This window comes from Mustela erminea, chromosome 2 (genome assembly GCF_009829155.1).
Source record: "Mustela erminea isolate mMusErm1 chromosome 2, mMusErm1.Pri, whole genome shotgun sequence".
Lineage (NCBI taxonomy): Eukaryota > Metazoa > Chordata > Mammalia > Carnivora > Mustelidae > Mustela > Mustela erminea.
The window spans coordinates 6,622,078-6,694,166 of NC_045615.1; the positions used below are offsets into that span (position 1 = coordinate 6,622,078).

Consider the following 72,089-nt stretch of genomic DNA (forward strand, 5'->3'; position numbering starts at 1 on the left):
CCTACTGTCTGAGTTGTGTGGAGATAAGTAGACAGTAGTCTCTGGTCAGGCATCAGGGTTTCACTGGATCACCCCCAGAGTTGCAGTGTGGGCGGAACCACTCCTTCATTTCCATACAAACTGACCAGTGTCTGTGACTATGATTCCTAGCAGCAGCATGGGGAGAGGAAGGCAGTGGTTGTGAACATTTCCTAGGGTTGTGGTCAAGACTAGTCTGGAGTCCACTGAGGTCAGCCATGACTGGCTCAGAAGGCATCCTTTCAATCTAACTGTGGGCACAGTGCTCATGGTACTTTTGAGCTGGCACCCTGCTGCCACCTCCTACTTCTCATCATCTTCATGGTCATGAGCCTCTGCTCTTTCTCATTGTCCCTGAGGTATTGTCCTCCATCCATTTGGCCCTCATCATTGTAGCCATGTGCAACCCAATGTCAGGGTAGCCTTCTTGAGAGGCAGCTCTGTCAGTCCCCTGATGGAACACTTCCATGGATCCCCTATGAGGTGGGGACACTTCCCTGCTGGTTGAAAGGGGTCCCTGGTCTCCAATCAGGAGAGTCACTCCTCCTTTTTCAATATGGCCTGCCCTTCCCTTAGTTCTCCTCAGGGAAGCTGTCCCTGTGCTGACAGTTCATAACCTTAAAAACCAATATCATTTTCTATCTGTCCATGCCTTAGTTCATCCATGGCATGTCTTTCAAAACTGCTAGTAGGTATTCAGCAGTCATGCCAGGCTGTCTGCTCAGAGGAGATGACCTGGGAGGGGCAATCTTCCCTCCCACCTCCCTCAGCATGTCCCTGAGCCCTGGGGCCAGCCGTACCCCTGAAGGTTGAGGAATTTGAGTCAGCCCATCCTGAGGCCGGGCTCTGTGTCAACTATGTAGACATATGTGTGCCAAGAGCAGTGGGCAGCTAGAATGGGCCAGGGGCAGGCAGTTTCTCCTTCTCATTCCTTCCCCCCACCTTCCAGAGGTAGCTCAGAGTGGTCTCCAAGCCTGTGCTTCCTGCCTTCATTTGGTGACCTTGGTGGTTTCCCATTGTTTTTACCTCCCACACCCTCTTCTATGGCAGTTCCTGGATCAGGGGAAGGATTGTGCCCTTGTCTGTACTTCATCCTCTTCCTGTCCTGTGCTGAGCCCACCTTTGCATCTTATGGTTGTGCTTTGAAGGAAGCCCATCCACAGGGAACCTATTGGCCAAATGGACCCAGAGTATGACCACTGAATTAGACATACAGGATAGGTAACACACCTGTTCTGAAACTTATTCCACACTCTGTGACCATCTCATACTAAAACAGAAACAATAATAAGTTTCTGGACTGTGAAGTGGCATCTGTCTCTATTTACAGTGTTGAATGCCTAGGTGCTGAGCTGGGGAAGAAAGGGATCATGGCTCCTGGGTTAGGATTAACAGTTAAAGTATAAGGACTCAATGAAATTTGAATTCAAGGCATAGAGTGAATAAATATTGTCGAGGAAATTCTCCCAAGTAGGGCTTATGGACACTGCAGCAAATGCTTTTTCAAATAGGTTACTGAAAGAAAATTCTTTTTTTTCAGCATTGTACTGTATATATATATGTGTGTGTGTATATATATATACACATATATACATAATACACATGTAAGTGGATCTACGCATTTCAACCCGGTGTTACTCAAGGGTCAACTGTACATCTTGTCTAATGAAAAATCTTTTTTTATGTTTTGTTTTAATTCCATTTGACTTAACATACAGTGGTATATTAGTTTCAGATGTACAGTAGAGTGACTCAGTAATTTGATATATCACTCTGTGCTCATCATGAAAAGCATACTCTTAATGCCCTTCACCTATTTCACTCATCCCTCCATTTACCTCCTCTCAGTAACCATCCATTTGTTCACTCTTATTAAGAGTCTGTGGGGTGCCTTTGTGGCTCAGTCAGTGAAGCCTCTGCTTTGGCTCAGGTCAGGTCATGATTCCAAGGTCCTGGGATTAAGCCTCATGTCAGGCTCCCTGCTCAGCAGAGAACCTGCTTCTTCCTCTCCCTCTGCCTGCCAATCTGTCTACTTGTGCTCTTTCTGTAGCTCTCTGTCAAATAAATAAATAAATGAAGTCTTTTGGAAAAAAGTCTGTACTTTGGTTTGTCTCTTTTTGCACCTTTATTTTTTTTTCTTTCTTATATTCCACAAAGGAGTTACATCCTATGTTACTTTCTCTGACTCACTGATTTCACTTTGGATCACACTCTCTAGTTCCATCCAGGTGTCTGCAAATGGCAAGATTTCATTCTGTTTTATGGCTGAGTAGTAATCCATTGTGCGTGCATGCGTGTGTGTGTGTGTGTGTGTGTGCATATTTATCATCTCATATGTCAATTTATAAATAGACACTTGTGTTTCTTCCCTATTATTATATTGTAAATAATGTTTCAAAAAACAAGGGTGTATAAATCATTTTCAGTTATTGTTCTCCTATTCTTTGCATAAACACCAGTCATGTGACTGCTGGATTGTAGGGTAGTTCTCTATTTAATTTTTTGAAGAACAATCATACTGTTTTCCACAGTGGCTGCAACAGATTGCTTTCCCACCAAGAGTGCATGAGGATTTCCCTTTCTCCACAATCTCCCAACACCTGTTGGTTCTTGTACTGTTAATGTGAGCCATTCTGATAGGTGTGAAGTAATATCACATTGTACTTTGGATTTGCATTTTCTTGATGATGGGTGATGGTGAACATCTTTTCTTTCTTTCTTTCTTTCTTTTTTAAAAAAGATTTATTTATTTATTTATTTGACAGAGAGAGAGATCACAAGCAGGCAAAGAGAGGGGGGAAGCAGGCTCCCTGCTGAGCAGAGACCCCAATGTGGGGTTCTATCCTAGGACCATGAGATTATGACCTGAGCCAAAGGCAGAGGCTTAACCCACTGAACTACACAGGTGCCCCAGTGGACATCTTTTCATGGGACATTTGTCCATCTGTATTTCTTCTTTGGAGGAATGTTTGTTCATATTTTCTGCCTATTTTTTTTAACTGTTCTGGTTTTCAGGTGTTGAGTTTTTAGTTCTATATATTTTGGACAATATCCCTTCATTCCTTAGGGTATTTGTAAATATGGTCTCCCTTTTAGTAGGTTGTCTTAATCATGATTACTTTTTCATTGTTCTTCAGTTGGCAGAAACTTTTTATTTTGATGTATTCCTAGTAGTTTATTTTTGCTTTTGTTTCCTTTGCCTCAGGAGACAGTCTAGAAAAATATTCCTTTGGTCCATGTCAGAGAAGTTACTGTCTGTGCCCTGTTGTAGGATTTTTATGGTTTCGGTTCTTCCATTGAGGTCTTGAAACTGTTTTGAGTTTATTTGTCTGTATAGTGTAAGAAAGTGATCTAATTTCATTCTTCTGTACATAGTTGTCCAGTTTTCCCAACCCCATTTTTTGTGGAGACTGCCCTTTTCCCTTTGGATATTCTTGCCTGCTTTGTGGAAGTTTAATTGGTCACATAATTGTGGGTTTATATCTGAGTTTCTATCCTATTTCTTTGGTTGCTGTGTGTATTTCTGTGTTAGGACCATACTGTTAGAATGACTATAGCTTTGTAGTACAACTTGAAATCTGGAACTGTGACTCCTACAGCTTTGCTTTTCTTTCTCAAGATTGTGTTGGCTATTCAGTATCTTTGGTGGTTCCATACAAATTTTAGAAGTGTTTTATTTTTTTTAAATTTAAATTCAGTGAGCCATCTTAGAGTACATAATTAGTTTCAGATGTAGTATTCAATAATTGATCAGTTGTGTATAACACTCAGTGCTCATTGCATCACATGCCTTCCTTAATGCCCATCACTCAGTTACCCCATTCTCCATTCACCTCCTTTCCCACAACCCTTAGCTTGTTGCTGTAGTTAAGAGTCTTTCATTGTTTTTCTCCTTCTCTGATGACTTCCCATTCAGTTTTCCCTCCCTTCCCCTATGAGGCTCTGTGCTGTTTCTTCTGTTTCACATATTAGTGAAATGCTATGACAATTTTCTTTCTGATAGACTCATTTTACTCAGCATAATCCCCTCTAGTTCCATCCAGGTTGATGTGATGGTAAGTATACATCCTTTCTGATGGCTGAGTAATATTCCATTGTATTTATGTATTCGTCTGTCTGCGGACATCTAGGCTCTTTCCATAGTTTTGTTATAGTGGATATTGTTGCAATGAACATTGGGGTGCAGGTGCCACTACTTTTCACTCAGTCTGTATCTTTGGGGTAAATACCCAGCAGTGCAGTTGCTGGGTCTTAGGATAGCTCTATGTTTACATTTTTGAAGAAACTTGATATCATTTTATAGACTGGCTGTATGAGCTTGCATTGTCACTAGCAGTGGAAGAGGGTTCCCCTTTCTATGCAACCTCAACCACTTTTTTTTTTTTTTATTCCATGACTTGTTAATTTAAGCCATTCTAACTGGTGTCAAGTGGTATCTCATGGTTTTGACTTGTATTTCCCTGATGGCTGGTGATATTGAGCACTCCTTCCTGTGTCTGTTAGTCACTTGTATATGGTCTACAGAAAATACTTGTTCAGGTTTTCACTCATGTCTTGAGCTAGGGTAGTAGGTTGTTAAGGCCCAGGATCACAGAAGGTGGATCTGCTGGCATGAGGAGAACACCATAGAAGTGTGATTTAACAAGTACAGCTAGGGAGAGTATTAGGCTCTGGGTTTGTGTTCGGTATGGTAACAAACATATACATAATTGGGGATTGGCTGATTATTTCAATCAGAATCCTCCTGCTCTGAATCCTTTCTGGAGTTCCAAATGGCATGGGTTCCTTCTGCATGGCAGGTGGAGTCATGCAGTATGACTCAGGTATCCCTAGTGTGGAGGTCTTGGGGTCCAGGCCTCTAGGGACAGAAGTCTGAAATCCCAACCTAGGGTTAGGGCCTAGGGGCATGACAAGTCTGATTTGCTGGTGGTCTTTCAGTCTTTAAGGGTGGCAGAGTTGAGGACATTATTCAGGGTGAGTGTCTGGCTCTGGGTTTGTGTCCATGGGCTGGCTGAATGTGGGGTTGGCCAGAGCTGGGCATGCAGGTTTCTGCTAATCTGAATCTGTTCCGGAGTTCCAAATGGCACAGTTTCTGTCTGAGTGGAATTCCTCTGGTATTGCTCAAGTGTCCCCAATAGCTGGGGCTTTGGAGCCAAGAGCCTGGGGAGGGACTCTCAGAACCAAACCTAGTGTTAAGGTTTTGGCCTAAAGGCATGACAGGCCTGATCTAGAGGCACTGTTTCAATCCTTATGGTGGATAAGTTGAGGGCATGGGTCAGAGAGCAGTTCTGGTGGCATGTTTGTGTCCCCTGTATACTACATGCATGCGTGCTTCTGGTGGCCATGTAGATTTCTCCTGCCCTGAATCCTTCCCAGAGTTTCATATGCCACATTTTCCTTCTCAGTGGCAGTCTGAGTCTATAGGTAATGCTCAGATGTCCCCAATACCTGGGGATTTGGGGCATGGCCCTTGAGGATGGAACTCTTAGAACTCAACCTAGTGTTTTGGAGAGGGCCTTGGTGCATGGTCAGTCTGAAGTGATGGCACTGTAGGAGCTTCCAGAGGGGCTGAGTTGATGGTGTGGGTCATGGTGAGTGTCTGGCTCTGGGTTTGTGTCCAAGAATCCACCAAATGTGGGGGTGGCCACAGTTGGCATGTAGATTTCTCCTGCTCTGAATCATTTCCATCATTCTAAAGGGCACGGTTTCCTTCTGGGTGGCAGGATGAATCCACTGGTATTGTTCAGATGTGCCCAAACTGTAGGGATTTTGTGCCAAGCCTCTGAGAGCAGAAGAACTGAGCCCATGGTTGGGGTTAGGGCCTAGGGTCATGGCCAGCATGTTCTCCCAGTGCTCTTTTGATCTTTAGGGGGTGCAGAGTTGAAAGCCTATTTCAGGGTGACTGTCAGAGTCCAGGATTGTGTCCAGGGGGTGTCCTCAGGTGGGAATAAAGATTTCTCCTAATCTGAATCCTTTTGAGAGTTCCAAATGGCATGGTTTCTTTCTGGGTGGCAGGATCAGTTCTCTGGTATTGCTCAGGTGTCCCTAAGCCCTGGGATTTTGGAGCCAGGCTGCTGAGGACAGACCACTCTGAACTGAATCTAGGGTTAGCATTAGGGCCTATGATCTTTGACTGCTCTCATCTGAAAGCATTGTGCTGAGTCTCCCAGGGACTGAGTTGAGGGCCCCAGTCAGGGTTAATGTCAGGCCCTGGGTTTTTGATGAGGGGTCACAGAATGTGGGGGTGCCCTCACTTGGGGGAGCATATTTGTCTTCCTGTGAATGCTTACTGGGGTGACCAATGACTTTTTTTTGTTGTTTTTCCTGAATGGTAGGCTGAGTTCTCAGGGGGTTTGTGTGCCATGCCTCTGGGGACAAAACTGAACCTAGGTTCAGAGCTGAACCTAGGGTTATGGTAAGGGCCTAGAGGCATGGCAGGCTCTATCTGCCAGTGCTTCTTTGATCTTTAAGGGGAGCTGAGTTGAGCATGTTGTTCAAGGTGAGTGTCAGGCTCCAGGTTTATGTCCATGGGCTGGCTGAATGTCGGGGTGGCCTGAGCTGGGCATACATTTTTCTGCTAATCTGAATCCCTTCTAGAGTTCCAAATGGCACAGTTTCCTTCTGGGTGGCAGTCTGAGTCCTCTTGTATTGCTCGAGTGTCTGCAATAGAACTAGGGCTTATGATCTTGGCTGTTCTGCTCTGAAAGCTCTGTGCTGAGTCTCCTGGAGGCTGAATTGAGGGCCCCAGTCAGGGTCAGTATCAGGTTCTGGATTATTATCCAGGGGCTACAGAGTGTGGGGGTAGCCTCATTTGAAAGGCATATTTTTCCTCCTGTGAATCTTTATTAGGGCTTCAAATGACCTGTTCCCCCCACCCCCCTAGGTGGTAGGCTGAGTCATCTGGTATTGCTTTGATGTCCACAGTCTGGGTGTTTGTGTGCCATGCATCTGGGGACAGAACCCTCAGAACTGAACCTAGGTTTAATGTAAGGGCCTAGGGGCATGGCAGGCCATGTCTGCCAGAACTTGTTGAATCTACATGGAGCTGAGTTGAGGACATAGTTCAGGGTGTCAATCTCTCGGTTCCTGTTCAGGGGTCACTGAATGTGGGTGTACCCAGAGGTGTGCATTTAGATTTCACCTTCTCTGAATTCTTTCTGGAGTTCCAAATGACACAGTTTAATTCTGGGGAGCAGGCTGAGTCCTCGGGTATTGCTCAGGTGTCCCAAAACTGTAGGGTGTTCATGCCAGTCTTCTGGAGATAGGAGCTTCAGAACTGAAGCCACGATAAGCAATAGGGCCTAGGAGCATGGCAGACCCGGTCTGCGAGTGCTCTTTCTATCTTCACTGGAGGACTGCGTTGAGAGCCAGGTTCAGGGTGACTGTCAGGCTTCAGGTTTGTGTCCATGGGCCAGCTGAATGTGGGGGCTGGCCAGAGTTGGGCATGCAGATTTCTGGTGTTCTGAATCCCTTCCAGAGTTCCAAATGACAAAGTTTCCTTCTGGGTGGCATGCTGAGTCCTCTGGTATTACTCAAGTGTCCCCAGTCCTGTAAGCTTTAGAGTCAGGATTCTGGGGATGGATTGCTCAGACCCAACCTAGGTTTAGTATTAGGGCCTAAGGGCATGGCAGGCCTGAACTGCTGGTGCTGTTCCTATCTCGATGGGGGGTCTGAGTTTAGGGCATGGGTCAAGGGGAGTGTCAGACTCTGGGTGTCCCTCTAGGAGCCACTAAAATAAGGTTAGGATTAGGGTCAGGTGACCATCTATACGCCAAGGAGAGAAGCCTCAGAAGAAACCAACCCAACTGACAACTCAGTCTTGGATATTTACCCTCCAGAACTGTCAGAGTATCAATTTCTCTTATGTCACCAGTCTGCAGTACTTTGTCATGGCAGCTGAGCAGTCTAATACACCTTGGTTTACTCTTTAGCCTCTCTGAGGTCTTTGTAGCTCCTCACACAAATCAAGTACTGTCCCTTCTTAGGGCCTTGACCCTACAGTTCCCTCTGCATGAAATGCTTTTCACAGATAGCTGCCTGGCCCATTCCCTCATTGCGGTCTGCTTTCTGCTCAACTGTGACCTGTTCCAGGGACTTCACTGAGCTCTCTTTTAAAAATAGCACCCCTATTTATTCCAGGGCTGCAAGGTTGGTTCAACATCCGCAAATCAGTCAATGTGATACAACACATCAATAAAAGAAAGAACAAGAACCATATGATACTCTCAATAGATGCTGAAAAAGCATTTGACAAAGTACAGCATCCCTTCTGATCAAAACTCTTCAAAGTGTAGTGATAGAGGGCACATACCTCAATATCATCAAAGCCATCTATGAAAAACCCACCGCAAATATCATTCTCAATGGAGAAAAACTGAAAGCTTTTCCGCTAAGGTCAGGAACACGGCAGGGATGTCCATTATCACCACTGCTATTCAACATAGTACTAGAGGTCCTAGCCTCAGCAATCAGACAACAAAAGGAAATTAAAGGCATCCAAATCAGCAAAGAAGAAGTCAAATTATCACTCTTCGCAGATGATATGATACTATATGTGGAAAACCCAAAAGACTCCACTCCAAAACTGCTAGAACTTATACAGGAATTCAGTAAAGTGTCAGGATATAAAATCAATGCACAGAAATCAGTTGCATTTCTCTACACCAACAGCAAGACAGAAGAAAGAGAAATTAAGGAGTCAATCCCATTTACAATTGCACCCAAAACCATAAGATACCTAGGAATAAACCTAGCCAAAGAGGCACAGAATCTATACTCAGAAAACTATAAAGTACTCATGAAAGAAATTGAGGAAGACACAAAGAAATGGAAAAATGTTCCATGCTCCTGGATTGGAAGAATAAATATTGTGAAAATGTCTATGCTACCTAAAGCAATCTACACATTTAATGCAATTCCTATCAAAGTACCATCCATCTTTTTCAAAGAAATGGAACAAATAATGCTAAAATTTATATGGAACCAGAAAAGACCTCGAATAGCCAAAGGGATATTGAAAAAGAAAGCCAACGTTGGTGGCATCACAATTCCGGACTTCAAGCTCTATTACAAAGCTGTCATCATCAAGACAGCATGGTACTGGCACAAAAACAGACACATAGATCAATGGAACAGAATAGAGAACCCAGAAATAGACCCTCAACTCTACAGTCAACTAATCTTCGACAAAGCAGGAAAGAATGTCCAATGGAAAAAAGACAGCCTCTTCAATAAATGGTGCTGGGAAAATTGGACAGCCACATGCAGAAAAATGAAATTGGACCATTTCCTTACACCACACACAAAAATAGACTCAAAATGGAGGAAGGACCTCAATGTGCGAAAGGAATCCATCAAAATCCTTGAGGAGAACACAGGCAGCAACCTCTTCGACCTCAGCCGCAGCAACATCTTCCTAGGAACAACGCCAAAGGCAAGGGAAGCAAGGGCAAAAATGAACTATTGGGATTTCCTCAAGATCAAAAGCTTTTGCACAGCAAAGGAAACAGTTAACAAAATCAAAAGACAAAAAAAAAAAAAAAAGAAAAAAAAGAAAAAAAAAGAGACAAGAATGGGAGAAGATATATGCAAATGACATATCAGATAAAGGACTAGTGTCCAGAATCTATAAAGAACTTAGCAAACTCAACACCCAAAGAACAAATAATCCAATCAAGAAATGGGCAGAGGACATGAACAGACATTTCTGCAAAGAAGACATCCAGATGGCCAACAGACACATGAAAAAGTGCTCCATATCACTCGGCATCAGGGAAATACAAATCAAAACCACAATGAGATATCACCTCACACCAGTCAGAATGGCTAAAATAAACAAGTCAGGAAATGACAGATGCTGGCGAGGATGCAGAGAAAGGGGAACCCTCCTACACTGTTGGTGGGAATGCAAGCTGGTGCAGCCACTCTGGAAAACAGCATGGAGGTTCCTCAAAATGTTGAAAATAGAATTGCCCTATGACCCAGCAATTGCACTATTGGGTATTTACCCTAAAGATACAAATGTAGTGATCCAAAGGGGCACGTGCACCCGAATGTTTATAGCAGCAATGTCCACAATAGCCAAACTATGGAAAGAACCTAGATGTCCATCAACAGATGAATGGATCAAGAAGATGTGGTATATATACACAATGGAATACTATGCAGCCATCAAAAGAAATGAAATCTTGCCATTTGCGACAACATGGATGGAACTAGAGCGTATCATGCTTAGCGAAATAAGTCAAGCAGAGAAAGACAACTATCATATGATCTCCCTGATATGAGGAAGTGGTGATGCAACATGGGGGCTTAAGTGGGTAGGAGAAGAATCAATGAAACAAGATGGGATTGGGAGGGAGACAAACCATAAGTGACTTTTAATCTCACAGAACAAACTGAGGGTTGCTGGGGGGAGGGGGTTTGGGAGAAGGGGGTGGGATTATGTACATTGGGGAGGGTATGTGCTTTGGTGAGTGCTGTGAAGTGTGTAAACCTGGTGATTCACAGACCTGTACCCCTGGGGATAAAAATATATGTTTATAAAAAATAAAAAATTATAAAAAACAGCACCCCTACTCTGTCATTACTTTTCCTTCCACCCTATAAGCACTTATCACTATGTAAAGTACTTTATTACTAAATTTCTGTGTTGTACATCTTCCCTCACCAACTCTTACCCCAACAGTAGGCTCTGTGTTTTGTTCACTGCTGTTTGTTGAACACCTGGAATAAGTATACACTCAATGAATATTTGCTCACTGAAGGAATAAAATGAATAAATGAAATTTTAAATCCTAAAGCATACAAGGACGGTAACTGTAAAGACATGCTTATCATACTTTTTTTTTTTTTTTTAATGGCATTCTCCTAATTACCATTCTGGAGAAAGGAGTTGTGTTTTTTTTTTTTATTTCAGGTAACTTAAAAACCTTAATAAACATGCATCACCAGTTACAATTTCATTGATATTTGATATTTATTAAGACTTTTAGATTCTCCAAAAAATATAATTAAATCTACTTTTGATAAAGTTAATAATTTACCCCACTAGAGATTTAATTAATATTAGAAAAGGAATGTGAACATAAACCACACTGAACAAATATTATATGGAAAACATTAAGGACTTTCTTAGATGGAGGAGAGGAAATTGCTAAAGTTGATGAATATTCAAATTTAAATCAAAAGGAAACCATACCAAGTGACAACTCCCATTTTAGGCCAACTTGAAATACATATTGAATTACCACCCCAGACCCAGTGTTCCAGCTACTTCTGTTCATTGTGGACCGTGTTTGGTGATACCATGGTTTCCACATAGAAGTTCCATAGACTAATACTTGGAAATTAAACCTATGTAATTTTTGACCAGATCCAAATTGACTATGGTGGTATGGGTATGACTTTTATTTCCCTCCTTGTGTCCCTAGATCTTTTTACCATTGCCTTTAGAAATGCTTATCCAACTGAACAAACAAACAAAAAAACAAACAAACAAGCAAACCAAAAACCTGTGGTAGTTTGCTTGAGGTATTAAAAATTATTTTTTTAAAATTATAAAGTAAAGAGCTATGTTACAGAATATTTTGAAAATAAAGAAAAAAGTTACCCAGTTGTTGCTTTTTTGGTAGATGTCTTCCCAGTTTTTATGTAGTTTTAATTAGAGTATACAGACACTTTCATATCCTGAATTTTCTTTCCATATTATATATAATTATTTTACCCTAATTCTTCATAAAATGAATGATACTGCTTCATAACCCTGTTTTATTGACTGCCTAAAACTTGGTTAAGCAGATGAACCACAATTGACATAACCGTTTTCTTATCCTGAGACCTTCAGTCACAAAACCTCTCCCTCTACCCCTGGATTTTTGCCATTTTAAATTATATCATACCTTCATATTTCATTACTTTCTTCCATATTTTGAGTAATTCTTTACTATAAGTATCCATAAGTGGGGTTCCTGGTAGGTGGGAAAGGGTTAAGTCAGCTGCTTTGAGTCACTCAAACAAGGCACATTCCCAAGAAAAGGCTGTTTTTTTGTTGTTGTTGTTGTTTTTTGTTTGTTTGTTTTTTGTGACTGGCCCTTGACAGGCTCATGGAAACTGAGCTCTTGGAATATTCTCACTGACGAGTGTTTTGCATGTCTGGGATCTTGAGCCAGGCGGTAAATATTTTTCTAGATAGTTTACACCAGCAATGTGATTTATAGCAAAGACCTGATTTTTCCCCCGTGGGTGCTTATTAGTAAGGGAGGTTCATTATGCAGACACTGTATGACTATGTGACTGACCCCCCCCTCCATAAAAACCCTGGGCAACCAGGCTCAGGGGAGCTTCCCTCATTGACCACACTTTGCACTTGTCACACATCATTGCTGAATGAGTATCCCATGTGACTCCTCTAGGAGGGGACTCTTAGAGGCCCCTGCCTGCCTTCCTCCAGGCTTTGTCCCATTTACCTTTTCCCTTGGAGATTTTACTCTCTCCTTTTTGCTGCAATAAATGGCAACTGTGAATACAACTTCTGGATCCTCTGGGTCCTTCTAGGGACCATGAAGCTTGAGGGTGCTCTTGGAGACCCTGGCACCTGGCCTGAGTTGGCATTCAGGTGCAGATAACAGGAACTCCTCTAGCTGGTTTAAGTGAAGTTTTTATTATGTGTTCTGTGGCTTCCAAAATTGTTGGAATGGGTGTAAAAGTAAATGGGGCTTCTAAAAACAACTTCTAGTTCCAGGAGTTCACTTCTGCTGGAATCAGAAACCCCCAAACCAAGAAGCTGCTTGTGATAAAACCCTGTGGCCTTCCTTAGCTATGCCAGCAGGATAGCCACCTTGCATCTTGCCTTGCTGCCCTCTTAACCTCTGCTCTGAATCCAGGCATCTGAGTGACAGAACTTAACTCACACCTGCAACCGTAGCTGCCAGGGCATCTGGAAATGCAGAATTTCACTTGCACACTGCTCAGTGCACAGAAGGCTTATGGCAGTCAACCCTGTGTCAAACAAGTCTATCAGCACCGTTTTTCCTACAGTATTTGCTCACTTCATGTCTCTGTGTCATGTTTTGGTCATTCTTGCAATATTTTAAACATTATTATGTTAATAAATGTGATTCGTGATAACTATTTGCTGAAAGCTCAGATGGTGGTTAGCACTTTTTTCTTAGAAATATTTGTTGTTGTTGTTTTATTTAAATTCAGTTAGCCAATATGGAGTACATCCTTAGTTTCAGATGTAGAATTCAGTAATTCATCAGTTGGGAAATAAACTATTTTTAAATTAAGGCATGTACATTGTTTTTTAGGCATAATGCTATGCACATGTAAGAGACTACAGTATAGTGTAAACCTAACTTGCACATGCATCTGGGAAATGAAAAACTTCACGTGACTTGCTTTATAGTGATATCTACTTTTTTTGCAGTGGTCTGGAAACAAACCCACAACATCTGTGGGGTATGCCTGTATACACAAAGGAAGTCCTAAATGACAATGACTTCCTAATTCCTTAAAGAAACTTATGACTTTACAAATACTGGATCTTGGAACACTGCTGTAGTTTGTTACACAGCAATAGAAAGCAAATATAGGGTATTTATGATACTCTGCTGTAATGAGATCCTGTTTTTTTATTTGTAACATGCACATATATAGAAAAACATCTACAAGGATGGAGGCTAAATGCTGACAGCAGGTATCGCTGGGGGTGAGATAACAAGCGGCATTTACTTATCACTTATGCTCTACTGTTCAAAAAATTTTTAATGAGCATGTATTGCTTTAACAATTAGATGGGAAAAATAAAGATCTGAAAAGGTGAGAAAGAAAATCATTAAAAAGTATAGCCTAAAAAAATTTTTTTTCATTTCACTGACATTGGTACATTTCAATGACATTGCAGAAAAGAATGTATTTTTGTGAATTGTGTAGTATTATGAAAATACAGTGTATCAAAGATTTTAAAGTCTCTGATCTCTCTTCCTTATTTAGAATTAATAAGTCTGATGCCGTTAGCTGTGCTTAGTTTCAGAATTTTATTTTAAAGGGATTTCTATGGCACAACATAATGTCTGTGGTACTCTTAACTGAAAACCACTTACAATGACCAAATTTTAACAATTTTTGTAATTAGCTTTCATTAAACTTTCCTAAAAATAGAGAAAGTCCACATTCTATACCATTTTGAATTTATTTTCTTACATTTTCAAAATAATTTATTGTAAAATGTTAGTTTCAAGGATAATTTATGAGGAACCATAAAACAACTAGAATTCTTTATAGTAAAATCGAGGATAAGAATCACTTTTGCAGGATGAAAATTTATCAAAAGGTATAAGTGGATTATAAAAATATCTTGTCAATCTGATGAATTTAAGGGCACTTTAAAAGTTGTCTAGTTAAATTACTGCAGATATGACATGCTTCTTGAAATCCAGTCTGTAAGTGTGAAGCCAATGATTTCTTCCTGCTAAAAGCTAACAATAATTTATCTGAAAAATCCATGAAACATTTTGGTTTCTTCATAGGGTTTGATTTCTTCATAAAGATTCTTTAATAAGTTGGGCTAATCTCTGGAAGGCCTGAAATAGAAAAGAGATAAGAATTAGCAAAATTAGGATGCTACTTAGGAAAAGTCTGTGATAATTTAAAAAATTTAAATGAAGAATATTCATCTTTGGTTTAGATATGGCAATTACAAGTCAAATTTAACATCAGGTTTATCTGGGTAGGATGCCATCAATGTCCACTAATATATATAGAGATAAGCATATCAGATTCCCAGGACTTTTGTTTGTTTTTATAGCCCTCGAGATCATTGTTTTCCATTTTTCCCACAACACAAATTATTTTTTCATATAATCTCACCTGCATATGCATTCTATACCATTTCAATTGTCTAACTTTATTCATATATAAAAGCAGAGGTAACTTATGAAAAGCATATTTAATGATATGAGAAAACAAATAAATAGAGAACATGAAGAACTAATCTATCTGCAAGGGCAAGTAGACCCTTCTCAAGGTTAATGGCACTGTTCAATTTATACCTCTTCTATTTAGACCCCCAAACATGCAGTCCTTAAGAACTCATTTCTTTGCTTCTTGTTATTTTGGCTAAACCCAGACTTGTAATTAATTTAAGAATATTATTGTATTTGACTCTTGCTGATAAATTTTTCTTCACAGAAAGGGACTAATGGCTTTCATGAATGTGTGCTGAATTTAGCTCAGACTAATTCCATGTAGGGAGAAAAGAAGTTTTCTTCATAACTTGTTAGGAACTTGCCAGCATGGTTCAGCAAGTCTGAAAACAGTTCATGAAGATGATGAAATTTAACTCCAACTTGGTCTCATGCCTTTGTCTATTTGCTGCCATTAAAGTGTGTCTTTTAATAGCAATTCATGAATTTTCAAATGATACCTGTTTTTCAGAAACCCAAGAGGACATTAAACAATGTTGTAACTCACAAAAGGAACACATGCACCAAAAACCAGAATTGATATCTAGTGTTACTCTGAAGAGAAAACTGTACTCACCACATCCATCTCTTCTGGAGAAGCTGAGGAGAAGGACGCTCTAAAGTAAGGGCTAGGAGCTGAGCTATCAACGTAGAAAATATTTCCAGGAAGCATTAATATCTAAGAGAATTAATGGAAAATAAGTGAATTACTCGAAGAATATATAGGTAGATCCAATCTCAGAGAGGGGAAAGACTTTTTACATTTAAAAACAATTTAAAAAATCATGAGAAAAATCATTTTATGTAAAAAGTCTGTATGTCCTAATGAAACAAAACTATACAAAAGCAAAGAATCTGGAAAAATGTTTACAGTAAATACGGCAAATGCTCCCTCTTCTCCATCTAAAGAATATAACACTAAATAAAGAATCTAAAGAATAAAACACTAAAATTCTAGCTTTGATGGGCAAAAAACAGCTTATAAAAGAAACAGAAATGGTAATAAACATGAATAAATGGTAAACCAACTAGGAAAGTAACATAAATTCAAACAATGAGAGGCCATTTTTAAGTTATCAAATTTGGAAGTGGCTTTTAAGCAGGGACTTGGATGGTAAGTAGGTGTTGGCAGAACAAAAAGTGGGTAAAGAGTATTTTAGGGAGAGGAGAGTGTAATGGCCTTGAGATGGGAAGAAAATTGGTTCTTCAGCTGAAGAACTGAAAGGAGGTAAAAATTTCAATTTATAGAGTGAATGAACTAAAAATGTGACGTATGTCAAGACAGTAGTGGGAACAACTGGTATTCGTGACGTGAGCACAGTGGCACGTGGCTCACCAAATGCGAACTCCATTCCCTATGTTTCCTGGTGCACAAATATATTCTGTTGCTCAGATTGTTTCTTGTTATGTATGGCCACATGATCGAATCCTATCCCATGGATGTGAAGTGATGCATGCCACTTCTAGGCCTTGCCCAGCGAAATAGTCCCCCGTGTGATCCATCACACTCTTTCCATTTTACAGTCATTGTGGAATCCATGCATTGAAGACTGAAGAGCAGTGAGAAGGAAAGAACCAGAGTCTCTAAATTGCTTGTTGGAACAGGGGTGGCTGAAGATCACATCTTTGAAAGTTTTATGTGAGTCAGAAATAAACTTCAGGTGTGGTAGGTCTTTGAGATTATTACATAGTACAATCACCAGCTCTGAGAGCATTCACTGCATTCACTGTTGTTACGTAGTGTCCATCTGCACACTGTCTACTAGAGTAAGGTGACTCAGGAGTGAAATGGTTTGGGGCATTCTGGGGAAGAGATTTCAAGGCAGATGATAGATTTCTGTCTTGATTAATAATCAAATGAAAATCATCATTTCGGGGCGCCTGGGTGGCTCAGTGGTTTAAAGCCTCTGCCTTCGGCTCAGATCATGATCCCAGGGTCTTGGGATCGAGCCCCGGGTGGGGCTCTCTGCTCCGCAGGGAGCCTGCTTCCTCCCCTCTCTCTCTTGCCTGCCTCTCTGCCTACTTGTGATTTCTCTCTCTCCGTCAAATGGATAAAATCTTAAAAAAAAAGAAAAGAAAAGAAAAGAAAATCATCATTTCTCTCAATATAGTGGAAAATACTGGGGTGTATATTACAAGCAAGGAGTTGTAAGAGAAGGGGGGAATAGTGAAAATCTCCTTGTAAGATGACCAGAATTGGGCTGAGGTTGTAGCTGTAAGGTTGAAGATTATTTAGAAAAAGTAAAGGTAAATGCAGCAGGATATATGGGACATATGGAGAACACTGAAAAAATGATGAGAAAGTCTGAGTTCTGTGTCCTTAGCACCTACCTCAGAGATACATACAAATAGCCACTTACCAAATGATCCTGATGATAATGGCATTGACAGAAAAGCAAAGAAAACATGAAACTGATTTATGATGCTAAAATGTATTTCTTTGAAATAAGTCAGTATTTACAGAGTACCTACTGTGTAGAATTAGTAGGATTAGAACAATGAGTAAAGCAGGAGTCTTGCCCTCAAGTAAGATGGTTAGAGAGGATGTATGACTTGAAGTCCAGGTAGTCAGCTCCCAGGCCTGTCCCAGGTCTGACCTCTAGACATCAATTTTCTAGCATCCACACTACCTCATCTCTTATGCACTAGCACGGTCCTGTGCCAGTGCCAACACAACCTGCTCGCTTGTACTTACTGCTTCAAAACAAAAGGGAAACATATCTTAGTTTACAAAAGACTGGCAAACATGACAGAAGCATTATTTCATGGAGAAAGGATACTCTGTTAGGTAAATTGGACAGCTACATGGGAAAATATTTAGATTTTCCATACTAGTTAATGCCTCTGAATAACTAAGTAGATTTAAGTACAAAAGGAGAGAACGAAAAGCCTAGAAGAAATCCTTACAGCCCAATTTTAGGTGAAAATAACAGGATACAAACTTTTCTGTGTAATTTTAACCACGGAAAATAACTGCACAGCCAAAATACTACATATAGACAAGCTCTTCAAGGAAAATATACCACAATGGCCACAAAATTGGGGTGGTGAAATAATGGGCTACTTAAACATTTTTCATTATACTGTCATGAATTTTCCAAGTTTGCTAGCATGCTTTACTTACTTAAATCAGAGGAAAAAACCCTCTGCTCTTAGCCATTAAACTAACTGGTAGCTGAGATGAATGACTGTATTTCCATTAATGTAGACCAGAAGAAGAATGATATAACTCAAAAATCTATTTTTATTTTAACAATGAGATAATAATATTAGAAATATAAGATAAATAAATATGAGATAACATCTGATATTAAAATATTATGGGTTGGGATAGAAGGCAATGATAAATATCTCTCTTCATTTTTATTTTAAGTGAAAAATCACTTTAAAGAAGTATAATCCCCCCCCTTACCTCTTTCTTAATGGCTTTTTCTTCAATCAGTTGTTTTACATCAGAAATGCCCTTAATTTTAACCCATAAAAACATTCCAGCAGTAGGAACATTCCATTCTGCCAAACCTACAAACCAAAAAAGAGAATAAATATATGCTAAAACCACTTTAGATGATATCAAATATATCAATTAATGCATAATTGCAGTAACTGTCAACTAGTATGTCCAAAAAAAGTTCCTTTGGGGATATCATTTTTAAAACATAGAATTTAATGAATTGAAGTTCTGAGTTTATTTAAAAAATAAGAGACTAGGGGTGACTGGGTGACTCAGTCAGTTAAGTGTCTGCTTTCAGCCCAGGTCCAGCAATCAGTCCCATACCTGTCTCTCTGCTCATTGGGGAATCTGCTTCTCCCTCTCCCACTATCCTGGCTTATGTTCCCTCTCTAGCTGTCTCTTTCTCCATCAAATAAATACACACAATCTTAAAAAGAGAGAGAGAGAGAGAGAGAGAGAGAGAGAGACTGGGATGAAGGGAGAGAGGGAGACTCTTGTATATATTTCCAATTTTAGTCAGTCTTAGGGTAGTGCAAGGATTCTAAGGCCTGTGTCTACTTCCCTTAGTTAGAACCATACTGAAGCCAACTATAGCTCTTTCAATTATAGGAGAAGATTCTTCGATTCCTTCCAGATTCTTCCAGTGCTTCAATAAACTCTGTCATTTATACAACAGTTTTGAAGTCTGATGGATTAGAGTTTTTATCAGAATATAGTTGATTATGAAAAGAAGTACTTAAAATGCAATCATACCAGAAGTATTTGTAGGCTTTATGTTTCACTGGGTATTAGGATAAAGAAACCAAGAAGGAAGGACAATTATTTTAAAACTTGCTTTTGATTAGAATCTGTTCTTTTTTTTTTTTAATTTTATTTATGTATTTGACACAGAGAGACAGGGAGCACAGCAGGAGTAGCATTAGGCAGAGGCAGAGGGAGAAGCAGGTTCCCCACTGAGCAGAGAGCCTGACACAGGGGTTCTATCCCAGGACCCTGGGATCATGACTTGAGCCGAAGGCAGATGCTTAACTGCCTGAGCCACCCAGATGCCCCTGGAACCTGATCTTTAATGCCACTGTACAAAGTGGTAGAATAGTACTCTTATTAAAAAGGTAATTCTCTATTTACCAGGAATTTATAAGGAACAAGATATGACAGAAATAAGGAACTGATTTTTTTGTTTACTGTTATTCACACCAAAAGCTTTTTTAATGATATAATTAAAACCACGTCGGGTGCCTGGGTGGCTCAGTGGGTTAAGCCTCTGCCTTCAGCCCAGGTCATGATCTCAGGGTCCTGGGATGGAACCCCCACATTGGCTCTCTGCTCAGTAGGAGGCCTGCTTCCTCCTCTCTCTCTGCTTGCTGCTCGGCCTACTTGTGATCTCTCTCTGTCAAATAAATAAATAAAATCTTAAAAAAGCACCCAACACATAATTCATTAATAGAAAATTAAATCTAAATCACCCTGCAATCAAATTAGCAATAAATACTATTAGATAAATGACACTAACAATTTGAATGCAAATAATTTATAATGAGAGAACTGCCTTAGGTTATACTATTAAAACAAAAGTCTTAGAAAATTGTTTGACAATTCCTCTGCTGTTTGGGGGAAAATTTGAAGTAACTCTAAAACCTTTGAGTATAGCTATCATTTAGCTTTAAGTTATGGCCAGCTGATTTTTAGACTAAAAGTTCTTTTTTCCCCCCTTTCAGCCACAAATTCTTTGTAGCAGACAGGTAAAGTAGAGATAGGCAGAACAGTGACAGGGTTTGCAGACTATTACTTCTGAGGGTGACAGTACTTGACAAGAATACTCCTGCACTCTTGTTTCTCTTCTCCCAAGATTATTAACAATGACTATGCAGTGTTCACCCCCCACTCGTCAAAGTGCTGGTGTCTATCAACAGGGCAGGATGGATATTCCACTCACCACTTAACCATTTGTTTGCAGCTGCCACTATTGCATCCTTCTGGTTCATATAGAAATCAGCAACCCTAGAAAAGGAAACAATGAAAAGCATGTGTTTAGTTCACTGACTGAAGACACCAGAAGGCTCTGGAGTTCAGTCTGTAAGAATCTTGTTTTCTATCTTGATTAAAATGTTGAATGCTTGAAAAATGAATAGAGCATGTTTATTTGATTGTTTGGTGGCAAAATTTTTACCATTGCATTTTTTCCTTCATTTTGGAATAATCCTAATGAAAATTAATACAGGGAAGCCAATATCTATGTAAAATATGGAAGCTAACATGCAATACCTGTCTACATGAACCAGGAAACCCTCTTCTCCCCACTGGTGTAGAAGCTGTGAGATCAGAAGCTAAAAGAGATAAGACAATAACAAATGTTATGGTTTGGTCTCTAAATGTTTTTTGTTTTTTTCTTTTTTTGCCAAATATAAAAAGCAAATCACTCCTGATTACCTGTAAACCACAAGAAAATATAACAAACTGAACCAAGATTTACACAGTGATTTATAATAAATGTTAATTAATAACAGTGACAATAAAATAATAAATATTTATGTAATACTTGCTATGGGCAGAAACTACTGTAATATATTAATACATTTTAATTTAATTTTTGTAATAACCTTATTAGGCTATTATTTCTATTTTACTGATGAGGAAACCAAGGCACAAGGGTTAAATGAACGTTCCCAAGGTCACACAGTTAGTGAGAGACAGAACCTGGATTCAAGTTAGACTGTCTAGCTCCAGATCCATACTATTAGTTGCTATACTATATCGCTTCTCTAAATTTGTTAAAAAATACATAGTAGATATGTGTTGTGTAACATTTTCAGTGATTTTTCTATATAAAATGGAAGTTCTAAATACTATAGATGGATAGTGAAGTTTTGTTGATAACAGGCACAAAAAATATGGGAAAAAACCCCTAAATTGATAAGACATGGGGACATCTTTATGCTACAAAGTAACGGTAGGTTAATTAAATTCTCATCTGCCTTTCTTTTTTTTTAAGAGTTTATTTATTTATTTGACAGACGGAGATCACAAGTAGGCAGAGAGGCAGGCAGAGGGTCGGGGGGAAGCAGGCTCCCCACTGAGCAGAGAGCCTGATGCGGGGCTCCATCCCAGGACCCTGGGACCATGACCTGAGCCGAAGGCAGAGGCTTTAACCCACTGAGCCACCCAGGTGCCCCATCTCATCTGCCTTTTAGAGTAAACATCTGTGGTATTTTATCTTCTAATACAGTCCATATCGAACACAAGATTCTGGATCAGTGATTTCTCTCCCTGCCACCTTCACTCAGTCTTACATGCTAACATCTATTTTCTATTCTGATTGCTTAAAAAAAAAAAAAGAAAAAGAAACCCAAACCCTCCTATTTCTGACATTGTCCTTACCTGTGTAAAAGTGCTGGGGTGCATGGTTGAGACTTGTGTGTGAAAAACAACTCTCTCTATCAAGGATTTTGGACCAGTTATAAACCCTATTCTCAGCCTACACAAAAAGAGAAAAGGCACAAGACAAATTCTGTATTAACAATTAATAGATGTCACTTTACTGATTTCATTAGGAAGATAGTTGTGACCTGGGGACAAATGGGCCTAGACAATTAAAACATTCTAATAAAACTAGCTACTTGTTATTTAAAATCCAAATTTAAATGTACATTTAAAATGGAATACAAGTCTGACCAAGTATTTTGAAATGTGTTCTTTTATATATGGAACTGAAAACCTGACCAGACCCACTACAACTTTAGATTAACACCCAAATACCTTTGATTATTGCAGATGGATAAAGAAAGAAAAGGCATATATTAAAATTAATAATCAAACTGATATTTTAAAGTAAGTAGGAATACTAGCATCTTAAATGAGAAATATTTGGACTAAAAGACACTCAGGTATAGTCTGTCTTTTTTAGATCTGGCCATAAATTAAGACACAAAGCCTTACCCAGAGGAGAGGACTTTTGAAAAAGAGTCCGTTCTGATGACACGCCCATCAACGTCCATGGAAAGAAATGTTGGTGCCCGGGGCTTAAAATGGAAAAAATACATATTGTTTGTTTGAGAACTCTGTTAAGTGACTGTGTAATTATTTTGTGTAGGGAATGGAGAGGGTGTAGATTCCAACAGCAGTAACACAACCATCATTTCTGTTACCTTAGTCTCAACCTTTAAAATGGAATAAGAAACTGAGATGCACGTTTTTTAGTGAGTACCTGCTTAGCTTTGCTGCTTTTTTGCCAAAAACAAAGAAGAGTTTACTCATTTGCTTAAGATGTTATTATTAGAAATTTAGGGAAACCTCAAATAGGCCCTCCTAAACTCAAAGGTTGAGATCCAGGATTAACAGATTTAGAGGAAGGATTTAAGAAAAACTCATTTGGATTAGATCAAAATGAAGAGGGCCAGCAGCATTCAGGGTTGCTTCAAGAGAGAATGATGATCCTTAGAACAGCTAGAAAGATAAAACAAGATGAGAAATGTAGTCAATCTGCAATATGGACTTGAGTATTTACTTCAAAAATAGATGCATACAGCAAAGTAGTTCCAGGTCATGTGGAGGGTAGGGAGTAGGTAGGTAGATGTGATAGTTGGCAAAATATACAGAAAAATCAAGTGTTTTTGTTCTTTTTCAGTAGATTTAAAGGGAGCACTGAATCCAAGCAGATGTTCTCCCTGAGAGCAAATGAAGACAATGTCTGATTTTGAAGATATCAGTGGGAGTCTATGCCACAACTGCTGTCTATTAGGAGACAGAGATCATGAAAAGTGGCATATATAGTGAAAAAGAACCTAAAAATCCATTATTCTGTAGGTAAGATCCAGGCCTTCGGTGACAGAGATGCTAAATACATGGCATTCTGCCGGTTAACGCAGAATGGACACTGCTAACTGAGCACGGCTATCTTTCTCCTTTAGATCCTTGTCAGACATCATTCCAGTAAGCCACTGCCAAGAGACTATAGTTCCCAAAATGGAACCTCCTTCACATCCCTGGTATGATGTTTAAAAAACCATGCACTAGAATCTGGAGTTTGAGAAGACTATCAGCCCTGACTCACTCTGTTTGACCAAATGCATGGTATAGAGCACTACTATTTTAAAGGTAAGTTGTTTCTGGAAAGAGCAGTAATACCAGACATGACAAGTATTAATTCCATGATAAAACTGAAAGACTAAAGATTGGAGTGGTAGCAAATTATTAATAATTTTACTTATTTTCAATGTAAAGATAGATTAGCTCCTACTTCAAAACCAGGCTAAACTCAAGTCAGTGTAATAACTTACATGTTTATCTTCTAATCGTGAAATAAGTTCACATCATCACTTACCTTGCTGAACTGGAGAAAATAGTAAGGATCATCTTCTATGATGAGGAAATCATATTTTCTTGCGAGCTAAAAAAGGTTGAGGTAGTATATTTAATTCTTAAGGACCATCTAATCTGAAAATCACTTGGAATCATAATTCTTTGTATTCATTCATTCATTCACTCACTCATCCATTCATTCAAGAAGCTACTGAGTGCCTTTTGTCCTAGACAATGAAGATAAAGAGATGAACGAGGCGCTCACTGAAGGCTCTTCTCACGGAACTTAAATTCAGGGTTCTGGGAAAGACAATATACGTAAGCCAATGGACAATGAAGAGAAGAAATACTACACAGGAGGTTTTAGGGGCTGGGAAGGGTGATAAACAGGGTGATGTGTGTGTGTGTGTGTGTGTGTGTGTGTGTGAGAGAGAGAGAGAGAGAGAGAGAGAGAGATTGGGTAGCTGTTTCAGTCTGAATCATTGGGAAGCCCTTCCTGACAAGATAACACAAGAGCTCAGAAGGACAAAGTGGCCTGAAGCAAGAAGACGATAAAATAAGAGATGACAGGGTCTGAGATTAGACTACCAGGTCAAACAGCTTTGTGGAGCAGATGAAGGAATTTGGTTTTATTTTAACTGCAAAGGGAATCCACTAGAGGACTGTAAACAGGACCACAACACTGGCTTTACCTTTATATTTGAGGGGGGTGGGGAAGGATGTGACTGGCTGCTTGTGAAGAATGACTGGCTGGAGATGGAGAAAGGAGTGCAGCCGGGGTCCAATGAGGAAACTATCCTCATAGCCCAGTGAAGGAAGGTGGTGGTTGGGAAGACCATGGTAGTAAGGGCAAAAAGAGAGAAACAGGTGGATTTGGATCCATTCGGTAGTGGAGTCCACAAGATGGATTAGATGTAGGGGGTGGTGGGGGGAAGAGAAGAGAAAGAGAGGAGTAAAGGGTCACTGTTCATAGAGGCACTATTTACAGAGATGGGGAATGTGAGGGGTTGGGATTGGAATTGGGTGCGGCTGGACTAAATCGAGAGTTCTATTTGTTCATGGTAGGTTGGAAATATCTATTAGACATTCATGGTGGATATTGGAAACAGAAGCTGGATGGAGAAGTTGGAGTTCAGGGGAAAGGCATTCCTATTATTTAGAATGGAATTTATAGCCACAGAAACGGATGAGACTATCTGGGGGTAGTATGCAAATAAGAGGAGAACGCAGGACAGAACTCTGGAATGTGAAAAATAAGACAACACTTTGACACACACAGACACACAAAAATGAGTGGAAGAAGCTATTTGAAATCTTCCTTTATGATTCTACTGCACATTCTATATAGTTTAATATATCTTTGGTACTTATATTAAAAAGCTATTAGTAGCAAAAGTCTAGGGAGCACAGTAAGGTACATAAAAGAGAATTTACTAAAGGCACATTTCTCTTATTTTTCAAAGATTTTTGTACTGTTAGGTATGTGTTTGATATTTTAAAAAAATGTTTGCTATGAAAAGTTAGACATCATAGTCACATACCTAAAAGATATTTGACAAAAGAGCATGCCTCTTATTTTTAAAGAATTTCTTTGTAACCTAAAATGCTAAGGAGTAGGAAAGAGAAGAGAGAGGATGAAAACATAAAAATAAAATAATGAAAATCAAACTTGGGGTTTGATTACATAAACTCATAAAATTTAACAGTAGGTCAAAAATGCCATTTCTTTTTTATGAAAATATCAATTAAGGGAAAAAAATCTCACAGTTAACCAAGGATGGAGTAATTTCTTGTGTTCCAATTTATTAGGACCCTTGGGCATAGATGACTTCTTTTTATATTAAAAATTATCTTCCTTGTAATAATAAAAAATAAGAAATGGAACTTGCACAGTACTCTTCTCAAAGGTCAAAAATAAACAAGGACATACCCACAGAACATATTTTTTTAAAATACCTCATAGATTTCCTTCTTGCGGTTACTTGTTAATGAGTTTCCAGTAGGGTTGTTGCCATTTGGGACAATGTAAAGACATTTGGGGGTGTTTTTTTTAGGGTTCTTTGACTCCTCTGGTTTCCATTTGGAAAGGACTTCTTTGAGGGAGGCCGGAATCATCCCATATTCATCACTGGCGACATTAATGATGTTGCAGCCCAGTGGCTTCAGCTGTTGAGCACAAATAAAAAGACCAAGATTCAGACATGATTACAGAGTGTGTCACTGGTTCTTCTACTAACCAAGGATGTTACCATTTATACCCTTTAATGTATAAACCTGCAGTCATCTCTACACTCAAAGGCTTGAGGTGGTCTAGTCTCATTTCATTGTTGCCCTGGGGTAGATTCCATTATCGTTCAAAAATATCCCCCGTCAGTTCCCATACTTCCTTGCTCATAGGTCAGGATTGGCCATATGTCTCGCTTTGGCCAGTAAATTGTAAGCCGAAGGGATGTGTGTTTCGTCCAAGCAGAAGTTTTAAAATCCAGCTTTTGGTTCTGTTCCCTTTTCCCTTTGCTCTAAGACCAGCAATGCTCCAGACAGAGGTTGCTTCTATCAGCCTGGGGCTTGGTATGGAGATGTCTGTCGTGGAAGAGAGCAGCAGCTGCCTTTTGGTCGATATGTAGTATGTGGGAGAAAGAAACTTTCTAGCCATAAGCCATGGAGACTGGGGTGGTTTGTTACAGTGCATAACCTAGCCTCTGACTGAATTTTCATTAGAATTATGATCAGAACTGGTTCCAAAAGAGATGTGTATTAACAATTTTTTTTGGACAATGTTGAACATAGAAAGCATCTTTTATGTTAATACCTAAAATACTTATAAGCAGAGGTGATATTCAAAATATTTAACAGGTGATACAGCACAGGCACATCAGAAACAGTACCTGACCGGAAAAGAGTCCTGGGGTCCCCTGCATTAATTCCGTATCATGGGAAGTTCTGGGTGGTCTTAGGAGTGGGGCCAGGGAAGCCAGGGTGGTGATGGGCACAGAGGGGAACAGGGCAGCAGCTTACCAAGGTGTATGGAAGTATTTTGTATTTACCAAAGGCTAAGCCTGAAATCACAAAGAGTGGCCTTGCTTATAGACATAATTTTATAAAAATCTTGTGGAATCTTATTCTTGGATGAACATAAAGAAAAAAAATGGAACTTTAGAAAGAATAATTTGAGTGAGGTTCTCAGAAGAAAAATTTTTCAAAGGTAAGCAGACACTCTTTTAGCAGTCAAATGTGGAAATATGTACTAAGTGGGAATAATCCATACAACTTTATGACAAAGGTAAAAGTTCTTAGGCTGAGGAAACACATCTACCATGATTAAACAAAGTAATATTGGGCCATGAAATAAACACATTTTCCTTACTAGCAAATCTCCTCATAGCCTGGCACACAGTTTCTGTCTGGGTATGTGGAAACGTCTGTGCGTGCATGCGTGATGCTGATCACACAGACACTGGTTTCAGATTCATAGACATTACATAAAGAGTTTAGTAAAGTAGTTAGTATCAGATTGAAATTAGTATCCAATCATTAAGAAGAAGCAATTATTTTACTTTAGTTTTTTATTGTGGCAAATAGATATGACAAAAATTTTGCTTTCTTCTTAAAAGACTTTACTTGAGAGAGAGCAAGAGAGAGCATGGGTTAGGGGGAGAGAGGGCGGGAGAAGTAGACTCCCTGCTGAGTGCTGAGCAGGAAGCCCCACACAGGGCTTGATCCCAGGATCCCAGGATCATGACCAAAGGCAGACACTTCATCAACTGAGCCACCCAGGCGCCCTTCAAATTTTGACATTTTTAAGTGTACAGTTCATGACATTAATCACATTCACAATATGTGCATCAGTGCACTACTGACTTCCGAAACTTCTCTTCACCAAAGAGAAACCCGTTAAGCAGTAACTCCTCTTTTCCCCCTGTCTCTGGGCCCCAGTAACCTCTAACTTACTGTCTCTGTGACTCTGCCTATTTTAGATTTAAGAAACAAATACATGGAGTAATACATTATTTGTTGTATTGTGTCTGGCTGCTTTCAGTTGGTGTAATGTTTTCAAAGTTCACCCATGTTGAAGTGTGTGTTAAGACTTTGTTCCTTTTCATGGCTGAATAATATTCCATCATATGTATATGCCACAGTTTATTTATTCACTCACCTGTTGATGTACATTTGAGTTGCTCCTACCTTTTGGCTATTATGAATAATGCAGCAATGGACATTTGTGTACAATTATCTGTTTGAGCTCCAATTCTCAATTCTTTTTGGGTATATACTTGGAGTTGAACTAGTGAGTCAGATGGTAATTCTAAGTTTAATATTTTGAGGAACTGACAAACTGTTTTTCCACTGTGGATGTACCACTTTACATTTCCACCAGCAACACCAGATTCAGTAACACTTGTTACGTTACATAAAAGAAGTAGCTATACTAGTAGATTTAAGGCAGTATCTCACTGTGTTTTTGATTTGCATTTCTCTAATGACTAATGATGATGTTGAGCATCTTTTCTGTGCTCACTGGCAACCTGAATATCTTCTCTGAAGACATGTCTATTCAAGACTTTTGCCCACTTTTAAAATAGGTTCTTTTATTGTTGTTATTGTTATTGAGTTGTAGAAGGTCTTTATATATTCTGGATATTAAATCCTTACCAGATATATGACTTGCAAGTATTCTCTCCCATTCTGTAGGATGTCTTTTCACTTTCTTCATAATGTCCTTCAGGGCACACAAGTTTTTAATTTTTGATGAAGTCCAATATCTATTTTTTGTTCTTTTTGCCTGTGTTTTTGGTGCCATATCTAAGAATTTAGTGCCATATCCAAGGTCAGGAAGATTTGCCTTTATGTTTTCCTCTAAGCTTTTATAGTCTTAGCTCTTACATTCAGGTCTTTGATCCATTTTGAGTTAAACTTTTATATGGTCCAAAGGCCTAATTTCTTTCTTTTGCATGTGAAAATCCAGTTGTCCCAGAACCTTATGTTGAGGAGATTACTTTTTCTGTATTGAATAGTTCTGGTACCCTTGTCGAAATAAAATGACCACGGATGTGTGGGTTTATTTCTGGACTCTCAATTCTATTGCACTGGTCTATATGTCTGTCCTTGTACAAGTACCACACTGTTTTGATCAGTAGAGCTTTGAAGCTGGCTTTGAAATTAGGAAGTGGGAGTCCTCCAACTTTGTTGTTCTTTTTCAAGACTGTTTTGGCTATTTGGATTCCTTCCAGTCCCATATGAATTTGACAACTGGCTTTTCTATTTCTGCAAAAAAGTCTACTGGAATTTGATAGGGACTGTTTTGAATCTATAGTTTGCTTTGGTAGTATTGATATCTAAACAATATTAAGTATTCCAATTGATGGACAGGTGATGTTTTCCCATTTATTTGGGTCTTCTTCAATTTCCTTGATCAGTGTTTTATAGTTTTTAATGTACAACTCTTTTACCTCCTTTCTTAGATTTAATCTCAGATATTTTATTCTTTTGGCTGCTATTATAAATGGAATTGTTTTCTTAATTTCCTTTTTGGATTGTTCACTTGGAAAAGCATTTTTTTATAGTATCAATTTCATCTCTCCTTAGGAGTTTTGAGAAAATCTGCCTTTCATTAAGACTAGCTAATAGCTTTCTATTATTAATTGTTTAAGATAATATTAAACTTACGCCAGTACCATGCTGTCTTGGTGATCACAGCTTTGTAGTAAAGCTTGAAATCAGGCAGCGTGATGCCCCCCATTTTATTTTTGTTTTTCAACATTTCCTTAGCGATTCGGGGTCTCTTCTGATTCCATACAAATTTTTGGATTATTTGCTCCAGCTCTTTGAAAAATACCGGTGGAATTTTGATCGGAATGGCATTAAAAGTATAGATTGCTCTAGGCAGTATAGACATTTTAACAATGTTTATTCTTCTGATCCAAGAGCATGGAATGGTCTTCCATCTTTTTGTGTCTTCTTCAATTTCTTTCATGAGTGTTCTGTAGTTCCTCAAATACAGATCCTTTACCTCTTTGGTTAGGTTTATTCCCAGGTATCTTATGGTTCTTGGTGCTATAGTAAATGGAATCGATTCTCTAATTTCCCTTTCTGTATTTTCATTGTTAGTGTATAAGAAAGCCAGTGATTTCTGTACATTGACTTTGTATCTTGCCATGTTGCTGAATTGCTGTATGCGTTCTAGTAGTTTGGGGGTGGAGTAGACCAGTGGAACAGAGTATAGAGCCCAGATACGGACCCTCAACTCTATGGTCAATTAATCTTCGACAAAACGGGAAAAAATATACAGTGAAAAAAGACAGTCTCTTCAATAAATGGTGCTGGGAAAACTGGACAGCTATATGTAGAAGAATGAAACTCGACCATTCTCTTACACTGTATACAAAGATAAACTCAAAATGGATAAAAGACCTCAATGTGAGACAGGAATCCATCAGAATCCTGGAGGAGAACATAGGCAGTAATCTCTTCGATATCAGCCACAGCAACTTCTTTCAAGATATGTCTCCAAAGGCAAAGGAAACAAAAGCGAAAATAAACTTTTGGGACTTCATCAAAATCAAAAGCTTCTGCACAGCAAAGGAAACAGTCAACAAAACAAAGAGGCAATCCACGGAATGGGAGAAGATATTTGCAAATGATAGTACAGACAAAAGGTTGATATCCAGGATCTATAAAGAACTCCTCAAACTCAACACACACTAAACAGACAATCATATCAAAAAATGGACAGAAGATATGAACAACACTTCTCCAATCAAGACATACAAATGGCTATCAGACACATGAAAAAATGTTCATCATCACTAGCCATCAGGGAGATTCAAATTAAAACCACATTGAGATATCACCTTACACCAGTTAGAATGGCCAAAATTAGCAAGATAGGAAACAACGTGTGTTGGAGAGGATGTGGAGAAAGGGGAACCCTCTTCCACTGTTGGTGGGAACGCAAGTTGGTGCAGCCTCTTTGGAGAACAGTGTGGAGATTCCTCAAGAAATTAAAAATAGAGCTCCCCTGTGACCCTGCAATTGTACTACTGGGTATTTACCCCAAAGATACAGAGGCAGTGAAAAGAAGGGCCATCTGTACCCCAATGTTTATAGCAGCAATGGCCACGGTTGCCAAACTGTGGAAAGAACCAAGATGCCCTTCAATGGACGAATGGTTAAGGAAGATGTGGTCCATATACACTATGGAGTATTATGCCTCCATCAGCAAGTATGAATACCTAACTTTTGTAGCAACATGGACGGGACTGGAAGAGATTATGCTGAGTGAAATAAGTCAAGCAGAGAGAGTCAATTATCATATGGTTTCACTTATTTGTGGAGCATAACAAATAGCATGGAGGACAAGGGGAGTTAGAGAGGAGAAGGGAGTTGGGGGAAATTGGAAGGGGAGGTGAATCACGAGAGACTATGGACTCTGAAAAACAATCTGAGGGTTTTGAAGGGGCGGGGGGTGGGAGGTTGGGGTACCAGGTGGTGGGTATTATAGAGGGCACGGATTGCATGGAGCACTGGGTGTGGTGCAAAAATAATGAATACTGTTATGCTGAAAATAAATAAAAAATAAATTAAAAAAAACAATAAAATAAACAATAAAATAAAAATAAATAAAATTAAAAATTAAAAAAAAGATAATATTAAACTTGACAAAAAAAGAGAATCTGTGAAGTTAGAATCAGCAGAGCATAAAGATCACCTCATTCACTGCCCTATCTTTTTTTTTTAAAGATTTTATTTATTTATTTGACAGAGAGAGATCACAAGTAGACAGGGAGGCAGGCAGAGAGAGAGGGAAGCAGGCTCCCTGCTGAGCAGAGAGCCCGATGCGGGACTCGATCCCAGGACCCTGAGATCATGACCTGAGCCGAAGGCAGAGGCTTAACCCACTTAGCTACCCAGGTGCCCTACCCCTCTACTTTAAGCTAGGTGTTAGATGACAACTGAGAGTAACTCTGGGCACCTGAAGTGATGGGTAGTGCTTTCCTTCCTTAGGGAGTCAGGAGTCAGGTAAAGGCTCATGGCTAGGAAGTTCTTATATTGAGTTGAAATAGCTTCCCTTTGGTTCCAGGCCTATGAACCTAAGGACCTGCACAAATCAGTCCATGGCTACCCTAAAGTACTGTGCCCCAGAACATCCTACTTGTCAGTGTTGTGTTCTCACTAGGGCAAAGCAAAGCTGGATGACCAGCTTCCTCCTTCTGGACATTATAGTCCCATTAATTTAACACTGGAGTGGAAAGTCCTAGTTACACCATATTGGCTTACAATTATATTAAATTGACATATAACATGACTATACTTAGACGTATGGTAACAAAAGTAAAGAAAAAGTTAAGTTTTTGTAAATGAAGTTGCATGTCACATGAAATATTAAGAAAGCTGGATGTGATTTCGCACAGCTTAATTTCAACACCTACACTTTTAGATTTTATAAAAAGAAATGTATAAAGCAGAGGGTATATTTAACATATTTTGCAAACATCATTTAAGATTCTCCTATTTACAGATGGAAGATACTATTTTATTTTTCCACAGACAGAGAATTTTAAAGGTGTAATGTTTTATTTATTAAAAGAGAGCTGCATTTTATAAAAATGTGTACTCACAGCTTGAAGTGTTCCTGAATAAACAGGTTCATTTAGGAGGACATTATCTCCAGGATTAATGATCATTTCAAACACCTAACAAAAGAAGCATAGGTTAGTTTGGATAGTATTGTTTCCATTCTTAGATCCCTTATTCAGTTTGAGGATTCTAGGATTCTACAGTAGGAATTGGCAAATTTTCAGTGAAGTACCAGATGGTACATATTCTGTGGGCCATAATATCTCCATTGCAACTATTTATCTCTGCCTCTAGAGTGAGAAGGCTGAGAAAGACAATATACAAACCAATAGGTGTGGCTGAGTTCCCATAAATCTCTATTTATAAAGTCAGATGAGGGCTGGATTTGGCTCTCAAGCCACAGTTTCTCAAACTCTGTTCTAGGGTAAGATAACTGGTTTGGCTCGTAAAATTCATATATTTCTTTTATTCCTTCTTTGAAAATGCATTGAATATTTACTGTAAGTCAAGCCTGTGTATGGTATGGAGACAAAATGATGAGCTTAGCAACATGGTTCTTATCCTCATGGAGCTACTCGTCCAATGGGAAAGCTAGACACTAACCAAATAATTAATCAATTAAGTGTATATTTAAAAACAATGACAAGTGCTGTTAAGTATAGATGCAGAGGTTTTAAGGGCTCATTGTAGGAGGGGTTGGGCATTTGGGGACTTCGGGGGATCCGGGAAGGCTTCCTTGAGAAGTGATGAGTTGGTACAGAGGATCACAATAGGTACATTTTGAGAAACTGAAAGAATTCAGTGGCTTGAAGAGGAAATGTAAAGAGGAGGGTAGAGTGAGATCAGACAGAAGTAGGCAGAGAGACACCAGGCAGACGTTTAAGCCGCATGAGGCGAGTAAGAATATCAGGTAGAGGCTGGGAAGGGGGAATCAGATTATCAGATATTCCTGTTGGGAAGCTCATTCTGGCTTCATTATGAAAGAATGAAAGGTGAGTGGGAATGTATGTGTAAAGTCTAGGGAAGCCTGAGGATTATCTGGGACCCTCCTGCTGCAATTTTGGGGAGAGATATGGGTATATAGCCTGACAGACAGTGATGATGGAACTGGAGAGGAGAACTGAGAAATACTTAGGAAATCCAAACCAACAGAACACAATTACGGATTACAGGGGAGTGACGAAGAGGAGGCACGAAGAATGACTCCTAGACTTCTGGCCACAGAGCTAGACAGATGAGGGAATGATGCTGTTTACTGAAAAACAGAACCACAAACTCTCAGAGAGAGGGACAAGGTGAGGAGGGTGTTTTGGTTTGAGATGCCTTTAAAACATTCTGTCATGGCACCAGGTAGACAGATGGGACACATGGATTTGGAAGGAGCTTGGAAGTTACTAGCATAGGATCAAGCACATGGGTGTGAATGGAGACACCCAGGGAGAGTTCATGGGTTCAGGGGAGAAGAGTTTTGAGGATGGAGCCTTGAGGAACTCTGATAAATGATGGATGTGCAGAGGGGGAGGACACTGCAAGGGCAGGGCAAACTGGGCCAATGAGGTATTGGGAGAAGCAGAGAAGAGTGTTTCAGAAGAGAAGATCAACAATGTGAAACATATTTAGAGGTTAGATAAGACAGGTTCCACAAATCTTAAGAGATTTTGCAGACAAGATGATCTAGACCATAGATACTTCTCTCCTCAATCAAACGGGGGGTCCATTATAATGAAATCTTACATAATTGATGGCATCATCTTTTCTTTCCTTGTGGTGTGTCACAATCTTCAGTTCAAGCCTCTCCTTCCTATCATTTTAACAACCTGCATCTCATGACAACAGTATGGGCATCAACTGAGATAGATATTCGGGCTTTTGCTTCCAATTTGGTCTATAAAGTTCCCTTCACCTTTTCCTCATGAGCTTTTGGCATTTTATGACAAACAGCATCCTCCTCCGAAATGTTTCTAAGTGATTCAGGCTTTAGAGGACATCCTAGGACCAAACAAATTACTTGGGTGGCATGTGTATTGTCAGTAAATCAAATGAAAGTCTAATCACATATATTTTCCATGTCAGTTGGGGAACATGAAAATGTCAAATATTCTAAATGAAAAGAAGGACTGTTTATTATCTGGTAGCACTGTTTAATAGAGGTAGACAGAGACACAGGTGCCTAACATAACATCTATCTTAGAGAACAAAGTGGAAGGAATAGTAGACCAGATTCCCTTGAAGGCCTCTGTAATAAGCACGTCTGTAAGTAAATGAGTTATTGGTGTTTCTGGCCATCTATGCTATCTTCCTTTGTGTTATGACAGATGTTGCAGCAGATAATGAAAAAATCATCTTGAGCATCGTTCTGAGAGAAAAGTTCATAGTTATACTTTTTAAAAAATAATTTAATTAAAAAGAACTTTTTTTCGTATTAATCTATAGAATCACGGATGTTTGTCTTCAAGCAAACACTCAAACAGTAGCTAATTCCCCCCCTTTCCCCAATTAAATACAAAAAGAGGGAGGAAAAATTATATTCTTATTACTTCAACACATTATTCTGTAAAAATAATTTAAAATTCACTAAAGCTAACTAGATTGCAGCTTTTACATTTTCCTAAAAAGAAAAACAAAGCTACTCTGGTTTAACATAAATAAGAGTCCTTTTTAGTCTAGCTGTGAAGACTGAATATAGAGAATCTTTAACTGGGACTAATTATTCATGAAAAGGAAAAGAAAAAAGAAACAGAAGAGACTGAGAACCACTGATACAGTCTCTTGTGAAAACTCCCCAGGGGTGGTTATACATCTGTGGGCTTGCTGGAACCCAGGAGAGAGGCAGATGGAATAAGAGAGAGAAAGGGAACTGGGGAGGTTGGGGGGAGGTGTGGCGATAACAGGAGAACTAACCTCGAGAGAAGTCAGGGACAGACACAGACCTAGATCTACAAAAGCACATCCGAGGAGACCAGATGTAAGCAGTGGTGAGCACAGGTGTTGAACTAAGCAGGCAGGCAAAGGAATAACATTTCCTCTCAGGAGTATCAGGACACACCTTCTAAAAATTTTTTAAAAAATCCTAGTGAAACTTCATAACTACATAAATCAAAATGTAACCTGAATCTCTGAGCCAGATGACATTAAGCGGTGCTCATTAATCTTCTGGTAGGACTTGAGTACTTCCTTAATGCAAATCTTGTTTTAATGACTCATAGTTCTGGGGCATTAACCACATGATCTACACTTAAGAAAAATCCGGTTGGTGAATGTCTTTAAGTTCCCCTTAAAACTCTACATAAAGACAAGATAGACTACCAGTAACTCATTAAACATGACCCTCTATGTTTAGGTGAGAAATGACTCTATTTATGAATATATTTGATTCTTAACGTGGGGTTCCCTTTCCTTTCAGTCTTACCTTGCAAAGACCATCTTGGCTGCCAGCTGTTATGCATATGTCCATCTGTCCTTGACTGCTTGGATAATTGATGGTGGGAGGATTATGTAATTTTACTTGTAACTGTTTTAGCCAGGACAACAGCTCTGGGATTCTAAAGCATAAAACGTACTTTTAAGTTTATAGTATTAAAAAACATAATAATTATAGTCAAGAATTAAATGGTAGCTTTATGCCAGGAACTTTATTCATTCAATTTAAAAATCCTCAAATGCTTTTTGCCAATATTAATAACGCTATTTAAAAGACAAGGCAACAGATTTAGAGATTAAGAAATTCACATAAAGTCAACCAGCTCAGATTAAATGAGCTGAGATATGAATCTACATCTATCTTATTACAAAGCCTCTTCTCTTTCTTGTACATTAGAGTACTCACTGCATAATCTATTCTTTGTTTTAGGAAAATTTCCCTAGGCTACCTAGAAGTTCAGTCTCAAGATCTTTGTATCATGGAAAGAAAGGCCTATTGTACATATTACATATAATTCATATATAAATAATGTGTTATATTTCAATATACTTTTCTTTCACAGAACAAAGAAGACTTTAATAAAGTATAATTTAATTTGTAGGCACTCCATACATTACCCTTTATCATTGGAAGAAGATCAGCTAAGGAAAGTCATAAAGCATGTGTTTCAGCTTGCTTTTAAGAAATTAAAGACATCTGGGGACACCCGGGTGGCTCAGTTGGTTAGCATCTGCCTTCAGCTCAGGTCCTGATCCTGGGGTCCTGGGATCCAGCCCAGGTTGGGCTCTGCTCAGTGGGTAGTTGGCTCTCCTTCTCCCTCGGCCCCTCCTCCCACTTGTTTTCTTTCTCCCTCTCTCTCAAATAAATAAAATCTTAGAAAATATTAAAGACATCTGAACAGAGGGCAATATTTTTGCATAAGGGGTCTGCAACTATTAAGGGAACACAATAATTACAAAATTTCTCCCAGAACTGCTGCTTCCTGGATTGTCCTTTTCTTTTCTCCTAACCTGCTTCTCTTCCCTTAGCAATCTCAATTTTTTTCCCAGTCTCAGCTCCAATGGTATTTCCTTTGACAAGCCTTCTCTGAGTCTCCCCATTATTTAAAGTCAAGCAGTCACTGAGGAGGAAGCATTTAATAAACCTGTTGCTCTTAATTAATCTTTGAAAACGCTGCCCCAAACCTTCCTACCTGTGGAATACCCAGTTAAAAATGACACGTTACTTTATCAGGGGGCCTTAGAATGTTGCTCGTGAAAATGAACCAACAAAATTATGTTATCTTTTGATAACTACCCAGCACTTTGAGAATACTGAAGTGCCCTCTTCATCATCTCTTCATCAAATTGGATGGGCTTTCCATTTTTTATGGTGATAACAGCAGTCTTAAAAGGGAACGTGTTGGAGTTTGGTGATCCAGTAGCCAAGGAGATGACTGATTTCGGTGCCTTTATCCGTATCTCAGCTGTAATACACACAGAAGAGAAGAGGAAACACTTTCACTGAAGACTTTCATAAACAGAGGTAGCTCAATATCTTGCATTATGATCAACGAAACTGTAAAGCTGAACAATTTCTACTTTAAGAAATTCTATTTTAAAATACTAGTCTAAAATAAACACATCAAGTTACTTTTTTCTGCACCTACCTCACTGGCGGAGGAACAAAAGAATGGAGATGCCCAACTAGGGCAGAGCAACGAGCAAGTTAAGCAAAGTTAAGCAGCGACAGAAAACCCTCCTCTCTTCCGTTTAGTGCCCACCTGCGCACCCGGCTTCAGGCCTTTCTCGCTGCTCTTAGGTTTCCCAGGCCCGCTCCACGCCGCCACATCTGCCCATGGTGCCTAACACCCACTCACCCTGCAGGAAGAGGCTTTCTAGAGGGCACCCCCTCTCTTCCCAGGAGGGGTCCTCCAACAGCCCGTGTCTCCGATGCTGCTCCGGCTACCCTCGCGCAGAGATACCCGATCCCCCGCCTTCTGCTCCCACCCAGTTCTCAGAGAACAAAGTGCGTCCCTGTTTCAGGTGCGCGGGAGGGCACCGCCGCTGGAGGCTCCGCGAGAACCCCCCACCCCCGGAGGAGGGGCGCCGGCGCAGGACTCACTCGCGACTCGGATGGCAGAGGGCGTTCTCGCTGCGCTCGTGGCGGTGAGGAACCGTGAGTAATTCATGTCTCTGACACTAGCGGAAAACTACAAAAACGAAATAGCGGCGTCCGGTCGTGCCTCCGAACTCTGGGAACGCCACTCGCTCGGACCCACCCCGCCGTCGAAACGCCCCGGCTGGAGGCTGCGCGCCGCGTCTGGGTCCCGAGCGGCCCCGGGGCTGCAGGCACACCGGCACGGGGCTCCGCAGACGCAGCGTCGCTCGCACTCGCGGCCCGCACCCCGCACCCTCGGGCGGCCCCCCGGGCGGGGGGCGGTGCAGGTCCCGCCTCGCTGGGGGCCTGTCTCGCCGGCTCCCGCCCCGCGCCTCAGCCTATGACCGCCAGCCCTGCGCCCCTCCCCACCGCGGGTGAACGTCCACCGCGCAGGGCGAGCAGGGTGATGGCCGGCCGCGAGGCTTTTGCAGGCCAGAGCCTGAGTCCGTTCAAAGCGGGCCCGACTCTTGACCTCGCAGCTGGGAGTCACCGCAAGAGAGGTCGGGTTGGCGTGGACGCCGGCCTGAGACCTCGCCGAAGAGCTAGTTGCCGGGGGCGGGGTGGGGGGGTGGGGGGGTGGGGGGGGAAGGAGAGGGGCGTGCCCCGGAAGTCTCCCGAGCCTAATCCTTGAGTGCCATCTGGTGGCTGCTTTCGTCTATTGCAGCAGGCTTCCTGAACTGCGTTTGGTCTGCTAGGCCAATTCCGTGCAGCTTGTGCTTACCTGGAGTCTTCTGGCGAAGGAGCTGGTGCGTCTCACCCCATAAAACACTGCTGTGTTTCATACTGACCTTTCCGAAAATACCTATAGCACTATCCCAGGAAGTCACCCAGGCGACCCAGATGATTTGCAACGATACTTTGTCCAAGATCTGAACATTTTAGAATGAGGAGGGGAGTGTTGAAACAAATTTTGGAAGAATCACTCTGAGGGTCTCCTCAAATTTTACTGTTTCCTCCCCTTGGATTTTCTGACTATTCATTATGGACATCAGTTAGATGTAGGACTTAGATTAATCTCTCGGGGTCACTAACACAGTTTTCCCTGTGAGCTCACAATGGGAGAAGATTTTGAGACAGCCCCTCTCTTTTATTCCTACATAGATATATGAGAGAGTTACTTATTTTTAACAAATTTTAACCTGGCTTCATTCATTCAGTAAACATTTATTGAATACATCCTGGATGAGTTTTGACATATTGTCAGAGGGCTCTCTTCTAGACAGAAATAGATTAGTCCAGTAGTCACTTCTATCCTTACCATGGTCCTGGCAACAAAAGGTTGAGATAACCCAGTGGAATCTTTATGCTGGCAGCTATATACCAGAAGGGTATTTCTGGTGTTAGTAAATCCCATCTGATGGTTTACACCTGCGTGTCTTTGGACAAGTTACTTTTTTGTGCATGAGTTTTCTCACAGAGTGGTCAGCAGGATTAAACCAAAGACTCCATATTAAGCACATGGGCACAGCACCTTCACATTTGTAAAAACACTTAATAAATGTTAGCTCTTATTATGAGTGGTTACAAAGTTTTTATATAAATACTCAGCCTCTAAAAATTTTTGGCTGGAGAAAGTACTTGGCAACTCTTAAGGCAAGTTGTGTCCTTAGTTAATTCATGAATACCTTAAGGATCTTTCTGAGATTGTCTATTTTAAAAAGCCTTGCCCCTGAATGTTTCTAGAAATTAGCTGGAGGAGCTCTAAATACATCTAAATAAAGTATAGATCTGGGTTGCGTATGAAATGTAACTAGAAATATTGGTGTTACTGGAGACTGCAGCTTCTTTTTGGCTCCAGTAAGTATGGTTCCCTCAGATGCTTAACAGAATCCTAAACTTCCCTTTGGTAGTAGGAAAGGGTAAAAACAGTCTGGAGTTTTGGGCTAAGAAAACATTCAAGACGAATTTTTGCAACCACATGCATGCACAGTTCTATGATTCTTATAGTATCTATTATATAGACCTTAATGGGATTCCTGGGTGGCTCAGTGGGTTAAGCCTCTGCCTTTGGCTCAGGTCATGATCTCTGGATTCTGGGATTGAGCCCAGCATGGGGCTCTCGGCTCAGCAGGGAGCCTGTTTCTCCCTCTCTCTCTGCCTGCTGCTCTGCCTACTTGTGATCTCTCTCTCTCTCTGTCAAATAAATAAATAAAATCTTTAAAAAGAACAGTGCAGGACTAGGCCCCCCTCACCCCCCATACCCACCCCATTAGTAGAATACAATTCCTGGAACCTGAACTAAAGAGATTTAAGGCCATCAAGTCATAAGATACAGGTTCTCAACCTTAAACACTTTGCTGAATTTTTTTTTTGTGGGGGGTTGCTGCCCTGGAGTTGGATAGGGGAGATGGCTGAGGGTGCTGATTGGAGTAAGTGGGGTGATAATTAAGGCCAGGTACAAGGGCAGAGAACCGTCCCTTGAGGGAGGTCTAAAGGGAATGTATAGGACTGTAGGATTATGTTCAGAAAACTCAAGGCAGAAAATGGTTACTGTGATGGGAAAGGGTCAGGCAAGAGTTAAGTTAAGTTAGGGGCTTACCTGACAATCAGAAGCTGGAAATAGATTGCCAACGAAATCAAACAGACCAGACTTTCAATTTGTCAAGAGTGACTGCAGAAGGAATTCTCCCGCAGGAGAAGGTTCACATCTCAGTGCTGCCTTTTGAAAGTCTTGGCGTAGGACTGCCTGTGGATAGAATTAAAGGGCACAGTTCTTCTGGACCCAGTTATTCTTTAAACATTTACTGAGTGCTTGCTCTGTGCTAGGAACTGTAACAAATTTAAAAATATAAGACAAGTCTAGAAGAGCAAGTGTTTGCTGGTTGAGGGGTTAGCATTTTCATATAATTCAACATCCGTAACTGATATATAAGCTGCTAAGGAAAGCAGAGAGAAGGTAGTGGCTCTTTCCAATGGACACAAGTTTCCCACTGGGTTAGAAGTATAAGCCTCCTATTATGATCTGCATCATGCTCATAGTCTGAAATCAAACAGGGTCACACCTAGGCTAATTGTCATCTTTGACTACTTTCACTTAAAGGTTAAAGGTCATTATGGGAAGTCTTGGTCCTCACCTGACAGATTTAGCACAGAGCCTTTTCCATAATCTGTGAGAAAATCAAGTTTCAAAACACCAAATCTGTTCAAAGAAATGTTGCTGACGTTTCTAATTTGCATACTTTGGGGATAGACTGTTGAGACAATTTTGGGTGATAAATGGAGATGGAAAATGTGTGTGTTTGGGGGCGCTGGTGTGGGAAAGTATATTATTATCTATTGTTGTGTGATGAGTTATCCCCAAACTTACCAGCTGTATTATTCTTCTGGGGTTTCCAGAACAAAATACCATAGGTTGAGTGGCTTAAACAACAGAAAATTATTTTTTCACAGTTCTGGAGGCTGGAAGTCCAAGGTCAAGATGTCAGCAGGGTGGGTTTCTCCTCTCCCTCTGTTTGGTGTTTATTCCTCCTCCTCCTCTTCTTCTTTTTTAAAGATTTTATTTATTTCTTTGACAGATGGAGAGACAGTGAGAGAGGGAACACAACCAGGGGCAGTGGGAGAGGGAAAAAGCAGGCTTCCCGCTGAGTAGGGAGCCTGATGTGGGGCTCAATCCCAGGACCCTGGGATCATGATCTGAACAGAAAGCAGATGCTTAATGACTAAGTCATCCAGGCACTCCGGTTTCTTCCTCTTCTTATAAGCACATCCATCATATTGGATTAAGGCCCCTTCCTAACAGTCTCATTTAATCTTAATTACCTTTTTAAAGGTTCTGTCTCCAAACACAGTCACTTGAGGGGTTAGGGCTTCAACATCTGAATATAGGGTGGGGACACAGTTATTATTATGGACATAGTTATTATGGACACAGTCCATAATAACAGTTAAAACAGCAGATGCTTATCTCTTAATTTCTGTGGCTCAGGAATTCAGCAGCCCCTTAGCAGTCAGTTCCAGCTAGGGTGGTCCCAGGAAGTAGAGGTGAAGATAATGATTAGGGCTGCACTCATCTATCTAAAAGCTTGTCTGGAACTAGATGATTTGCCTCCAAAGTGGTTCATTCACATGTTGTGTTTTTTTCCTAGGGCTGCTGGAACTTGATGGCTTAGAGCAGCAGAAATGTACCATCTCTGTTCTGGAGGCTAGAAGTGAAAGATCAAGGTGTTGGCAGGGTGGTTCTTTTGGAGAACTGGGGGGAGAATCTATACCATTCCTCTCTCCTAGCTCACCGTTGTCTGTTGGCAGTCTGATGGTTGTGCTTGCCTTGTCTTGATCTCTGCCTTCATCTCCACATAGCGTTCTCCCTGTGTGCATGTCTCTTCCCTTTTTTATAAGAACATCAGTCATATTGGATTAGGGCTCATCTTAACGACTTTATTCTAACTTGATTACCTCCGTAAGAGGTATTTTATTTTAGACAAGGTCATATTTTTAGGTAGTGTGGTACCTAAGTTAAGACTCCAACTAATCTTTTGTGGGGGTGGGGGAAGACACAATTTAACCCATAACACATGACTCTTGGCTGAAGACCTCTTGTTGGCTATCTGCAAGAGAACTCAGTTGCTTTCCACATGTCCTTGTCCGTAGAGTTGCTTCAGTGTCTTTATGACATGGGCAGCTGCTTCCCTCTGGTTGAGTGACTCAAGAGAGAAAGGAAGAGGCTTCAGTGTCTTCCATAACTGAGTCTTGGAAATCATACTATCACTTTTGCCATATTCTGTTTATTAGAAATGATTCTTTGAGTCCAGGCCACTCTCAAAGAGGGGGATTCATGGTCTACTTTTTGAAGGAGCAAATGTCATGAAATCTGGATTTTTAAAAAAAATATTTTATTTTTAAGTAATTTCTATACCCAACATGAGGCTCAAACTTACAACACCCAGACCAAGAGTCACATGCTCTACTCACTGAGCCAGCCAGGTTTCCCATAGACGTTTAAAACTACTGCAGATGGGATGCAGGGTTAGGTCAAATTAGACAGAAAATGTTAGTTAAGGTAGTGGAATAAAATTAAGGCAGGAATCAAGTCAGAGAGATTATATCTTTTCTAAATACCAGATCAGCCACTGAACACTCAAGGAAGGCGGAACTGAGTAGTTAGATAGCTAAGATTAGTTTCAGAGAAACTAAACAAAAGAGATTATTATACATAAAAATACAGGGGGCCTGGGTGGCTTAGTTGGTAAAGCCACTGCCTTCAGCTCAGGTCATGATCCTGGAGTCCTGGGATTGAGTCCCGCATTGGGCTCTGTGCTCCGCAGGGAGTCTGCTTCTCCCACTGACCTCTCTCATTTTCTCTTTCTCTCTCTCAAGTAAATGAATAAAAATAAAAAATCTTTAAAGAAAAAGTACAAAGAATTTTTTTGAGGAAGAAAGTGGTATCTGCAAAAAGGGGCCTTTTTGATTTCAGATACTGTATTTTTTAACTTTATAATTTCCATTTGGCTTTTTATAAAGTTTCTATTTTAATGTTGAGATCAGTTTTATTGTTCGTCATTGTAAGGCCAAGGAAAACACTAATAGTTCGTTTAGCATTGTTTTACTTGCTTCTCTCAAATCCATGTCTGCTAATTGAAACATCTGGGTCATATCAAAGTTAATTTCCTTTGTCTGTTTTCTTGAGATGAATTCACATTCTTCTGGTCCTTAATTTATTGAATATTTTTGAATTCACCTTGACATTGTGCTGTAAAGACTCTGAATTCTGCTATATGCCTCTGAAAGTATGGAATTTTTTCTTTCACCAGACAATTAACTTGGTTCAAATCACAGTATAATTTCTATCCCTTGGGTAGCAGTTCAAATCTCAATTCAGCTGTTTTATCTTTAGCTGGACTGCTTTGAGTTTTTTCAGTGCATGAATTCTTTTTTTTAAATTTAATTCTTTTAATTTAATTCTTTTTTAAAAATTTAATTTAAATTTTTTTTCAGTGTTCCAAGATTCATTGTTTATGTACCACACCCAGTACACCATGCAATCCGTGCCCTCTCCAATACCCACCACCTGGTTCCCCCAACCTCCCAGCCCCTGCCCCTTCAAACCCCTCAGATTGTTTTTCAGAGTCTCTCATGGTTCAACTCCCCTTCCAATTTCCCTCAACTCCCTTCTCCTCTCTAACTCCCCTTGTCCGCCATGCTATTTGTTATGCTCTACAAATAAGTGTAACCATATGATAATTGACTCTCTCTGCTTGACTTATTTCACTCAGCATAATCTCTTCTAGTCCTGTCCATGTTGCTACAAAAGTTGCGTATTCATCCTTTCTGATGGAGGCATAATACTCCATAGTGTATATGGACCACATCTTCCTTATCCATTCGTCCATTGAAGGGCATCTTGGTTCTTTCCACAGTTTGGCGACCATGGCCATTGCTGCTATAAACACTGGGGTACAGATGGCCCTTCTTTTCACTACCTCTGTATCTTTGGGGTAAATACCCAGTAGTGCAATTGCAGGGTCATAGGGGAGCTCTATTTTTAATTTCTTGAGGAATCTCCACAGTGTTTTCCAAAGTGGCTGCACCAACTTGCATTCCCATGAACAGTATAAGAGGGTTCCCCTTTCTCCACAACCTCTCCAACACATGTTGTTTACTGTCTTGTTAATTTTGGCCATTCTAACTGGTATGAGGTGGTATCTCAGTATGGTTTTGATTTGAATCTCCCTGATGGCTAGAGATGATGAACATTTTTTCATGAGTCTGTCAGCTATTCACATGTCCTCTTTGGAGAGGTGTCTGTTCATGTCTTCTGCCCCATTTTTTGACATGATTATCTGTTTGTGTGTGTTGAGTTTGAGGAGTACTTTGTAGATCTTGGATATCAGCCCTTTGTCTGTAGTGTCATTTGTGAATATCTTCTCCCATTCCGTGGGTTGCCTCTTTGTTTTATTGACTGTTTCCTTTGCTGTGCAAAAGCTTTTGATCTTGATGAAGTCCCAATAGTTCATTTTTGCTTTTGTTTCCTTTGTCTTTGGAGACATGTCTTGAAAGAAGTCGCTGTGTGTGATGTCGAAGAGGTTATTGCCTATGTTCACCTCTAGGATTCTGATGGATTCCTGTCTCACATTGATGTCTTTTATCCATTTCGAGTTTATTTTTGTGTATGGTATAAGAGAATGGTCAAGTTTCATTCTTCTACACAAAGCTCAGGTATAGATTCCATCCAGATTCTTCAGGTTTTTGTTCACTCTCAAGGCTCCAGGTTTTCTTTTTTTCCTTCCCTCCCTTCCTCCCTTCCTTCTCTCATTTTGTGCAGAACTTCTCTTTGTTATCTTCAAGAGGTCTTATTTATATCCAAATTAGAAACCTATGGCTGCAGTCCTTTTAAAAGGACTATGTAATATATGGCAGTGAGTGATTTCGGCCTACACATAATTATCAGCTGTTTTCATTCTTATTATCAGCAGTATTAAATTAGAAATATTAATGATAATCAGTAATATTAATGATATAAGAGGAACCCGGAATATTCTGAAAAACCTTACTTAGAAAGGATTTTTTAAAACTTACTTATTTTTAAAAAAATATTTTATTTATTTATTTGTCAGAGAGAGAGAGCACAAGCAGGCAGAGTGGCAGGTGGGGTGGCAGGCAGAGGCAGAGAGAGAAGCAGGCTTCCTGCTGAGCAAGGGGCCCAATTCGGGACTCAATCCCAGGACCCTGGGATCATGATCTAAGCTAAAGGGACAGGCTTAACCAACTGAGCCAGCCGGGCATCCCCAAAACTTACTTATTTTTTAAAGATTTTATTTATTTATTTGTCAGAGGTAGAGGGAGTGAGAGAAGGCACACAAGTTGGGGGGAGCAGCAGGCAGAGAGAGAAGCAGGCTCCCTGCTGAGCAAGGAGCCCAATGAGGACTCCATCTCAGAACCTTGGGATCATGACCTGAGTCGAAGGCAGATGCTTAACCTAGAAAGCATCCCTAAAAAAGATTTACCTTAAGGATTTCTCAGAACCCTAAGCGGACTCAATCTATTATATTATAAAGAATTACTAGATGTTTACTAAGTGTAAACTTGAGCCGAGTTTACTAAAACAACACAAAGTTCCTATTATTGATGAACAAGTATGTAAATGGGTATATTCAGCAGGTCCTATAAGTCAACAAATAATGATAGGACAATGTGAAAATTACAAATGTCTGAGCAAAGTACATGTATAAAGCACACAGATGGCAGTGATTAATTTTAAAGGAGAGATTTCTCTCATTCAACATATTTACCACATGATCTGAGAGAGGTGTTAGACAGTCAAGTTTATTGGTAAGTATTCTGGGTTTAAAATCTGTAATAAGGAAAAGAAGGGCATACAATATTATCTCACTGTCCCAACTATTAGAACTATAATATAGACATAAACTCATAAAACAAACAGAAATTTTTGGTCTGAAGACTTTTTCTTTTTCTTTTTCTTTTTTTTTTTTTTTAAGAAGTATGCAGGTGGCAGCTGAAGCAAGATTCAGAATAGACAACAAGGTATTATTCTTTCTGGTGAGTTGAAACCCCTCGAGCAAGGGTTGATTTGAAAAATAATTGTTTGGCATTTCCTATATCCAGTGCTGTAATAGGCACTGGGAAGGGCTGAGAAGAAAAGCACACAGTGCTGTGATAGTATATAATGGTTCAGTGATGTCTCAGAAGGAGGCTGAAGGGAGACAGTCTTCTCAGGAAGTGATGTTTCCGCTGAGATCTAAAGGTTGAGTAGAGGGGTGCCTGGGTGGGATAGTCACTTAAGTGTCTTACTCTTGGTCTCCGTTTAGGTCTGATCTCAGGATTGGGAGATCAAGCCACAGGTCAGGCTCTGCACTCAGTGTGTAGTCTGCTTGAGTTTCTCCCTCCCCCTCCCTCTGTTCCTCCCTTTTCCTGCTCTCTCTCACTCTCTCAAATGAATCTTAAAAAAAAAAGGCTGAGTAGAAGTAGGCAAATGTAGAGTGGATGAAAGGGAGAGCACTTCCAGTAGCAGAAACAGAATATGCAGTAGTTTCCTAGGTAAGGAAATGGGTATTTTCAAGGAAATGAAGGGAGGCTAGAAATTGAAGTGTTGAGTGGGAAGAGAGGCAACTAGGGAGATGAGGTCAAATCAGACTGATTTTTGTAGGCTCTAGTCAAGATTTTAGTTCTTATCCCAACAGTAATGGCTGAGTTGGGTGGGTAATTATATATTTAATTCTATATTATGCATAATATAGCATGCTGTAATCATATAATTATATAATATATAATAATATATAATTACTGTATATTATAGATAATAATATATAACATTACACAATAACATTGTTATGTTGTATAATTATATAACATATAATTATATTGTTATGTAACATATAATATATAACACGTTATGTTATATAATATATAATATAGATACCAATTATATAACATATAACATAACAACTAATATATTATACAATAGCATATTATATTGTATAATTATGTATTTGTATATATTTATAATTATATATCGTATAATAATTATATAATTATGTACATAATTATATACATGTACATTCCTTAATTAAAGAAATACTTTATTGCTACAAAATGCTAACCATCATCTGAGCTTTCAGTGAGTCCTAACATTTTTGCTAGTGGAGGGTCTTGCCTCGTTATGGGTGGTGGCTAACTGATCAGGGTGGTGGTTGCTGAAGGTTGGGGTGACTGTGGCAACTTTTTAAAATAAGACAAGGAAGTTTGCTGCACCGATTGACTCTTCCTTTCATGAGGATTTCTCTGTGGCATGTGATGCTGTTGGATAGCATTTTACCCGCAGTAGAACTTCTTTCAGAATTGAAGTCAATCCACTCAAACCGTGATGCTGCTCTATCAACTAAGTAGACATAGTATTCTCAATCCTTAGTTGTTATTTCAATAGTCTTCATAGCATCTTCACCAGGAGTAGATTCCTTCTCAAGAAACCACTTTCTTCACTGTCCATGAGAGACTTCTCATCCATTAGCTTTATCATGACATTGCAGCAATTCAGCCACAGCTTCAGGCTCCATTTTGTTAAAGTTTTTATTTTGATTCCAGTTAGTTGACATATAGCATTTTATTAGTATCAGGTGAACAATACAGTGATTCAACAATTCTACACATTACCCAGTGCTCATCATGAAAAGTGCACTCCTTAATCCCCGTGACCTATTTCATCCATCCCCTCATCCACCTCTCCTTGGGAACTATCAGTTTATTCTGTATAATTAAAAAAAGAAAAAGTCTGTTTCTTGCTTTGCCTCTCTCTCTTATTTTTTCCTCTTTCCTTGTTTGTTTTGTTTCTTAAATTCTATGTATGAGTGAAATCATGTGGTATTTGTCTTTCTCTGATTTCTTTTTTTAAAAGACTTTATTTTCATTTAGTTGACAGAGCATGAGAGAGCACAAGGAGTGGCAGAAGTAAGCTCCCCAATGAGCAGGGAGCCCGATGCGGGGTTCGATCCCAGGACTTTGGGATCATGATCTGATACAAAGATGCTCAACTAACTGAACCACCCAAGCACCCAGTGACTGATTTATTTCAATTAACATTTTACTCTCTAGCTCTATACATGTCACTGTAAGTGGCAAGATTTCATTTTTTAAGGGTGAATAGTATTCCATTGTATGTGTGGATATACGCACACACACACTGGATGTATATATATTTGTATGTATCTCATCTACTTTATCCGTTCTTTAGTAGATGGACATTTGTGTTGTTTCCATTTCTTGGCTATTGTAAACAATGCTGTTGTAAACATAAGGGTGCATGTGTCCCTTCGAATTAGTGTACTTGTATTCTCTGGGCAAATACCCAAATTGTGCAATTGCTTGACCATAGGATAGTTGTATTTTTAACTTTTTAGGAACCTCCATACCATTTTCCACGTGGCTGCACCAGTTTGCATTCTCACCAACAGTGTACCAGTGCTCCTTTTCCTCCATACCTTCGCCAACACCTATTGTTTCTTGTGTTGTTGATTTTACAGGCTCCACTTTTAACTGTAGTTCTCTTGCTATTTCCACCATATCTGCAATTATTTCCTCCACTGAATTCTTGAATCCCTCAAAGTCATCCATGAGGGTTGGAATACACTTTTTCCAAACTGCTGTTTGGAAAACAGGTTAATGTTAATATTTGACCTCTTCTCATGAGTTATGAGTGTACATTTAGAATGGTGAATCCTTTCCAGAAGTTTTCAGTTGAGTCACCCAGAGCCATCAGAAAAAACACTATCTGTGCCAACTGTAGCCTTATGAAATGTATTTCTTAAATAATAAGACTGGAAGTCAAATTAATCCTTGCTATATGGTCTACAGAATGGATGTTTTATTAGCAGACATGAAAACAACATGTCCATCTCCATCAGAGCTCTTGGCTGACCAGGTACCCTGTCAATGAGTAGTTATATTCTGAAGGGCATCTTTTTTTTTCTGAGCAGTAAGTCTAAAATATTCAGTAAGCCATATCATAAACAGATGTGCTGTTGTTCAGGCCTTGTTACTACATTTACAGAGCACAGACAGAGCAGATTAGCATAATTCTTAAGGGCTATAGGATTTTTGAGTGATAAATGAACATTGGCTTCAGCTTAATGTCACCAGCTGCATTAAACCCAGCAGGAGAGTCAGCCTGTCCATTAAAGCTTTGAAGCCAGGCATTGACTTCTCTCCAGCTGTGAAAGTCCTAGACGGCATCTTTTTCCAATAGAAGGCTGTTTCATCTGCACTGAAAATCTGTTGGTTAGTGTAGCCACCTTCATGAAGTATCTGAGCTAGAGCTTCTGGAAAGCTCACTGCAGCTTCTCCATCAGCACTTTGCTGCTTCACCTTGTATTTTTCTATTATGGAGAAGGCTTCTTTCCTCAAACGTCATGGACCAAACTCTGCCAGCTTCCAAGTTTTCTTTGGCAGCCTCTTCACCTCTAAGATCCTTCACAGAATTGAAGAGGGGTGGCTCTCACTTTGGATTGGGCTTTGGCTTAAGAGAATGTAGTGGCTGGTTCGAGCTTGTATCCAGACCACTCAGACTTTTTCCACATCATCAATAAGGCTGTTTTGATATCTTATTTGTGTGCTCACTGGAGTAACACTTTTAATTTCCTTAAAAACTTTTCCTTTGGATTCAAAACTCAGCTAACTGTTTGACAATAGAGGCCTAGCTTTCAGACTATCTCACCTGTTGATAGGCCTTCCTCGTAAAGCTTAATCATTTCTAGCTTCTGATTTAAAATGGAGACATGTGACTCTTCCTTTTACTTGATCACTTAGGAGCCATTGTAGGGTTATTAATTGGCCTAATTTCAATATTGTTGTGTCTCAGGAAATAGGGAGGCTTGAACACAGGAGGAGAGGAGGATTACAGTCGGTCAGTGGATCCGTCCGAACACCTAACATTTATGAAGTTTGCTGCCTTGTATGCCTGCAGTTTGTAACACCCCCAAAACAATTACAATAGTAACATCAAAGATCCCTGATCACAGGTCACGATAATAAATATAATAATAATGAAAAGTTTGAAGTACTATGAGAATTACCAAAATGTGACACAGAGACATGAAGTGAGCAAATGCTGTTGGGAAAATGATGCCAACAGACTTGCTTGATGCAGAGTTGTGACAGACCTTCAATTTATAAAAAATGCAGCTCTCTATGAAGCAAATTGAAGTGCAATAAAATGACGCATACCTATATTGAGTTAGGATCATAGGAGGAGGTTAGATTTGGGTGGTACTATTGTGAATTTCAAAGGAATGACAGTGATCCTATTAGTTTTATATATAGCAGAATACCAGAGCATGGAATGGTGGGCTTTGTTATCACAAGTGTATCAAGTGGCCCGGTTGTGAATGTAGAACAGGATTTGCATTAGTTTCGCTTGGTGTTTTGGGCAAGTAATAGGATGGTGGCAGAGAAAGAAAAGAGAAGAACCACGATCATGTTTATTGATAAAGATGAACTTCTCATCAGGGAAATACAAATCAAAACCACAATGAGATATCACCTCACACCAGTCAGAACAGCTAAAATCAACAAGTCAGGAAACGACAGATGCTGGCGAGGATGCGGAGAAAGGGGAACCCTCCTACACTGTTGGTGGGAATGCAAGCTGGTGCAGCCACTCTGGAAAACAGCATGGAGGTTCCTCAAAATGTTGAAAATAGAACTGCCCTATGACCCAGCAATTGCACTATTGGGTATTTACCCTAAAGATACAAACGTAGTGATCCAAAGGGGCACGTGCACCCGAATGTTTATAGCAGCAATGTCCACAATAGCCAAACTATGGAAAGAACCTAGATGTCCATCAACAGATGAATGGATCAAGAAGATGTGGTATATATACACAATGGAATACTATGCAGCCATCAAAAGAAATGAAATCTTGCCATTTGCGACAACATGGATGGAACTAGAGCGTATCATGCTTAGCGAAATAAGTCAAGCAGAGAAAGACAACTATCATATGATCTCCCTGATATGAGGAAGTGGTGATGCAACATGGGGGCTTAAGTGGGTAGGAGAAGAATCAATGAAACAAGATGGGATTGGGAGGGAGACAAACCATAAGTGACTCTTAATCTTACAAAACAAACTGAGGGTTGCTGGGGGGAGTGGGGTTGGGAGAAGGGGGGGTGGGGTTATGGACATTGGGGAGGGTATGTGCTTTGGTGAGTGCTGTGAAGTGTGTAAACCTGGCGATTCACAGACCTGTACCCCTGGGGATAAAAATACATGTTTATAAAAAATTAAAAATTAAAAAAAAAAAAAGATGAACTTCTCTTCTAAGCTACCAGCTGATGTTAGTGTTTGTGTGAAACAGTTGACCAAACGGCAGGAAGGGGAAATGGAGCAGTGCAATCCCCAGTCAGGCTGAGAAATACTGACTTTGTTTCCTTTGTCCTTCTTTCCTGTCTTCAAACTCTCCAGGGTAATAGCACCCTCTCTCAGAAAGAGTTAAGACTTATATTTCTACTTGGCATTCTCAGGGCAGGCTTGAGTGAATATTGAGCTTGAGGATTTGGCTTAATGCCAAGATCAGGTGATAATGACTGAGCATGTTTGGAGTACAGACAGTTCCTAATTCTCAAAAGTTGATTTTTTTTTAAGCTGGTTGAATGAAACTTGATATTTATCCCCCTAGAAACACTGTTATAAGTGGTGATTAAATTTTTCATACATTATTTCCATTAAAATATGTCCTGAGTTAAAACTTGGATTTCTGGAAAAATTGATTTGATCAGATTTAGTCTAATGTAACTTGAAGAAATTTGTTTGCATTCTGTGGCATTATTTCAAAAAGTGTTTACTGAACACTTTGTATTTCTTAGTTACATGTTAGGCACAGAGGATATCCTAGATGGCATGTAGTCCGTGCTCTCTTGGAGTTTATGCATTAAATATATAACTAAAAGTATGTGAGCAATAGAAGGTTAGTAGGAAGAGGTGAGAAAACATGGCAAGGTTGAGGAGCCTAAAGAAATCCAATATGGCTGGAGTTGAAAGAGTAATGTACAGGGAGCCGAGTGTTGACTTTGGGTGTAGGCTGGTGAGATCACAGAAGAGTTTGTTTTCCATAGTGAAGATGGTAAACTTAATCCCTATTATGCCAGATGTGTTTTATTCAAGAGAGTGCTGTGCCCATATTTGCTTTTTTAAGGTCACTCTGGCTACTGAGTAAGTTTGAAGAAGGGCAAAAATAAACCCATTGAGGCAGTTAGGTTTTTTTTTTGTTTGTTTGTTTTGTTTGTTTTTTAATAGTAGCAAGATGACAGAAGACAGAGGTTTGTGTGAGATGGTGGGAGTGGGAATGGGGGAAACAAATGGATCTGAGAGCGCTGGATAGATAGAATAGAGATCTGTGATGGATTCATGTGGAGAGGGAGGAGCCAAGGGTAAGTCAAGGTATTGATTTCCTGGTAGTTCCATAACAAATTACCACCAACAGGGTAGCTGAAAACAACAGAAGATTATTCCCTCTCAGTTCTGGAGGCTGGAGCTCCAAAATCAAGATATCAGCTCTCAATGCTTTAGAGAAGAATCTTTCCTTACTCTTTCTAGCTTCTGCTGGTTGCTTGCAATCTGTGGCATTCTGTGGCTGGTAACTGTGGGCATCCAATTTTTGCCTCTGTCTCCATGTGGTTTTCTTTCCTCTGTGTCTCATTTTGCATATATGGACATTGGTTATTAGATTTAGAACATACCTTAATCCAGTATGACTTTTTCTTAACTTGATTATATCTGCAAAGACCCTGTTTACAAATAAGGTCACATACATAGGTTCTGTGTAGAATAGATTTTAGGGGATACTGTTCAACACACCACAGCCAGTGACTAATAGGGTCCAAGATATAGAGATAAGAGGACAACTGGGGAAGAACAGACAATGGTGAGGACAACAGAGGAAGAGAGTGTTTTGAGAAGGACTAATCCCTGCTGGGAGAAATAACATATTTCTAAACTCAAAACAACATACAACTAATTGCCACTCAGTCTCTCTCCCCTGGGATGCTCTTCAGACATCTCAAATTCAGCAGGTCCAAACATGAACTGTGCTGCTTTCTGTAACATGTTTCTCCCATGTTTCCTCCTTTTAGGAAAAGCTATTACTGCATAGGCAGTTGGTTAGAACAGAACATTCTTACAAGAGCCCTCCCAAAATTATATCTTGAAAATATTTGCCTCTCTCTAGCTACTGCCAACAGACTGTAAGTCTCTATAAGTCTCCTTCTTGGCCTTGAAAACAGCCTTCCTATATCTACTGTGATCATGCTGCAGCCCAAATAAACTTTTTAAAGTGCAGATTTTATTGTATTTCTGTCCACTTAAAGTCTTTCAGTGTTTTCCCTAGGAATCCAGAGCAAAACTCAAGGTCGAGTAAAATGCTTCAAGTGGCCTTTGAGAGTCTATATGATGTAGCCCGTGCCTGCCCCTACATGTTCATGTCACACCACTTTCTCTTCCACTCCCTCACTTCAGCAAAGCCAGCCTTCTATCAGACCTTCCAATATACCATGCATCTTCCTATCTCAGTGGTTGGCCCATGCTGTTTCTCTCCTGGAAACTCTGCTCTTCTTCTTCTTCTTCTTCTTCTTCTTTTTTTTAAATTTATTTTCAGCATAACAGAATTCATTATTTATGCACCACACCCAGTGCTCTATGCAATATGTGCACTCCATAATACCCACCGCCTGGCTCCCCCAACCTCCCACCCCCACCCCTTCAAAACCCTCAGATTGTCTTTCAGAGTCCAAAGTCTTTCATGGTTCATCTCTCCTTCCAATTTCCCTCAACTCCCTTCTCCTCTCCATCTCCCTATGTCCTCCATGTTATTTGCTATGCTCCACAAATAAGTGAAACCATATGAAAATCGACTCTCTGCTTGATGTATTTCACTCAGCATAATCTCTTCCAGTCCCGTCCATGTTGCTACAAAAGTTGGGTATTCATCCTTTCTGATGGAGGCATAATACTCCATAGTATATATGGACCATATCTTCCTCATCCATTCATCCGTTGAAGGGCATCTTGGTTCTTTCCACAGTTTGGTGACTGTGGCCATTGCTGCTATGAACATTGGGGTACAGATGGCCCTTCTTTTCACTACCTCTGTATCTTTGGGTTTTCTATTTTTAGCTCTATTTTTAGTTTCTTAAGGAATCTCCACTCTGTTTTCCAAAGTGACTGCACCAACTTGCGTTCCCACCAACAGTGCAAGAGGGTTCCCCTTTCTCCACATTCTCTCCAACACATGTTGTTTCCTGTCTTTCTAATTTTGGCCATTCTAAGTCATATACAGTGGTATCTCAATGTGCTCTTTTTTTTAAATTTATTTTTTATTTATTTTCAGCAATGTGCTTTTAATTTGAATTTCCCTGATGACTAGTGATGATGAACATTTTTTCATGTGTCTGATAGCCATTTGTATGTCTTCATTGGAGAAGTGTCTGTTCATGTCTTCTGCCCATTTTTTGACATGATTGTCTGTTTTGTGTGTGTTGAGTTTGAGAAGTTCTTTTTAGATCCTGGATATCAGCCTTTTGTCTGTACTGTCATTTGCAAATATCTTCTCTCATTCCGTGGGTTGTCTCTTTGTTTTGTTGACTATTTCCTTTGCTGTGCAGAAGCTTTTGATCTTGATGAAGTCCCAAAAGTTTATTTTCGCTTTTGTTTCCTTTGCCTTTGGAGACATATCTTGAAAGAAGTTGCCATGGCTGATATCAAAGAGGTTGCTGCCTATGTTCTCCTCTAGGATTCTGATGGATTCCTGTCTCATGTTGAGATCTTTTATCCATTTCAAGTTTATCTTTGTGTATAGTGTAAGAGAATGGTCGAGTTTCCTTCTTTTACACTTAGCTGTCCAATTTTCCCGGCACCATTTATTGAAGAGACTGTCTTTTTCCCACTGTATATTTTTTCCTGCTTTGTTGAAGATTAGTTGACCATAAAGTTGAGGGTCCATATCTGGGCTCTCTACTCTGTTCCATTGGTCTATGTATCTGTTTTTGTAACAGTACCATGGTGTCTTGGTGATCACAGCTTTGTAGTAAAGCTTGAAATAAGGCAATGTGATGTCTCCAGTTGTGTTTTTCTTTTTCAACATTTCCTTAGCAATTCAGGGTCTCTTCTGATTCCATACAGATTTAAGGATTGTTTGCTCCAGCTCTTTGAAAAATCCTGGCAGAATTTTGATCGGAATGCCATTGAAAGTATAGATTTCTCTAGGTAGTATAGACATTTTAACAATGTTTATTCTTCCGATCCATGAGCATGGAATGGTCTTCCATTCTTTTTGTATCTTCTTCAATTTCTTTCATGAATGTTCTGTAGTTTCTTGAGTATAGGTCCTTTACCTCTTTGGTTAGGTTTATTCCCAGGTATCTTATGGTTCTTGGTGCTTTAGTAAATGGAATCGATTCTCTAATTTCCTTTTGCAAATGACAGTACAGACAAAGGGCTCATATCCAATATCTATAAAGAACTCCTCAAACTCAACACACACAAAACAGATAATCATGTCAAAAAATGGGCAGAAGGGCCACCTGGGTGGCTCAGTGGATTAAAGCCTCTGCCTTCAGCTTGGGTCATGATCCCAGGGTCCTGGGATCAAGCCCCACACCGGGCTCTCTGCTCATTGGGAAGCCTGCTTCCCTTCCTCTCTCTCTGCCTGCCTCTCTGTATACTTGTGATCTCTGTCTGTCAAATAAATAAAGTCTTTTAAAAAATGGCAGAAGACATGAACAGACATTTCTCCAATGAAGACATACAAATGGCTAACAGACATATGAAAAAATTTTCATCATCACTAGCCATCAGGGAGATTCAATTCAAAACCACAGTGAGATAGCACCTCACACCAGTTAGAATGTCCAAAATTAATAAAACAGTAAACAACATGTGTTGGAGAGGTGTGGAGAAAGGGGAACCCTCTTACACTGTTCATGGTAATAATGCAAGTTGGTGCAGCCACTTTGGAAAACAGTGTGGAGATTCCTTAAGAAACTAAAAATAGAGCTTCCCTATGACCCTGCAATTTCACTGTTGGTATTTACCCCAGAGATGGAGATGTAGTGAAAAGAAGGACTATCTCTACCCCAATGTTCATAGCAGCAATGGCCACAGTCACCAAACTGTGGAAAGAACCAAGATGGCTTTCAACGGATGAATGGATAAGGAAGATATGGTCCATATATACAATGGAGTATTATGCCTCCATCAGAAAGGATAAATACCCAACTTTTGCATCAACATGGACAGGACTGGAAGAGCTTATGCTGTGTGAAATAAGTCAAGCAGAGAGAATCAATCATTGTATGGTTTCACTTATTTGTGGAGAATAACAAATAGCATGGAGGACATGGGGAGATGGAGAGAAGAAGGGAGTTGGGGGAAATTGGAAGGGGAGATGACCCATGAGAGACTGTGGACTCAGAGAAACAATCTGAGGGTTTTGAGGGAGCAGGGGATAGGAGGTTGGGTGAGCCTGGTGGTGGGTATTATGGAGGGCATGTACTGCATGGAGCACTGGGTGTGGAGCATAAACAATGAATTCTGAAACACTGAAATTAAAAAAACAAATAAATTTGAAATAAAAAAGAAACTACATTAAAGGGGTGCCTGGGTAGATCAGCCTCTGCCTTCAGCTCAGTTCATGATCTCAGGGTCCTGGAATCAAGCCCCACATCAGGCTCTCTGCTCAGTGGGGAGCCTGCTTCTCTCCCTCTCTCTGGCTGCCTCTCTATCTACTTGTGATCTCTCTTTCTGTCAAATAAGTAAATAAAATCTTACAAAATATACTACATTAAAAAATTATGTCAACCTAGTCTTTTCTTTTTACTGAAATTAATACTAGAAATACTTTTTCTGAAATTAATACTAGAAATCTAAGATATATGACATTGGTTTAAGAGTTGAGCAGCGGATGGTGAAGAATAGATTATTTTTTAAAAACTGGAGACAGGTGATGTTTGACCCACTATGATCATTTGGTGAAACTCTTCTGTTCCACTGCCAAGAGTCAGGGTGTTGGCTGTTCCTTGCTGCTTTTATTTTTATTATTTTTTAAAAGATTTTAAAATGTATTTTTAGTGAGAGAGAGTGGGGGAGGCATAGAGGGAAAGGGAGAGAACAGACTTCCTGCTTAGTGGGGCCTGCCTCTGGGGCTCTATATGGGGGTCTACATGGGGTTTAATCTCACAACTGTAAGATCATGACCTGAGCTAAAATCAAGGGTTGGATGCTTAACTGACTGAGCCACCCAGGCGCCCCTGTTTCTTGCTGATTTAAATAAAGTACTATAAAAATGACATGAGCTCAGGCAAGCACTCGTAATTTACAATCATAGATGGAAGTAAATAGACTTTATGTGGGAAAGACAAATTCTCCCAAATTCAAACGTTTGAAGGCAAATTTTGCTCAGTGTCTTTATTAGCTAAGTAAAAGGTCCCAGCTTCCCAACTCAAGCCCATTGTCTCAGAAATACTGGAGGCTTCAGTGTAGCCCCCAGTAAAATGAAGGAGAAATGTTTGGACAGAGCAAGGAAGCCAGTAAATTAAAGACAAGTGTCAACATTAGCTTCAGGAAATAACGTTGGTAAAGTTTACCAAGACAGAGAGCAGATTAGAAGCCAACAGAAAAAGCATAAAAATTCCCAAGGGAATATTACTGCCAAAGAAACCACAATACCCGCTTAGATAAGCCCTGGGGCTCCCCCTAATGTGAACCAGTAGTAAGTACATGAAAACCCTACAGCGCTGAGGAGAGTATACACTCTAACGCCCACTTCCAGTGTGGGTACTGAGTATGAAGAGCAGGAAGGAGCTCCTAGGGCCAAACTAGGACCAGGAAGGACACTGCAAAGGAGCACCTTCCAACACATACAACAGGCCAAAGCAAAAAACATATTCCAGGATAAGCATAAGATTTCACTATTGTTAAAGTATAACTTTCAAAAGGGTTAAAGTCATGACACTCGTACACATGTAAAATGAGCACACATTAAAGATCTATTTAATTCATTATGAGAGAACCTGTAAAACATTACATGGGTCAAACTGATAATTGTCTGGCAGAGATTTATATTTTATACAGAGACAAAATTCATTTTCATTGCCACAGACAGTGAAAATTTTCATTGATATGGATGGGAAACATTTGCATTCTTCTCCGCTTTGTATAATTTAAGTTCTGTCTCTACAGAGTTGTAAAAAGCTTAGTCAAAGATAGTCCAAGATGTACACACTTATAGAATCTGATGATCAGAGGAGGGCACACTAAACCACTCCCACTGGGAAGACACCCAGTAATCTCTTTTGCCCATTTCCAAATTTTTAACAGATTTTCCTGACAATATAGAATTCTGACTTTTGTGTGTTTCTCAATCCTTCATTTTCTAATGGGAGTTTTTGGTGTTGTTTCTCACCATCTCCACCACTTGTGAGTGTATGGAGGGCAGAGTAGTCTCTTTTAGTTTATGGGTCATTGAACTGCATATCCCCTGGAGATTCTGGACTTTGAGCTAGATGTACAGGTGGGATCCTGGGTTGTGCCTCAAGGGCAGATGTTCTGTCTAGTTTGTAGGTACTAACAGGAATTAGGTGGCCAGAGAGACAGTGGCAAGCTCCTGGCTTTTACTCCAGCTCTTTTCTTTCCTTCATCATGAATACATGGCTGTCCATCTAGAAATTTTACTACCTAGTCTTCTTTGCAGCCAAGTGTGACTTGGTGATTAAATTCTCATAAATGGAATGTGAACAGATGAAACGTGAACAAAGGACAAATAACTGGTCCTAGACTCCTTCCTCTCTTTCCTCTGATTTGGTAATGGAAGGGGCTATGACCGAGCTTCAACTCTGCAGATGAGGACAACTCTTGGAGTTTGTCAGAGCAATAGGAAAGAACTCACATCCCTGAATGACCTAAACTGGTTGAACCATTACATGAGAGAAAGGTGAATGTCTATTGTTTTCTTTCTTTTTTTTCTTTTTCTTTTCTTTTTTTCTTAAAGCTGTTTTTACTGCAGATTAGCCTTTGCCCTAAATTATATAGGAAAACTTAGACAGGGATAAAAATACCTGATGCTTTTTTATGCAGCATCCTTTCTGGAAGGAAGAAGGCTATTCCTTATCTAAATGAAGACGTTTATTCATTGAATTTATTTATTCCCTTATCATGAGAGATCTTCTCTGACTAGCTCCAGAAGTGGCTCTCAACACCAGAATGCTATCATGGGACCTCTCATGATGTGGTTCTCTAAAATTTTTTGCAGTTTCTTATTACAGGAACATGTCCAAGGATCATAAATGCCTAATTCTGTCATTCTTCTCTAAAAAATCCAAGTGTCTGATTTATTCCAACCTTATAACATTTTTCCACTGAAGAGGGAAGTGAAGGATGAGTGTTTTGAAACCTAGATGGAACTGACCCTATCTTGTTTGATGGTAGATTAAGGGCCAAAGAGCAGAGAGTTTGAATAGGATACATTGGAACTTGGGTGCAGAGAAAAAAGATTTCAGCTACCATCCTCTGAGGGTTCCTCTCTATCAACTCCTACAAAGTGTTAATAAATTGAACATCTGATTTAAATGTACACTGGGCTCTTCAGGTTGTCTCTAGGAGACATTTGAACAGTTATGGTGTTATGTTAGGGAAGTTTCAAGCCTATGATACACTTCTGAGAAAACTATGCTTCTAATAAATGAAATTTTAAAGATAAAACTAAGTCTAAGACAAAATTAAGAATGACTGTTTATTCATGAACTTGTGACAAGGAAAAACATCTACTGTCATTTTGTTTTGGCATGGGTTCAAAAATGTTAGAAAGTAGAGTAATTTTTATGTCATAAAAATAAAATTTTAAGTGTCTGATTGGTAAGCTTTCTGAAGTGAGATTTTAGAACCAGAGAACACTAGCAAACTGTAATTATAATTCTTTGAGTATATTTGGCAATCTTTGGTTGACTGCAAGGGGACAAATGAGGAATTTTAGGACATTTCAGAAGAGGAAGGATTTTTCAATATTAGGGACAGAGGGTATTCCATGGATGGCCATTTGTGGAATAAGTGAGAATTGGCAGGGAGTGGGTATGGGCATTTTTATTGTAAAAAGAAGCTGACAGCCATAGTAGACAGTTTTTTAGAAGGAAATGATTATTGGAAATTAAGGCTGATCACAGCTTTGTAATATAACTTAAAATCAGGCATCATGATGCCCCAAGCTTTGGTTTTCTTTTTCAATATTCTTCTGGCTATGCAGGGTCTTTTCTGGTTCCATACAAATTTTAGGATTATTTGTTCCAGCTCTGTGAAAAATGCTGATGATTATTTTTCTAGGGATTACATTGAATGTGTAGATTGCTCTGTGTAGCATATACATTTTAACAATAGTTGTTCTTCCAATCCATGGGCATGGAATATCTTACCATCTCTTTATGTCTTCCTCAATTTTTTTCATAAGTTTTGTAGTTTTTAGAGTACAGGGCCTTTACCTCTTTGGTTAGGTTTATTCCTAAGTATCTTATGGTTCTTGGTACAATTGTAAAGGGATTGATTCCTTAATTTCTCTTTCCTCAGTCTCATTGTTAGTACATAGAAATGCAACTGATTTCTGTGCATTGATTTTGTATCCTGACATGTTGCTGAATTGCTGTATGAGTTCTCATAATTTGGAGGTGGGATCTTTTGGGTTTTCCACATAAAGTATCATGTCATCTGTGAAGAGAGAGAGTTTGATTTCCTCTTTTCCAATTTGAATACCTTTATTTCTTTTTGTTGTCTGATTGCTGAGGCTTGGACTTCTAGTACTATGTTAAAAAACAGTGGTGAGAGTGGGCATTCCTGTTGTATTCCTGACCTTAGGGAAAAAGCTCTCAGTTTTTTCCCATTGAGAGTGGTATTTGCTGGGAGATTTTCATAGATGGCTTTTTATAAAATTGAGTATGTTCTCTCTATCCCTACACTTTGAACAGTTTTAATCAAGAAAGGATGCTGTACTTTGTCAAATGCTTTTTCTGCATCAATTTGAGAGGATCATATGGTTCTTGTTTTTTCTCTTGTTAGTGTGATCTATCACATTGATTTATTTGTGAATGTTGAGCCACCCCTGTACCCCAGGAATAAATCCCATTTGGTCATGGTGAATAAGTCTTTTATTGTTCTGTTAGATCCTATTGGCTATGATCTTGTTGAGTATTTTTGCATCCATGTTCATCAAGGATATTGGTCTGTAATTCTCCTTTTTGATGGGGTCTTTGTGTGGTTTTAGGATTAAGAGAGAGAGAGAGAGAGACAGAGACAGAGACAGAGACAGAAATAACAAGACAGTATGAATGGGAGGTGGGAGAGGGAGAAGCAGGCTCCTCACTGATCAGGGATCCCAACACGGAGCTTGATCCCAGGACCTCAGGACAATGACCTGAGCCAAAGACAGATACTTAATCGACTGAGCCACCCAGTCACTCAGGTACTATTTCTTCTTTAAGTGTTTGGTAGAGTTCCCCTGGGAAGCCATCAGGCCCTGGACTCTTTTTTAAATTTTTTGTTGGAAGCTTTTGATTACTACTTCAATTTTCTTTCTCTGACTATTGGTCTCTTCATACTTTATATTTCTTCCTGTTTCCATTTTGGCAGTTTTATAAGTTTCCAAGAATGCATCCACTTCTTCCAGATTGCCTAAGAAACAGTCAAGAAAGCTAAAAGGCAATCTGGGAATGGGAGAAGATATTTTCAAATGACAAATCAGATAAAGGGCTGATATATAAGATCTATAAAGATCTTCTCAAACTTAACAATAAAAAAAATAATAATCCAGTCAAGAAATGGGCAGAAGACATGAGCAGACATTTCTTCAAAGAAGACATACAAATAGGCAACAGATATATGAAAAAATGTTCAACATCACTTGGCATTAGGGAAATACAAATAAAAAGCACTATGTGATACCACCTTACATCAGTTAGAATGGCTAAAATCAACAAGACAGGAAACAACAAATGTTGTACACTTTGGGTGGGAATGCAAGTTGATACAGCCACTCTGGAAAACAGCATGGAGATTCCTCAAGAAGTTAAAAATAGAGCTATCCTATGACCCAGCAATTGTGCTACTGGATATTCACCCAAAGATGCAGATATAGTGAAACAAAGAGGGACCTACACCCCAGTGTTCATAGCAGCAATGTCCATAATAGCTAAACTGTGGAAGGATCCAATATGCCCTTTGAGAAATGAATGGAAAAGGATATGGTTCATATATACAGTGGAATATTACTCAGCCATCAAAAAGGATGAATACCTACCATTTACATCAATGTGGATGGAGCTAGAGGGTATTATGCTAAGTGAAATAAGTCAATCAGAGAAAGACAATTATCATATGGTTTCATTCAAATGTGGAATGTAAGAAATAGTGCAAAGGGTCATAAGTGAAAAGAGAGAAAACCAAATGGGAAGAAATAAAAGAAGGAGACAAATCATGAGAGACTCTTAACTCTAGGAAACAAACTAAGGGTTGCTGAAGGGAAGATGGTTGAGGGGATGGGATGGGCTGTGTGATGGGAATTAAGGAGAGCCCAAGATTGATGAACACTGGGTTTTATATATAACTGATGAATTATTGAGCACTACATCTGAAACTAATGATGTACTACATGTTGGCTAATTGAATTAAAAAAAATTCTAATGTGATCACTTTAAAAAACAAAAGAAAGTTAAACCTGTTTTCTGAAACTTCTTCTCCAGCATAGTAAAAGTTTGCCTTTGGACCCTGTTATCAAGTGTAATGAGGATGTTTCTAGGATGGCAGGTGTTAGAGTATGCGATACATCAGAGGTTTTGGGGATGTCAGATTGTTTCTTGCTTTTGTGATCACTCTTGTTCTCAAAGTGAACAATCCCTAAGTAGTGGTGACAATAAAAATATTTATCTATCTGTGATCAGGTGAGTAGAGAGTTGGGACAGTGCAGGTCAACTTCTTTGAGTATGTAATGAAGATAGGCTAAAAGCTATGTACTGAGGATAGAGATTTGGTGCAGAGTTCTTTGGCTAGGAGACTGTAGAACGAATAAACATACATAAGTCTTAACTTAGATCATGTATGGGCCATGAAATTCTCCAACTACACTCAGCCTGTGGTTTAACGTAATTTTAGCCAGTGAAGATGGCCAGGCAAAGGAAAGAGAGGGAAGTAAAAGTTAGCCTTGTGGGCTGCAATAAACATAGGGGTGCATATATCTTTTTGACTTAGTGTTTTTGTTTTCTTTGGGTAAATACACAGTGGTTGAATTACTGGATAAAATAAGATTTCTATTTTTAATTTTTTGAGAACTGTTTCTACAGTGACTGTACCAGTTTGCATTCCTACCAACAGTGTATGATGGTTCCTTTTTCTCTACATCTTTTCCAACACCTATTGTTTCTTTTGGTTTCAATTTTAGCCATTCTGAAAGGTGTGAGGTGATGTCTCATTGGTTTTTATCTGCATTTCCATGATGTTGAGTGATGTTGAGCATCTTTTCATGTGCCTGTATGTCTTTTTTGAGAAATGTTTGCTCATGTTTTCTGTCCATTTTTAAATTGGATTTTTTTGAGTTGAATTATTTATGTTCTTTATATATTTTGGATATTAACCCTGTATCAAAATATTATTTGCACATATCTTTTCCCATTTCATAGGTTGCCTTTCTGTTTTGTTGATGGTTTCCTTTGCTATGTAAAACCTTTTATTCTGATGTGGTTCCAATAGTTTATTTTTGCTTTTGTTTCCCCTGCCAAAGGAGACCTATCTAGAAAAATGTTTATGGCTGATGTCACAGAGACTAGTACCTGTTTTATTCTAGGGATTTTATGGCTTCAGGTATAACATTTAGGTCTTTATCTATTTTGAGTTTACTTTTGTGTATGGTATATGAAAGTGGTTTACTTTCATTCTTTTGCATGTAACTGTCTAGTTTTCCTAAGACCGTTTGTTGAAGAGATTGTATTTACCATTGCATATTTGTGCCTCCTTTGCCATAGATTAATTGACCATGTAAGCATGGGTTTATTTTTGGGCTCTTTATTATGTTCCACTGATCTAGGTGTCTATTTTTGTGCCAGTACCATACTGTCTTGATTACTATAGCTTTGTAGTATATTTTGAAATCTGGGATTGTGGTATCTCCAGTTATATTCCTTTTTTTCAAGATAACTTTTGCTATTCAAGGTGTATTGTGGTTGCATACAATTTTAGGACTATTTTTTCTAGTTCTTCAAAAAATACTGTTGGTGTTATGATAGGAATTGTTTTGAATTTGTCAGTTTATTTGGGTAGTATAGACATTTCAACAATATTTGTTCTTCCAATCCATTGGCATCATATTTTCCCATTTGTTTGTGGTGTTAATTCTTTCGTCAGTGTTTTATAATTTTCTGAATATAGGTCTTTCACTACTTTGGTTAAGTTTATTCCTAAGTATCTTATTATTTTCAATGCAATTGTAAATGGGATTACTTTCTTCATCTCTCTTTCTGCTTCTTCATTGCTAATGTATAGAAATGCAACAGATTTCTGTATGCTGATTTTATATCCTGAAATCTTACCAAATTTATTGATCAGTTCTAGTAGTTTTTTTGGCAGAGCCTTTAGGGTTTTCTATATATAGTGTTAGACATTTGCAAGTAGTGAAAGCTTTATTTCTTCCTTACCAGTTTGGATGCCTTTTATTTCTTTTTCTTGTCCGAATCCTGTGGCTAGGACTTCCTATTAGTATTTTGAATAAAAGTGATGAGAGTGGACATCCTTGTCCTGTTCCTGGTCTTAGAGAAAAAGTTCTCAATTTTTTTTATCATTGAGTATAATGTTAGTTGTGTGTGTATGTGGTTTTTTTTTTTTATGGCCCTTATTATGTTGAGGTATGTTCTCTTTAAACCTACTTTGTTGAGAGTTTTTACCACGAGTGGATGGTTGTCCTTTGTTAAATGCTTTTTCTGCATCAATTGAAATGATTGTATGTTTTTTAAAATATTTTTTTATTTATTGATGTGATGTATTACGTTGACTGAAACACAAATATTAAGCATCCTTGCTTCGCAGGAATAAATTCCACTTGATTACGGTGGATGATTTTTTAAAATGTAGTTTTGGAATCAGTTTGCTAATACTTTGTTGAAGATTTTTATGTCTTTATTCATTAGAGATATTGGCTGGAGTTTTCTTTCCATGTATCATCTTTAACTGGTTTTAGTATCAGAGTAAATAGGCCTTGTAGAATGAATTTGGAAGTTTTCCTTCCTCTTCTATTTTTGGAATAGTTTGATAAAAATAGGTATTACCTCTTCTTTAAATGTTTGGTGGAATTCATCTGTGAAGCTGTCTAGTCCTAGACTTTTGTTTGTTAGGAGTTTTTGATTACTGGTTCAATTTCATTACTAATAATTGGTCTATTCAAATTTCTTCTAGGTTGTCCAGTTTGTTGATATACAATTTTTTATAATTCTTCTATAATCCTTTGTATTTTCTGTTGTATTGGTTGTTATTTCCTGTTTCATTTCTGATTTTGTTTATTTGAGTCCTCTTTCTCTTTGATGAATCTGGCCAAAGGCATGTTAATTTTGTTAGTCTTTTCAGAGAACCACCTCCTGGTTTCATGGTTTGTTCTATTTTTTTAGAGTTTCTATTTCATTTATTTCTGCTCTAATCTTCATTATTTTCTATCTTTTAGTGGTTTTGGACCTTTTTGTTTTGTTTTTGTTTTTTAAAGATTTTATATATTTATTTGAGAGAGAGAGAGAGAGAGAAAGAGATTTTGGGAGAATGAGTGGGAGGAGGGGTAGAGGGAGAAGCAGATTCCTAGTGGAACAGGGAGCCCAACAAGAGACTCAATCCTAAGACCCCAGGATCACGACCCGAGTTGAAGGCAGATGCTTAATCAACTGAGCCACCCAGGCACCCAGTTTTGGGCTTTGTGCATTGGTCTTTTCAAGCTCCTTTAGCTGTAAGGTTAGGTTGTTTTATTTGAGATTTTTATTGCTTCTTAAGGTATGCCTGTGTTGCTATAATCTTCCCTCTTAAAACAGCTTTTGTTGCATCCCAAAGATTTTTGCAACATTGTGTTTGCATTTTCATTTTTCTCCATGTATTATTTTATTTTCTCTTTGATTTCTTGGTTGAGCCATTCATTGATTAACAGCATTATTATTTAACCTCCATTTATGCTCTTTCCAGATTTTTTCTTGCGGTTGATTCTAGTTTCATAGCATTGTGGTCAGAAAAGATGCTTGATATGATTTCCAATCTGGTGAATGTTCCATGTGCGCTTGAAAAGAATGTGTGTTTTGATGTTTTAGGAGGAAATGTTCTGAATATATCTGTTAGATTCCTTTGGTCTAATGTGTCTTTCAAAGCTATTGTTTCCTTTTTGATTTTGTTTAGATGATCTATCCATTGATGTAAGTAGAGTGTTAATGTTTCCTACTATTATTTTATTATTATTGATTTCTTCTTTAATTTTGTTAATCATTGCTTTATGAATTTGGGTGTTCCTATGTTGAGTGCATAAATAATTACAATTGTATCCTCTTGTTGGATTGCTCCTTTTGTGATTATATAGTGTTGTTATTTGTCTTTTGTTAGTCATTCTTTAAAGTCTATTTTGTCTGATGTAGGTATTGTTACCCCAGCTTTCTTTTCACTTCCGTTTGCATGATAAATGCTTTTCCATCCCTTCACTTCAAATCTACATATATCGTTAGGTCTGGAATGAATGTCTTATAGGCAACATATAGGTGAGTCTTGTCTGTTTTCCTTCCTTCCTTCCTTCCTTCCTTCCTTTCTCTCTCTCTCTCTTTCTCATCCATTCAGTCACCCTACGTCTTTTGGTTGGGACATTTAGTCTATTTACATTCAAAGTAATTGATAGGGATGTACTTATTGCCATTTGTTACTTGTTTTACAGTTGTTTTTATAATTCTTCTCTGTTTCTTTCTTTCCCACTCTCTTCCCTTGTGGTTTGATAACTTTCTTTAGTGATATGTTTAGATTCCTTTCTTAATATTTTTGGCATACTTATTACATATTTTGGTTTGTGGTTACCATTAGGTTTACATATAAAATCTTGTGCATGTAACAGTCTAAGTTAAGTTAAGTTGATGGTTGCTTAAGTTTGAACCCATTCAAAACCCCTCAATTTTTACTCCCTTCACCACCCTAAGTTTAGGTATATGATGTCATATTTTACATCCTTTCTTTAGTGATATGCTTAGATTCCTTTCTTATTATTTTTGGCATACTTATTACATATTTTGGTTTGTGGTTATCATTAGGTTTACATATAAAATCTTGTGCATGTAACAGTCTAAGTTAAGTTGATGGTTGCTTAAGTTTGAACCCATTCAAAAACCCTCAATTTTTACTCCCTTCACCACCATAAGTTTAGGTATATGATGTCATATTTTACATCCTTTTATTTTGTGATTCCGTTGACTGATTTTTTTTATAGATATACTTGATATTATTGCTTTTGTGCTTTGGCCTCTGTACTGGTTTTATAAGTGTTTAATCTACTACTTTTATTATTTTTATTTTCCTGTCTTAATATTTCACTCATGATTATGGTCTTTCGTTTCCACTCAAAGAATCTACTTTAACATTTTTTATAAGCCTTGTTTAATGTTGATGAATTCCTTCAACTTTTGTTTGTCTGGGAAAGTCTATCTGTCCTATTCTGAGTAATAGCCCTGCTGGATAGAGTATTCCTGGTTATAGTCCCCCTGCCCCCACCCCAGCTCCTTGAATATATCATGCCACTCTCTTCTGGTCTGCAAAATTTCTACTGAAAAAAATCAGCAGATAGCCTTAGGGGTTTCCCTTGTATGTGACTGTTTTCTTTTTCTGATTTTAAAATTCTCTTTATCACTACATTTTGCCATTTTAATTATTATGTGTTTTTGTATGGACCTCCTTTTGGTTGAAATGTTGGGGGGGGGCTCTCTATGTCTCCTGGATCTGGATTTCTGTTTCCTTTCCCTGATTTGGGAAGTTTTCAACTATTCTTCAAATAAATTTCCTGCCCCCTTTTCTCTCTCTTCTCCTTCTGGGATTCCTCTAAAGCCAATGTTATTATGCTTAATTGTGTTACTGAGTTTCCTTAACCTATTCTCACTTTATTTATTTTTCTTTTTCTTGTTCCATTTGGTTGCTTTCCATTACTCTGGCTTTCAGCTTACTGATCTGTTCTTCTGTTTCCTGTAGTCTTCTATTTATTCTCTGTAGTATATTTTTAATTTCAGTTATTGAGTTCTTCATCTTTGATGGGTTCTTTTTAGATTTTCTATTTATTTGTTAAGAATCTCACTGGGATCCTCCATTCTTTTCTCAAGTCTGGTGAGTACCTTTATGACCATTATTTTGAATACTCTATTTGGCATATTGCTTATCTCCATTTTATTTGGCTCTTTTACTGTGATTTTTGTCCTGTTCTTTCATCTGGGACATAGTCTTCTGTCTTCTCATTTTGTCTAACTCTCTGTGTTTGTTTCTTTGTGTTAGGAAAGTTGGTTATGTCTCCTGATCTTGAAAATAGTGGCCTTATGAAGAAGAGATCCTTTAGTGCCCTATAATGCAATGATCCCTGTGTACTAGAACCTAGTGCTTCAGAGGTGACTCCTAAAAGTGTGGCATGCACCCCACTGTTAAGGTTGAACCACATTTGCCTTCAGTCCTGTCATCTGTAATAGCCTTCTTTGCCTCTTATGGGTAGAGTTTAGTCTCTGTGCTCATAAGTTGGTCAGTCTGGAGCCACCTTGGGCTTGAGTTGGGTCAGAACATATGCCTGCTCTCAGCTTGTGTGCCAGCACTGCATTACACAGATGTGCAGGGTACTCTACCAGGCTTTTTTTAGTTGGTAGAGCTTGCAGTTAGACAAGATGTCTGCCCCCAGACTGTCTGTTGGGGTTGCAGTGACCCTGAGCTACTGTGCTTGCTCTTTGTGTTGTGCTCTCTGAAGTTTTTGTTGGTGGGCAGGTCCTGTGATCAGATCAGATGTCTGTACCCTGCCCATTACTATGGCTTCAGTCAAACTGGTGTTTATGGTTCTCTTCCCCTATCTCCAGGGCAGGAGTGCCTTCAGAGTGGTGCTGGCCACTGAGGGGGTTGCTTGCACAATGACATGCTTGTGCTGGCTTTGGATGGACTTCTGCCAAGGAGGGTTGGATGCAGTGGGTCCAAAGACTGTTAGCAAGCTAGGTGGTAAATGTTTCAGCTGGTTCTCACAGGCTACTCCAGGTGTTTGGGTAAGCTGGGTGCAAGGAGAGAGAAATAGTACAAGCCATTTGTTCTTGGAAAAGTTCTGAAAAGATCCCTGCCCCTCCTGCAAGTGCTCCAAGACCAGCAAATAAATTTCCCTCCCAAATACTGCAGGTGCCTCTCAAACTGCTGCTTTTGTGCTATATCTTGGTGGGGTTGTTTTTTATGTTATCTCTTTAAGAGCAAAAACTCAGTTTCCTATTGCCCTTCAACTTTCCCAGAGCAGAGACTGCTGATTTTTAAAGTTCCTGGTGTTAAGCCCCACAGGTTATAAAAACTTGAAAGGTCAAGCCCCTTTAGTTTTCAAAGCCAAATATTATGGGAATTAATCTTTCCCATGTGGGTTTCCCATGCCTGGAGTGACTGGTATGGGGTCTGCTCCTCTCTCTTCTCCATACCAAAAATGTCCCTCCTTTCTGAGGTCAGTCTCCTCAATCACTTTTGTTTGTTTCTTTTTTTTTCTTTCTTTCTTTTTCATCGTAGGGATAGCTCCGTTATTTTTTTTTTAAATTAACATATAATGTATTATTTGCCCCAGGGGTACAGGTCTGTGAATCATCAGACTTACACATTTCTCAGCACTCACCATAGCACGTATCTTTCCCGAATGTCCATAACCCAACTACCCTCTCCACAACCCCCTCCCCGCTAGCAACCCTCAGTTTGTTTTGTGAGATTACGAGTCTCTTATGGTTTTATCTCCCTCCTGATCCCATCGTGTTTCATTTTTCCCTTCCCTACCCCCAAACCCCTCAACTCTGCCTCTCAAATTCCTCAAATCAGGGAGATCATATGATAATTGTCTTTCTCTTGTTGATATATTTTGCTCAGCATAATACCCTCTAGTTCCATTTGCATCATTGCAAATGGCAAGATTTCATTTCTTTTATGGCTGCATAGTATTCCATTGGAAATATATATACACATATATATATGCGCACACACACATATATATACACATATATAGATATATCTATATATCACCTCTTCTTTATTCATTCATCTGTTGATGGACATCTATGATCTTTCCATAGTTTGGCTATTGTGGAATTGCTGCTATAAACATTCAAGTGTATGTGCCCCTTCGGATCACCACATTTGTACCTTGAGGGTAAATACCCAGTAGTGCGATTGTTAGGTTGTAGGGTAGCTCTATTTTCAACTTTTTTGAGAAACCTCCATGCTGTTTCCCATAGTGGCTGTACCAGCTTGCATTCCCACCAATAGTGTAGGAGTTTTCCCCTTTCTCTGCATCCTCTCCACATCTGTTGTTTCCTGACTTGTTAATTTTAGCCATTCTGACTGTGAGGTAGTATCTCATTGTGGTTTTGATTTGTATCTCTCTGATGCCAATTGATGTGGAACACTGTTTGCCATCTGGATGTCTTCTTTGGAGAAATGTCTGTTCATGTCCTCTGCCCATTTCTTGTTTGGATTCTTTGTTCTTTGGTTGTTGAGTTTGACAAGTTCTTTATAGATTTTGGATACTAGCCCTTTATCTTATGTGTCATCTGCGAGCATCTTCTCCCATCCTGTCAGTTGTCTTTTGGTTTTGTTGACTGTTTCCTTTGCTGTGCGAAAGTTTTGACCTTAATAGTTCATTTTTGCCCTTGCTTCCCTTGCCTTTGGCTATGTTTCTAGGAAGAACTTGCTGTTGCTGAGGTCGAAGAGATTGCTGCCTGTGTCTCCTCAAGAATTTTGATGGATTACTTTATCCATTGAGGTCCTTCATCCATTTTGAGTCTATTTTTGATTGTCATATAAGGAAGTGGTCCAGTTTCATTCTTCTGCATGTGGCTGTCCAATCTTCCCAATACCGTTTGTTGAAGAGATTGGTTTTTTTTTCCCCACATTGGATATTCTTTCCTGCTTTGTCGAAGATTAGTTGACCATAGAGTTGAGGGCTCTCTATTGATCTGTTCCATTGATCTATGTGTCTGTTTTTGTGCCAGTACCATACTGTCTTGATGATTACAGCTTTGAAATAAAGCTTGAAGTCTGGAATTACAATACCACCAATTTTGGCTTTCTTTTTCAATGTTCCTCTGGCTATTCGAGGTCTTTTCTTGTTCCATATAAATTTTAGGATTATTTGTTCCATTTCTTTGGGGAAAAAAAAGGATGGTATTTTGATAGGGATTGCATTAAATGTGTAGATTGCTTTAGGTAGTTTAGACATTTTCACAATATCTGTTCTTCCAATCCAACAGCATGGAATGTTTTCCATTTCTTTGTGTCTTCCTCAGTTTCTTTCAAGAATACCTTATAGTTTTTTTGAGTACAGATTCTTTGCCTCTTTGGCTAAGTACTTGGTTTTGGGAACAATTGTAAATGGGATCAACTCTTTAGTTTCTCTTTTGTCTGCCTTGCTGTTGGTGTGTAAAAATGCAACTGATTTCTGTGCGCTGATTTTATATCCTGACATTTTACTGAATTCCTATACAAGTTCTAGTAGTTTTGGAGT

General features: G+C 39.2%; 1 protein-coding gene across 2 annotated transcripts; it reads right to left on the minus strand.

Annotated features, from left to right (window-relative positions):
* Nucleotides 1–14,556: 14,556 nt before the first annotated feature.
* On the minus strand, nt 14,557–40,511 carry AADAT (aminoadipate aminotransferase). 2 transcript variants are annotated; one of them, XM_032332217.1, is made up of 14 exons: nt 40,407–40,511; nt 37,832–37,919; nt 37,025–37,193; nt 35,717–35,849; nt 32,349–32,423; nt 25,690–25,899; nt 23,756–23,821; nt 22,372–22,454; nt 21,814–21,910; nt 20,701–20,762; nt 20,372–20,436; nt 18,397–18,503; nt 15,562–15,663; nt 14,557–14,603 (listed from the first exon to the last, which is right to left on the minus strand). In XM_032332217.1, exons 2-14 carry the CDS (start codon nt 37,896–37,898, stop codon nt 14,562–14,564), a joined length of 1,278 nt encoding a protein of 425 aa, XP_032188108.1. In that variant the 5' UTR covers nt 37,899–37,919; nt 40,407–40,511; the 3' UTR covers nt 14,557–14,561. The 2 variants fall into 2 exon arrangements, with proteins under 2 accessions (XP_032188108.1, XP_032188107.1); XM_032332216.1 differs by lacking the exon at nt 40,407–40,511 and adding an exon at nt 38,229–38,307.
* Between the last annotated feature and the right edge of the window lie 31,578 nt (nt 40,512–72,089).

Excerpts from the sequence above, each read along its gene's own strand:
- AADAT (XM_032332217.1), bottom strand. The coding sequence starts at position 37,898 with ATGAATTACTCACGGTTCCTCACCGCCACGAGCGCAGCGAGAACGCCC. Across the intron at positions 21,911-22,371 it reads TCAAAAGTCCTCTCCTCTGG|GCTGAGAATAGGGTTTATAA; the intron begins GTAAGGCTTTGT and ends CTTTTTGTGTAG. Across the intron at positions 14,604-15,561 it reads CTCCAGAAGAGATGGATGTG|GCCTTCCAGAGATTAGCCCA; the intron begins GTGAGTACAGTT and ends TTTCTATTTCAG.